This window comes from Gossypium raimondii, chromosome 5 (assembly GCF_025698545.1).
Source record: "Gossypium raimondii isolate GPD5lz chromosome 5, ASM2569854v1, whole genome shotgun sequence".
NCBI lineage: Eukaryota > Viridiplantae > Streptophyta > Magnoliopsida > Malvales > Malvaceae > Gossypium > Gossypium raimondii.
The window spans coordinates 8,392,441-8,443,267 of record NC_068569.1 but is presented as its reverse complement, the minus strand read 5'-3'; the positions used below and the strand labels follow the sequence as shown (position 1 = coordinate 8,443,267).

General features: G+C 32.0%; 3 protein-coding genes across 8 annotated transcripts; 1 reads left to right on the top strand and 2 right to left on the bottom strand.

The window, feature by feature from the left end:
• The first annotated feature begins 11,167 nt into the window (after nt 1-11,167).
• On the top strand, nt 11,168-26,598 carry LOC105770461 (potassium channel SKOR). Of its 6 annotated transcripts, none has more exons than XM_052631699.1 (14): nt 11,179-11,503; nt 14,197-14,569; nt 17,510-17,734; nt 18,256-18,319; nt 18,990-19,329; nt 20,072-20,367; nt 21,190-21,270; nt 21,576-21,674; nt 22,070-22,291; nt 22,473-22,661; nt 24,212-24,287; nt 24,392-24,686; nt 25,322-25,443; nt 26,049-26,598. In XM_052631699.1, the coding sequence occupies exons 2-14, from the start codon at nt 14,250-14,252 to the stop codon at nt 26,288-26,290; spliced, it is 2,571 nt and encodes an 856-aa protein (XP_052487659.1). In that variant the 5' UTR covers nt 11,179-11,503; nt 14,197-14,249; the 3' UTR covers nt 26,291-26,598. The 6 variants fall into 6 exon arrangements, 5 of the variants coding, with proteins under 5 accessions (XP_052487659.1, XP_052487663.1, XP_052487661.1 ...); XM_052631703.1 differs by lacking the exon at nt 14,197-14,569 and adding an exon at nt 11,668-11,957; XM_052631701.1 differs by having other exon boundaries at nt 11,181-11,503; nt 14,278-14,569.
• A 1,179-nt stretch (nt 26,599-27,777) lies between these two features.
• Nucleotides 27,778-37,415, bottom strand: LOC105768014 (uncharacterized). Its single transcript, XM_012587700.2, has 14 exons — nt 37,046-37,415; nt 36,540-36,944; nt 36,168-36,443; nt 35,818-35,952; nt 35,579-35,704; nt 34,914-34,958; nt 34,716-34,820; nt 34,357-34,499; nt 34,142-34,265; nt 32,462-32,536; nt 31,013-31,378; nt 30,797-30,889; nt 29,650-29,800; nt 27,778-28,411 (listed from the first exon to the last, which is right to left on the bottom strand). The coding sequence occupies exons 1-14, from the start codon at nt 37,253-37,255 to the stop codon at nt 28,170-28,172; spliced, it is 2,496 nt and encodes an 831-aa protein (XP_012443154.1). The 5' UTR covers nt 37,256-37,415; the 3' UTR covers nt 27,778-28,169.
• Nucleotides 37,416-38,320: 905 nt separating this feature from the next.
• Nucleotides 38,321-49,740, bottom strand: LOC105768013 (methionine S-methyltransferase). Its single transcript, XM_012587699.2, has 12 exons — nt 49,294-49,740; nt 46,751-46,944; nt 46,414-46,620; nt 46,219-46,314; nt 45,503-45,691; nt 45,244-45,432; nt 44,911-45,147; nt 43,438-43,572; nt 42,294-42,611; nt 41,949-42,128; nt 39,434-40,393; nt 38,321-39,065 (listed from the first exon to the last, which is right to left on the bottom strand). Exons 1-12 carry the CDS (start codon nt 49,505-49,507, stop codon nt 38,742-38,744), a joined length of 3,243 nt encoding a protein of 1,080 aa, XP_012443153.1. The 5' UTR covers nt 49,508-49,740; the 3' UTR covers nt 38,321-38,741.
• Nucleotides 49,741-50,827: the final 1,087 nt, after the last annotated feature.

The following is a 50,827-nucleotide window of genomic DNA, read 5'->3' as shown; positions in this document are numbered from 1 at the left end:
TCAAAGAGTTATAAACTCCAGTACTAAACATGATTTGATTTCCTTTACACATCAATATTCTATATTTGCTATCTATTACTGTAATAAAACATCAATACCAAATAATTACAAAGTAAAAATAACTAATACAAAATTATCTCAATTTTTGTTATAAAAATCTATCCATCTAGTGATTGCGGCATAAGTTTCGGAAGTATAGTAATCTATTGGCCTTATATAACTGGAAATGTTGGAATATATATATATATATAAGAAAGTATTGTAGGCAGTGGCTCGACGGATTGTAATATAGTTTTTTTTTTTTAAATTCTAAAATTGTGAATCACATTATAATATATAAAATTGTGGATTTGGATGGGCAAAACACGTCCAACCCTACTTCTTACCTCGTATTCAAGACTCAATAAATGAATAAAAATTATTTTAGTCTTTGTAATATGATAATTTTATATTGTGATTATTCAATCTGTCAATTTATAATAGTTTAATACTAATAATTATTTGGATTTATATTTATACTAAATGTAATATGGTAAAGGGTTGTAAAGCAAAGTGTGGAAAGTACCTAAGTGGCCGCTTGATGTTTTTGCTTTGAGGTCTTAATGCAATTTAGCCTGTGGCTTCTACAACCCCAACTCAGCCAACTACGGATAAAATATGATTATATGATATAAATTAAATTAATACAACATAATATAAAAATAATATAGATGCGATAGTAGTGTATTAAAATGTTATATAAAATAAATTCTTAATGTATAAAAAATTGCTATTGGCATTCTGCAGTGGCTTCAAACTTCAAATATTTTTTCATTAAATTATTAACGTTGCCTTTGGACAACCGACCACAATATTGGTTACAGAGCAGTCCCTGTATACCTAAATCCAATTATAAACAATACCATTCTATTCTACTCTGCCACACATACTATATATAAAAAACAAAGTATAAGCACAGTGTCTTATTTTCAAATAGATAATATGATGAATGAGTAATCAAAAAGAAAACTCACTTTCCAATTTCTCAAATCCCAATTCCTAGCCACTAATTAATCTTCCATAAACCTAATTAACCCTAAACCACTGATCTCAGTGGAGAACCCACTAATTAAACCACTGAAGCTATATGTAAGGGAAAAAAAAGAAGACCAAAGACAAACTCACCACTACTGAACCTGAGTCACTTGCATTAATTGCAAGTGATACTGACAATTAGGATTGAAATAGTGATTTATGACTACCTAGTGCTTTGCTTAGATAATCGTTCATCGTTAATACTTTAACTGTAAGTTGTAATCCAGTTTGAATTATATATCAAGGTTGGTGATGAGAAAGTTAGCATTACTTAATTCGTGCACGAGGAGAAGAATTGACATCATCTCGAGTGGACCACTGAAAGATTGAAAGGGTCGGTTATCATATATATGTATAAGAGCAAATCTGATTAAATACCTCTAAATTTTAAATTTTATCTAAATTGATTTAATTAGATAAAACTAATAATATAATGTGTTTAAATTTGTTGATGAAAGAAAAGTTTTTTTTTGAAAGTTTGATTGTGGTTCACACGGTAAGAGTAGAGAAAGGAAGTAAGCGGTGGTTTTGATTTCCTTAAAATGAAAAATTTTCATATAGCTCATTTAATTTTTGAATATCACAAGTTAATATAATGGTAAAACTATACTTTGGTCTTCATAAATTTTTATTTGTTTCTTATCCTAAAATAAATTTTCTAACTTTGCTCCTGTCACATTTTAATGTTATCGTTAAAAGATTTTCAAATGTCTAGAGAAGTATGCACAAAATTTTGTAGTAATAAATTATCAACCTTGTTTTGGTAGAGGAGAGAGACTTTTATATAGAGTTTAGGGGCCTCTTGTAAATCCATTGAATAAAAGATTACCGCTTAGATCTTAGGAGAAAAGTGTTAGTCAGGCTAAAGAGTGTTCGAGTTAACTTGATGTAATTAGTAGGGTAGCACCTTCTTTTGAGGAGTCGGTATTGAAAAATAATGAAAAAATTAGTGTTAATCTTTTCAATAAGTTGCTTAAGATTCGTTGGATTCTTCTTTATTAAACGTTTCTCTTTGTGAGATGATTGTGTTGAGTAAAAGTTGTCTAGTGATATTTATATATAACAAATCTAATTTCAAATCTACAATGATCTAAATTATTTAAAAGATTAAAATGGTAAGAATTTTTCAGGATTTGCATATTTTCAACCTTGTTTCAAAGTGATCCAAATGTTTATGTATTTGTAAAGACCATGTACAAGTGATAAAGATTAATCATGTAAGTGAGAGACGGAATAAAGGTAAGAAACTAATCCATAAGCAATATCAAGGTAATAAACTCCCAACATGTTAGTAGTGGTATAGAATAGGATAAGAGGAGGACCATGTAGTGCAATAAGCGTGACGTCCAAGGTAATAAAGATGAAGTAGCCATATTAGTTGAAACATATTTCAAAGTCCGAACACATAACAAGATGACTAATGAAAGGGGGCTGTAAATAAATAAAGCTAAACGATCAACTGAATTTTGCAACCTACATTACATTATGAGTGCTTGTTTCTTACTGTATAAAACTAAATGAGGAGGCAATATTTACATAAATAACCATTGTAAAACGCTTTTTTTTCTTTTTTCATTTATATTAAAAGTTACAAATATCTAATAATTTTCATAATAATCTATCTCAATATTATAAATGTGATTGATGTGAGTTTTCCAATAGCTTGAATTTTACTATCCATAACTTGCTCCAAGTGATCGATCATTAATTCATTTGCATTAACTTCAAAACAAAATTGAAAATAATGCAAGGTTAAATTTAGGTTAAAATATGTTATTAGCACATTGAAAGTTAATAATTCAATTCTTTTATTTTTTAATTTAAAATTATAGTTTAATAGGTATCATTATTAATAGTTTCTATTAAAATATGTTAATTTGTTTATTTTCATCAATCATATGATATGTTATATGAGGTCAACTTAATCAATATGTCAAATTGACAAATTTTGATAAAAAAAAAGACTTACAATTTCAATGATTAGATTGAAAATTTTAAATTAAAATAGTTGTAAGAATTCATTTCTAATATTTTAAATATATATATAGGAATTAAATCTCAAAATTATCAATATAGAAACTCACATCATATTTTAACCTTAAATTTAATTACGGTTAGTGACTTATATGATAATAAATCGCAACAAAAATTTTAATATTCCATTTATCAACTAACCCTATTTTTAATATTTTTAACTCATTGAGTTAGGAAATTATTAAAATGTAATACTTTTACAAGTTATAATTATTTTAATATATATTTTCACGTAATTTTTCTACTATATTGATTTAGAAAAATCAATTAAAGTTTTATCTTTTTACTTAAACTATTAAAAGGAAAATTCTTTGGTATAGTAAAATTTTAAACTCTGTAAACAGAGTTTAAAGTTGACAAATGTCTTATATAGATATAGTAAAATATAAAAGAAACACATTAAAATTTGAAGATTGTTTATGGAATAAAAAAATACACTACTAATGTACCAAATATTAACGGTATTAAAATATAATATTTTATTAACAGTTTCATTTTTACCATAATTTAAATATAATCAAATTATTCATTTATTAATTTACTTGTTTAAATGTTAATTAAATAAATTGTCCACAGTACAAAAAGAAAAAAAGATATCCGCATCCAGGTCCGCAGCTTTGTGAAATTTGGCTATAGCTGCAGATTCTGTTGACTTTTAGAAAACTTGACTGTACCTGCATTGAATATATTCTTAAATTTTGACAGAGTGATTTACCTAATGGTATGATCATGCATGCAGCTGTGCTAGTGTATTGATGTATATACAGAGATGATCCAGGGCGCGGGTGGTCGCTGTTTTGGAATTTTTAGATAATATTATTATGTATTTTAGATTTAATATCTACATTGTATAAGATTCATCCCTTGACTAAATTGTATTTCATATAAATCGCCTCTTAAGACATAAAGTTATACTTTATATTTCAGTTTTTAATTATATAACTTTAATAATAATCAAATATTAATGTATGGTGGGCTTTAAAAGACTAATTTTAGAGGCTTAATATGGACTTTAAAGTCAAATTCCATAATTAATTGATTTAACTCATACACATACATATTAGGTTAGTGACTTTCTTGTATTTTAATTTGTATGTTTTGCTAAGGAATTATCTTCCTCTGGTAAGGTGTCGATATTGTCGAGAGAAAAAGAAAAGAGTTTGATGTCGGGACTGAGAGCTCAGAGTAAAAAAAATTACAATTTATCTTCTTCTTGGCTCCTTACACAAAAGACTTTTAGGGCCTCTTGTAAATCCATTGAATAAAAGATTACCGCTTAGATCTTAGGAGAAAAGTGTTAGTCGGCTAAAGAGTGTTCGAGTTAACTTGATGTAATTAGTAGGGTAGCACCTTCTTTTGAGGAGTCGGTATTGAAAATAATGAAAAAATTAGTGTTAATCTTTTCAATAAGTTGCTTAAGATTCGTTGGATTCTTCTTTATTAAACGTTTCTCTTTGTGAGATGATTGTGTTGAGTAAAAGTTGTCTAGTGATATTTATATATAACAAATCTAATTTCAAATCTACAATGATCTAAATTATTTAAAAGATTAAAATGGTAAGAATTTTTCAGGATTTGCATATTTTCAACCTTGTTTCAAAGTGATCCAAATGTTTATGTATTTGTAAAGACCATGTACAAGTGATAAAGATTAATCATGTAAGTGAGAGACGGAATAAAGGTAAGAAACTAATCCATAAGCAATATCAAGGTAATAAACTCCCAACATGTTAGTAGTGGTATAGAATAGGATAAGAGGAGGACCATGTAGTGCAATAAGCGTGACGTCCAAGGTAATAAAGATGAAGTAGCCATATTAGTTGAAACATATTTCAAAGTCCGAACACATAACAAGATGACTAATGAAAGGGGGCTGTAAATAAATAAAGCTAAACGATCAACTGAATTTTGCAACCTACATTACATTATGAGTGCTTGTTTCTTACTGTATAAAACTAAATGAGGAGGCAATATTTACATAAATAACCATTGTAAAACGCTTTTTTTTCTTTTTTCATTTATATTAAAAGTTACAAATATCTAATAATTTTCATAATAATCTATCTCAATATTATAAATGTGATTGATGTGAGTTTTCCAATAGCTTGAATTTTACTATCCATAACTTGCTCCAAGTGATCGATCATTAATTCATTTGCATTAACTTCAAAACAAAATTGAAAATAATGCAAGGTTAAATTTAGGTTAAAATATGTTATTAGCACATTGAAAGTTAATAATTCAATTCTTTTATTTTTTAATTTAAAATTATAGTTTAATAGGTATCATTATTAATAGTTTCTATTAAAATATGTTAATTTGTTTATTTTTCATCAATCATATGATATGTTATATGAGGTCAACTTAATCAATATGTCAAATTGACAAATTTTGATAAAAAAAAAGACTTACAATTTCAATGATTAGATTGAAAATTTTAAATTAAAATAGTTGTAAGAATTCATTTCTAATATTTTAAATATATATATAGGAATTAAATCTCAAAATTATCAATATAGAAACTCACATCATATTTTAACCTTAAATTTAATTACGGTTAGTGACTTATATGATAATAAATCGCAACAAAAATTTTAATATTCCATTTATCAACTAACCCTATTTTAATATTTTTAACTCATTGAGTTAGGAAATTATTAAAATGTAATACTTTTACAAGTTATAATTATTTTAATATATATTTTCACGTAATTTTTCTACTATATTGATTTAGAAAAATCAATTAAAGTTTTTATCTTTTACTTAAACTATTAAAAGGAAAATTCTTTGGTATAGTAAAATTTTAAACTCTAAACAGAGTTTAAAGTTGACAAATGTCTTATATAGATATAGTAAAATATAAAAAGAAACACATTAAAATTTGAAGATTGTTTATGGAATAAAAAATACACTACTAATGTACCAAATATTAACGGTATTAAAATATAATATTTTATTAACAGTTTCATTTTTACCATAATTTAAATATAATCAAATTATTCATTTATTAATTTACTTGTTTAAATGTTAATTAAATAAATTGTCCACAGTACAAAAAGAAAAAAGATATCCGCATCCAGGTCCGCAGCTTTGTGAAATTTGGCTATAGCTGCAGATTCTGTTGACTTTAGAAAACTTGACTGTACCTGCATTGAATATATTCTTAAATTTTGACAGAGTGATTTACCTAATGGTATGATCATGCATGCAGCTGTGCTAGTGTATTGATGTATATACAGAGATGATCCAGGGCGCGGGTGGTCGCTGTTTTGGAATTTTAGATAATATTATTATGTATTTTAGATTTAATATCTACATTGTATAAGATTCATCCCTTGACTAAATTGTATTTCATATAAATCGCTCTTAAGACATAAAGTTATACTTTATATTTCAGTTTTAATTATATAACTTTAATAATAATCAAATATTAATGTATGGTGGGCTTTAAAAGACTAATTTTAGAGGCTTAATATGGACTTTAAAGTCAAATTCCATAATTAATTGATTTAACTCATACACATACATATTAGGTTAGTGACTTTCTTGTATTTTAATTTGTATGTTTTGCTAAGGAATTATCTTCCTCTGGTAAGGTGTCGATATTGTCGAGAGAAAAAGAAAAGAGTTTGATGTCGGGACTGAGAGCTCAGAGTAAAAAAAATTACAATTTATCTTCTTCTTGGCTCCTTACACAAAAGACTTCTCAATAAATATTTTTGCATAAATTATATTCTTTATTTATTTGACTTAATTTTTTTTCCTACTATGTTGTTTAATATATTATTGCAGCTTTTAAGTTTTTTGATTAAATTATGGTCAACAACAAGATTGAATTTGTTTTTCAATAAAAGAGTGCCAGAAGGTAATAATGATCAATCAATTCCTCAACCTTTTGTTACTAGTGGAGAAAAATCAAATATCGTATCTTCCCAATCTCTTGAACGAGATATTAAGCCTTCTCAATCCCAAACTCCTAAATGTGATATCGATCTTTCTAAACTTCTGAATGAGATATCAGGTTTTCTCAATCCCAAGATCTTGAACGAGATATCGAGTCTTCTGAAGCTCTTGAATGAGAAATCGGGCCTTCTCAAGTTCCTGAACGTCCTCGTAAGATGTCGAGAATCAAAACAAAGGAGTTTGATGCTTTCTTCTTTATAGCGTGATTTGAAACTTCGAAAATCTATTTGAGATTACTCTCCAAATTAACAAGAGGAAGTCCATCAAGCTTACATTAAGTTTGAGTCATACCAATTGATTTCTCCAAATGAGATTCTAACATCTCCTCAATATAATGATAAGAATGGACGTTGATTTATACAATCTTTTAATATTTTTACAATTAAACCGTTCATATTTTTTAAAACACATTAAATTGATTTGTTTGATAAAAAAATATTTAAAAATATTTTTTTGCGTTAAAAAAAATCGTCCCGAAGTATAATCTTGGATCGTTATATGTATATATACCTATCCCCATCTAACCACAGTTTTGCACAGTATATCAGCGGCTACAGGCAATCGACTTTTGAGCCATTAATGCATTTGCAGAAGTCAATTGGCTGCTGATATTTGAAACCAAAACTAGTACTTACAGACTAGTAATGATAATAATATAAAATGTACCAATGGGTATTTGAAGAAATGGAGTGATTTTTGTCTAGAAGCTCTTCCAGTGAGAGAATTTTATTTAAATATTATCTCGCACCCAACAGTATTAGCTTAGCATGGTTTGGCTGACACTCGAATTAATTTGCTCCTTAAATTTCATTTCACTTTTTTATATTACGTTAATTTTGTGTGTGCTGTCAATGTCATCCTTTTAAAGATTTCAATGACAAGGAGTCACAGGATAAGGATTCCCATTACTTCCTCCATTTGTATATTTCTTTGGGGGTACAATTCCATTTGTACTGATGATATTTAATATATTAAGCACCTCTATCCATTGCCATTACCATTGTCATTGCAATTTCTCAGTTATAGCTACCACATGATTATTTTCGTATTTATTTAACTTTAAAATTAAGCAGGCATGAAATGTCAGTAATTAGTGCAAATGAATATTAGTAATTAACATATCCGAAAATCAATTTAATTTGATTTAAAATATCATTTCGAAATTTAGACAAAAAATTTTTTAGAAGTCCAATTGTTTCAAATCCTGCCTACAATGGATTTAGAGAAAATTGTGTGAATTTACAATAATATTAGGCAAGCACGATAGGGTTGTAAAAGGATGAACTTGTTATATTACTACAGTAAAACCTAAAGACAATTGTTTGGTAAATCCGTTTCGCAATAAGCTCAACTTTAGTTTCATCCAACATCAATTCGATAATAGATTTATAGCTAAATTGAAAAGAAAATGTCAAATGTGATCCTACGGGAGATATATAGACAGGAATATCCATTAACAATCGTTAATTTATCTTTTTACAAATGCTTTATAGCAACTCTCTCAATATTTTCATATCCAAAAATCTCCAAACACCTTTTTAACTTTATTGTTATAATATAACTAAATTATTTTTACTACCTTATAAGTTATATAACTTAAAACAATTAATTTGAAAATTTTAATTTAAATATATAAATCATATTTATAAATTATAAATAATATAAATGAATGGAAAATTTATAATTTAGCTTTGCAAAGCTAAAAACTATAATTTTGAGTTTTTAGTTAGATTTAAAAGTTGGTTTAAGAATCAATGCAAAGTAAAGCCTTAGTTTGAGATAGGTTAATTATTTAGTTGAATAAATTGAAATAGTGGAGGTAATTATAATTGAAAAATAAATAAATATTGTATTTACTATAAAATATTATTTTCTAAACTTATATAATTGCTTAACGCATCCCATAAAGAAAATAATTTACATTTACCCTTTTTTCTATTTGTTTCGCAGACAAGGCTTTTTTCTGAAACCCAGATAGTGTTAAGAATTTGAATCTCCACTTCTCCAGCCGGTTGAATTTGAATGCTTTTCATTATTTTTATGTTTAATTATTAAATGTAATAAAAATTTAAAATTTATATTTGATTTAATAATATGGTTTTTAATTTATATTCATATTTAGGGTTCTTACCCTTCAATAATCGTTTAATATTTTTATAAAACAATTAATTGATAAAATAAAATTTTAAATGATGAAATTTGAATCCAAAATATTTGATTTTTAATAATTTAAATATCAAAGTTTTATGAATTAATTATATAAATTCTTCACTGGTGTAGATAACTTAATCTAAAATTAAGGAATTTAAAATTTTAATTTTAATTAAAAATAAAATATATACTAAAATTTTTATTTACTTGAAGATAAATTGGAAAAGTCATTTGAATCAATAGTTAGATTGATAAACTCAATCCAATTCAGAAAGGAAAAAAGAGAAAATTAAAAGAAAAATGAATGAATTTTTCAATATCTTCATCGAAACTACCCAAGCAACTCCTACCTCAATAAATTGAACTCACCTCGTCCTTACCACCCTTCTCAATCAACTAATCCCAACTTCACCACTACACTACGCCTCCATTTCTGCTTTTCCAAGCCCCAATTTACCTTTTCTTCTGGAAAATTTTTCCCTGCTTTGGTTTTCTTTCCTTTGTAAGATTTTCTATTTAGGAAAATTTCATTGAAAGAAAAAAAACTGTGGATTTCAGGTCAAAGTGCTGATTAATGTTTTATGGTTTATATAATAAGACAATCATAATCTTACAAATCATAGTCAATGGAATGATGCTTATCCTTCCTTTTTATAAGTTACGAGATATGTGTTCATATTTTATATTGGTTAACTATCAATTTCACTTGAATTGTAAACATGTGTTTGGCTTTCAGTATATATATTTAGCGGTACACACACCGCTACTACAACTTGTTATTTATTTATTTGGCATTGGTTTAACTATTAAGAATTAGGAGTCTCAAAAACTTTTTAAAGAAAAGAGTCTACAAATGTAATCTTATTGACCTTTTAAAGTAAAAAAAAATTAAAATTACAATTAAACTTATCTGAATTGATTAAACTAACAAACTATAAATATAAATATGAGATGGATTGGTAAAATATATTGCACTTTTAAGTAAAAATTCATTAGATTAAAATTTAAAAATTATACACATTATTAGAAGAGACCTTTATGAATATCAAAAATTTAATTCTTGATATTTATTAGGTGTGAGTTTGATTTGATTAGACTGTCCATGGGCGGGCGGCCCGAAAAATTGGCCCAACTCTTAGGCACGGCGCCCGCCCAAAATATGGGCCTGAAATTTTGCCAGCCCGCCGAAAAATAATAAGTCCGAGCCCGGCCCGGTTTTAATAAACACAAAAATATTTTAAAAATAAAAAATAAAAAATATATTTTTAAAGTATTTTAAAATTAAAAATAAAAATAAAAATAAAATAAAAATATATATTTATTATATTCGGGCGGTCGGGCAGGCTCGGCAAAAAAGTTGAGCCGAGCCCGGCCCATTTTTAAACGGCCTAGTTTTTTTGCCCAAGCCCATTTTTCGAGCCTATATTTTACCGAACCCTCCCATATTTAGGCGGTGTCGAGCCCGCCCATGGACGAGCCTAGATTTGATAGGTCTTTTGAATTCTTTGAACAGTCAATAATATTTCGGTTTGGTTCTTAATTTTACATATAATTAGGGATTTTGATTTTTTTACTTATTTTGACAAAATGAATTGTGTTTTATGATTTTTGAATATTCATGGTAATTTTAAAGTCTTTTAATAAATATTTTAAAAATAAAATTTAAAGTAAATAAAAACAAATAATAATTTTTATATGATATTTATTAAAAATATTTTTAATCTAATATTTGAATCTAACACGTGAGAAAATTTTGAAGCCCTTATCCTTCCGCAGCTACCAGATAAACGCATCGTAAGATGATAAATAAATAAATTGGGCGCCTAAACTCGCGCGAACACGTCAGCCATGTATTTGTATTACTACAATAGTAACCATTTTAAAATTATTTCAGTGTTATTTATGGCTATGGTAAAAGGAGGAAAACTTTTTTGAAAAAGAAAAAAGGGAAAAAGGGACAGCTTTTGCGTATAAATTCTGGTGACCAGTATCTTGCCCTCTTTGCACAAAACCCTTACTACCAACACAATCAAATCCAACAAACTCTTCATTTTTTCCCAAAACTGAAAAGCTGTTCCAATTCTCTCTATTTTTACACCAAAAACTAAGCAAAACAGAAATCTGTTGGTAAGTTTGAGGAGTCTCTGAAATAGTAATCTATATGAATCTGCTCTTAAGTTAGGGAGTTGCTGGTATAATAATCCATTTAAATATTCCAACTTCGAGATCAACAGGCCGTTTTCTCGTTTTTCATCTAACCGAGCAAAAGCCAACGTCTACGGTTAGTCCTCCTAACTTTTAGTTTGTACTTTCGGTAGAATGATTTTGTTGTTGGTGATTTTGTTGTTGGTGGTTGTTGTTTAGTATGATTTTTTATGGAATTCGAATTGTGATGCAACGGCGTGATAATTCAACTAATGAAGAAAGTAACAATGGTGTGGATAGATTACGGCAAAGGCATTGAACCTGTTGGATCGGTGGCTGGCGCGGCGGCTATGGGAGACATTGGGAGGAGTAAGAGTAAGAGATGAGAGGTGCGCTACGATGGCGAATGAGGAAGAGTACGAGGTTGAGGACTTCAGAGAAGGAAACAAATCGTCGAGAGGAAGCAGATTTAATCTGATAGCTAATGAGCTTGGATTGGTCGCCGCTCGTGCTCGGATAAATTTAAGTCGGCAGTCTGTACTCAATGGGATCAAAGACCTCTCCGATGGCCCTATTCATCCCGATAACAGGTAACCGTCCATCCTTCATCTACAATTATTATTACAAGAATGAATAATTTGAACACTAAATAAGAATAAAAATAATGGTTTTGAATTTTTCAAAACAAATCCAGTAATTTCTTAAGAAGTTATAATATAAAAATTGAAAGACATTAATCTCCGAGTTAATTATTTTAATGTAAGTAATTTCTTATGAAGTTATAATAAATCGATTTTCTTGATTGAGAAAAAAAGATATGGTGAGGCAAGTTAAAAAAAAAGTTGAGATGGAAGAAAAGTGACAAAATTAAATAAAGTTAGTAAACAATAGCTTTAAAATGAGAAAAAAAATAGATAAAAGTGATTTTATTGTTTTCTAATAAAATTATCGATTAATTCTATAAGGAAAATATTTGGTATATTATGAGTAGTTGTGGAATTTAAAAAATTATATAATCATAATCTTACAAATCATAGTCAATGGAATGATGCTTATCCTTCCTTTTTATAAGTTACGAGATATGTGTTCATATTTTATATTGGTTAACTATCAATTTCACTTGAATTGTAAACATGTGTTTGGCTTTCAGTATATATATTTAGCGGTACACACACCGCTACTACAACTTGTTATTTATTTATTTGGCATTGGTTTAACTATTAAGAATTAGGAGTCTCAAAAACTTTTTAAAGAAAAGAGTCTACAAATGTAATCTTATTGACCTTTTAAAGTAAAAAAAAATTAAAATTACAATTAAACTTATCTGAATTGATTAAACTAACAAACTATAAATATAAATATGAGATGGATTGGTAAAATATATTGCACTTTTAAGTAAAAAATTCATTAGATTAAAATTTAAAAAATTATACACATTATTAGAAGAGACCTTTATGAATATCAAAAAATTTAATTCTTGATATTTATTAGGTGTGAGTTTGATTTGATTAGACCTGTCCATGGGCCGGGCCGGGCCCGGAAAAAATTTGGCCCAACTCTTAGGCACGGGCCCGGCCCGGCCCAAAATATGGGCCTGAAATTTTGCCCAGGCCCGGCCCGGGAAAAAATAATAAGTCCGAGCCCGGCCCGGTTTTTAATAAACACAAAAAATATTTTAAAAATAAAAAAATAAAAAAATATATTTTTAAAGTATTTTAAAATTAAAAAATAAAAAATAAAAATAAAAATAAAAAATATATATTTATTATATTCGGGCCGGTCCGGGCCAGGCTCGGGCAAAAAAAGTTGAGCCCGAGCCCGGCCCATTTTTTAAACGGGCCTAGTTTTTTTTGCCCAAGCCCATTTTTCGAGCCTATATTTTTACCCGAACCCTCCCATATTTCGGGCGGGCTGTCGGGCCGCCCGGCCCATGGACAGGCCTAGATTTGATAGGTCTTTTTGAATTCTTTGAACAGTCAATAATATTTCGGTTTGGTTCTTAATTTTTACATATAATTAGGGATTTTGATTTTTTTTTACTTATTTTGACAAAATGAATTGTGTTTTATGATTTTTGAATATTCATGGTAATTTTAAAGTCTTTTAATAAATATTTTTAAAAATAAAATTTAAAGTAAATAAAAAACAAATAATAATTTTTATATGATATTTATTAAAAATATTTTTTAATCTAATATTTGAATCTAACACGTGAGAAAATTTTGAAGCCCTTATCCTTCCGCAGCTACCAGATAAACGCATCGTAAGATGATAAATAAATAAATTGGGCGCCTAAACTCGCGCGAACACGTCAGCCATGTATTTGTATTACTACAATAGTAACCATTTTAAAATTATTTCAGTGTTATTTATGGCTATGGTAAAAGGAGGAAAACTTTTTGAAAAAGAAAAAGGGAAAAGGGACAGCTTTTGCGTATAAATTCTGGTGACCAGTATCTTGCCCTCTTTGCACAAAACCCTTACTACCAACACAATCAAATCCAACAAACTCTTCATTTTTTCCCAAAACTGAAAAGCTGTTCCAATTCTCTCTATTTTTACACCAAAAACTAAGCAAAACAGAAATCTGTTGGTAAGTTTGAGGAGTCTCTGAAATAGTAATCTATATGAATCTGCTCTTAAGTTAGGGAGTTGCTGGTATAATAATCCATTTAAATATTCCAACTTCGAGATCAACAGGCCGTTTTCTCGTTTTCATCTAACCGAGCAAAAGCCAACGTCTACGGTTAGTCCTCCTAACTTTTAGTTTGTACTTTCGGTAGAATGATTTTGTTGTTGGTGATTTTGTTGTTGGTGGTTGTTGTTTAGTATGATTTTTTATGGAATTCGAATTGTGATGCAACGGCGTGATAATTCAACTAATGAAGAAAGTAACAATGGTGTGGATAGATTACGGCAAAGGCATTGAACCTGTTGGATCGGTGGCTGGCGCGGCGGCTATGGGAGACATTGGGAGGAGTAGAAGAGTAAGAGATGAGAGGTGCGCTACGATGGCGAATGAGGAAGAGTACGAGGTTGAGGACTTCAGAGAAGGAAACAAATCGTCGAGAGGAAGCAGATTTAATCTGATAGCTAATGAGCTTGGATTGGTCGCCGCTCGTGCTCGGATAAATTTAAGTCGGCAGTCTGTACTCAATGGGATCAAAGACCTCTCCGATGGCCCTATTCATCCCGATAACAGGTAACCGTCCATCCCTTCATCTACAATTATTATTACAAGAATGAATAATTTGAACACTAAATAAGAATAAAAATAATGGTTTTGAATTTTTCAAAACAAATCCAGTAATTTCTTAAGAAGTTATAATATAAAAATTGAAAGACATTAATCTCCGAGTTAATTATTTTAATGTAAGTAATTTCTTATGAAGTTATAATAAATCGATTTTCTTGATTGAGAAAAAAAGATATGGTGAGGCAAGTTAAAAAAAAAGTTGAGATGGAAGAAAAGTGACAAAATTAAATAAAGTTAGTAAACAATAGCTTTAAAATGAGAAAAAAAATAGATAAAAGTGATTTTATTGTTTTCTAATAAAATTATCGATTAATTCTATAAGGAAAATATTTGGTATATTATGAGTAGTTGTGGAATTTAAAAAATTATATAAATATATTTATTTTATTTTATAATTTAAATGTTATCACTTTTCTATTGAGTTAATGAAGTTAATGCAATTTCATTAACTGAAAAAAACATTATTCTTTAAAATTAAATTATATAAAATAATTATTTGATATAATGATGGTGTAAATTTTAACTTTGTAAATAGATTAAATTGTATTAAAAAAATTATTGGACAAATTTTGAAAATTTTCATTAACCAAATAATTACTCAACGATATATAGTTTAGATTGTGATATCATTTTTCTGATTTTAGTTTATTAAAAGACGCAGCATAAATAAAAGAAAACAAAACAACGGTACAGTTGTAAAATTTTGTGGCGTCAGGAGAGAGCAGCCGTCATTCCGGCCTTTGTCTTACGCGTGGCGTAACGTAGTTGGGTTTAATCGCTGTGTCACAGTTGTCCAAGCTGTCGTGGTCACTTGCTTTGACTTTTAAAATTAACATGAATCGACGGCTCAAATGTTTTGGTAGGTCCTTTTTTTATTAGTTTTCCTTACCAGGACATTTTGCTGGATTTGAGGGGGGGCTTTCTATTTAACTTAAATAACACTTTAACTTTTGTCACAGTCGACCGAAGTTAACTACCACGCCTCACGGTTTGACTGTGACGCTAACCCTAAAACAGTATAATGTAAAAGCAGTAGTTAAATTTGATTTATTAAGAGGGAAATATTTCGTCCACGGTTAAGTGAAGTAAAATATCCTCATGTGTTTTAAAAAATATTAAAAAATTAAAAATAAAAGAAAACAAACACGAATTATGTATTAAATTCTACTTATGAAATTAATCTTTTTTACTAATAGAATATTAACCCTTTCTAAAAATGAAAAGTTATATATACAGATTTAAAAATATATAAATAATATAATCAATTTTCCTTGCATAAATTCTTTAACTTAATTTAAAAAAAAAACTATCACAACTAATTATATTTATATTTTAAATTTTTTTATATGAATGTAGTCCGAAAGAAATTAACTTGATAAGTACAATTTTCACAAGTGGTGCTTTATATTATGAGTTATAATGTTGCTTGCTTCACAGTCGGATCACATGGCAATTGCAAAGTGCTACCTGCTATTGCCGACAAATTAAATACATTTTTGGGTCTTCACTCTATATATCAATTATGAATTCTGTATCACTTATGAATCTATTTTTTTTCCATTGATCTAACAATTGATCAGTCGAATAAGAATCGATAACATGTTCGGTCCAACAAATATATAAGAATTAGGGTGATGCTAAACCAATAAAAAAAATCGACAGAAAATTGGATTCAACAGTTAATTTTTTTTCAAAATTTATTTGTAATTTAATGAGAATGGTTGAACTAAAAATTAAACATCTAATCAAAATCTTAGGTTCGATTCTTTATATATTGGTGATTGGAGTATAAAATATCAATTATGCTTCTCAATATTTTAAAAATTGGACAGTTAGAGTTTAGATTAATCTTTCCTTAAATTAATAGATTAAGTTATTCTTAAAAGGATTATTATAATATTCATTGTTAGCTCACGTTAGATAATCATTAATGAAAAATTAAAATCCCATCACTTAAAATTTTAAGATTAAAAAGTAAAAAGTAATATTAATAAGTAATATTAATTTCATATAATAAATAGATATTAAAAAGTAATTTAAGATTAGATCGGAAGTTTAAAATTTTTCTCGCAAGTAATATTTTGAATAATTATATAATAAATAAATAAATATATGAAAACACCCTATTTTCTCGCAAGTATAAATTTTTTCCCCATGCATATTGATTTGTTATAAGCAACATTTAAAACAGGTATACCAGTAATACCATAAAGATGACATTACCAGATAGATAGATGAGTGTGAACCGGAAAGGAAAATGGAAGTTAATAAGTGAAAGTGATAAATAAAATGATTGCTAATCATTATAAAATAGCAATTTTATAGAAACAGATTAATCGACCAGATGGTATAAATAGCTATTTTATAGATAGCTAGTTTGAAGTTTTGCTTGATTAAGTGATATAAAATAGAGAGATAATAGACGAGATGAAAGAGAAAATAAAATAATTTTCTTATCGTACTTAATATAGAAGATGAAAAACATTTTTATTTCACTTTTCTATTTGTAAGAGTTAAAAAATAAAAGTTATATTATTTTATCGTTATAAAATTTAAAAATATTAAATAATTTTGAAAATATTAAATTTTATTATGTTCTCAATTTTAAATCCTTAATCAAGATGATTGGTATGAAGAAAAGCATTAGATTAATTGAATTCAATTATCGGTTTGATTCTAAAACCTTTAACATCCCAGAATTTACTTTTTATATTTTTCTGCCCACTCTAACTCATTCTCAATTTTCTCCTTACACCTTAAAGTCTCATTATTAAATTTGTTTCCTCACCAAAAGGGTATTCGTCGTTTTCTTTGTGTTTTGCCTTTACGATTGTTTTAACTGCTGAGTGACACAAGATGGATGTTATAATATGTATAATAATGCAGGTGGTATCGAGCATGGACCAAGTTCATACTAATATGGGCGTTGTACTCTTCCTTCTTTACTCCTTTCGAGTTTGGATTCTTCAGGGGATTGCCAGAAAATCTTTTTGTACTAGACATTGCAGGACAAATAGCTTTCCTTCTCGACATTATTTTGCATTTCTTCCTTGCCTATAGAGACCCCCAGACCTACAGAATGGTCTATAAGCGCACTTCTATTGCTATTCGGTTAGTTACTATTTTCTTATGCTCTTAAAAAATAAGAGCTTCTCTTTTCTTATGTTTTCCCATCATCATCTAATGTCTATAATTTAAATCCGTCTTTCATTTTAACTATCTGCTTGAGATTTCGGAAAAGTAATTTTTAAAGTATGATCTTACTTTTCTCACCACTCGCTTTTACATTTTAGCAACAAGTGATCAACAAAAATTACCAGTAAAAACAGGATAAGTCAGAATTCTTTTGCTCATTTCAAAAAGTAGATTCTACTTCTACTTGTAGGAAATAATATCATTTAAAGCTGCTTTATTATGCTGTAAGTTTATATTGTATGGCTACATCCAAGCTAGTGGATCCCATTTATTACTTCACAAAGATGTATTAAATTCTAGCACTAATGTGGTGGGCACTGCCTCTATTCATCGTGTTATTAGTTATTTATTTATTTTCACACTTGCAATCCTTCAATCACTCTGATGATTTGCTAGTGAGCCTTGTGCTGGTTGTATTCCCTATTGTGTCATTGCAGGTACTTGAAATCTAGTTTTCTCATTGATTTACTTGGTTGTATGCCTTGGGATATAATCTACAAGGTATTGCTTTCTTCCTCCACCCATGCCTCATTTCCTCTGGTTTTTTTCCTTTAGTTTGACGATTTCGTAACATCTCGTTCAATAATGAAGAACTTGTGCGGTCTTGCATTTCTTTGCATATGAAATTGGGCATGTATGTGCTATCAACATTTTTCTGCGTATATTTTTAAAAAATGTTTGTGTTAAAGGAGAAATAAAATGTTTATTCTGATTATATTTTCATCGTGAAGATAATGGTAAAATTAGGAAAGCTGTTGTATTAATTCTGAAATTACATTTGAGCTATAAAAAGGTTCTGATCCTGATACTTGGCCCTCAAGACACCCTACAAGCTCCCTCTCTTTTACAGCCTTCTGGTTTTTCTTTGTATATTTCTAAAATTTGTTTTATCCATGTGCAGCATATTAGACACATAACTTTCCACAAATAAATTCTAGTATTCTATATGTGTGGTGATAAAGTTTTCAACATATATGCCTTGCAAAAGTTTTGAAAGAGTTCATGGCATTGTTCCCTTAAAACTATTCCTCTTGGATAGCTTAAAACATACCGTGCATGAGATCTTTTCAGGAATTGAAATGGCGATATGATGGAAACTGTGAGGGTTTCATGATTACTTCAAGCTGAATATTTGTTTTTGTCGCCATTTTGAGAAATTTCTTTCAAGCAGGCTTCTGGAAGAAAAGAAGAAGTGAGGTATCTCTTGTGGATTAGGTTATACCGGGTTCACAAAGTCACGGATTTCTTCAGAAAGATGGAGAAGGATATACGGATTAATTATCTTTTTACAAGGATTATAAAACTTATTTTTGTTGAACTCTATTGCACACATACAGCCGCTTGTATCTTTTACTATTTGGCTACCACACTGCCTCGTGAAAAAGAGGGGTACACATGGATTGGAAGCTTAAAGTTGGGAGATTATAGTTATTCTAGCTTCAGAGAAATTGATTTGTGGAAGCGGTACACAACTTCAATGTATTTTGCTATTGTCACAATGGCTACAGTTGGTAAGTAACCCATTTAATTTACTTTATCCTGCATATTACTGAACTGATTTTATCAATGTTGAAAGTGTAAATGTTGTTGAACATCCATAAATCATTGAATGACTAACTGAACTGAACTATCCAACTAATAAACCAGAACACCTGGGACCTCAAAGTTCTCAGTTAATCAAATAGCGTGGAAAGAGTATGCATTCTGAAATTAAATATGTGATGATCAAGATCAAGGTAAGAAAGAAAATTGTTTCTCTTTGGAATCATATTATTAGAATTATCTGAAAGTGGAGGAAAGATAGATTTGCTGCTAGGTTTATTAGGAGCAATTTTATTTCTTTTATTCTCTGGGGCACTTCAATTCTGTGGGAAAACCGTTCAAAGAAAAAGAAAATACTTCAGAATGAAATTAAAGAAGTTTAGGACTTTTCTTTAGCTTTGATTGGTATAGGTAGCTTACGTTGCAGACACAAGGGATTTACTTTTATATTGATTTAATTGACATTGCTGGAGGATTGATATCCTATGGTTGTCGCTTCATCATGTTTATGGTGATATGCATTGTTGTTGATATTCTTATACAGAAATATATATGTGACTTCTAATTGCGAATGAACTTCCCATAAACTGTGTTTATTTATGTTCACCTAAAATTGCTAATGTTCATAATCTATATACTATAACGGTTGCAGCATATTTTTTTTCAGTTGGTCTAAAATTCATTCTTCATTAATCTGCTATTCTGTGACAGGTTATGGAGACATACATGCAGTCAATATGAGGGAAATGATATTCATAATGATATATGTCTCCTTTGACATGGTTCTTGGTGCCTATCTCATTGGTAACATGACAGCGTTAATCGTAAAAGGATCCAAGACAGAGAAGTTCAGAGATAAAATGGCAGATGTTATTAAGTATATGAACAGAAATAAACTTGAAAGGGATCTCCGTAATCAGATCAAAGGCCACTTGCGTTTACAGTACGAAAGTACATACACTGAGGCTGCCGTTCTTCAGGATATTCCCATCTCTATCAGAGCTAAGGTAACATATAAATAATATGCAATTGCAATCTGCTGTTTTTTTTATTGTTCCTGCTAGCACAGAAACTATTTTCAGCGGAAACAAAATAAGGGGGAAAATCAGTGTAAATGATATAAATTCTGAAATTCCAATATTGGATAACCAGCTACTAAAGAGAGGTAAAATGTCCTCTCTTATGCAGCGAAATTCCAATATTGGATAACCAGTGTCGAGAAAGTGTTTGAAAGAGCTCTACAGCAAAATCTGTCCTCACTACCTTTGATATGTGTGTTGAGCTCCTTTAACGAGATCAATATAAGATCCTTCACATCAATATAAAGGAATCATAAATATATTGAAGCCTTTCTCTAATATCTCTTCTCAATAATTTGTAAGGATGTAAGCTGACACAAAACCATCTCTTTATTAAGATGTGGTATTTATCGTATATCAGATCTCAATGGAAGCACCTACCTCAATTTTGTTCTTGTTAAACCTTTTTTTTATACTAATAAATTAGATTAATAACTTGTTTCAATGCAAAATTAATTATCTTGCTCTTCTATATTGATATTGGTTTTTCAACTATTAGATCAATCCATAGATCTGTTGATCACAAATTAAACTGTTGCAAAGCCTTTGTTCCTCAGTTGTGGGTGAAATATTGCTACGAGAACAGACTGTCATTTATAGTGACTAGAATAATTTCTTTTCAACTCATGAAAGATAACAATCATATCTATCTTTCTGGATCTTTTCTTCATGGTATTTTCGCTAGTATTCAATATATTTACTCTTTATTATTTTCCTTAAATGGTTTCTATTCCGTTTCTGGTCTTGCAGATTTCCCAATCTTTATATCTGCCATACATTGAAAATGCATCTCTTTTCAAGGAATGCTCTTCAGAGTTTATTAATCAGATTGTAAGTTTCTGTTCTCAAATAATGGATGGCAAGTTGATTAAAAAGAAAATTTTCTGAAATAATGCTCTTCCGGACTGCTGTTCCAAATGATTATTTGGAGCAGCATGATATCATTTTTTTCAAAGTAATGGTCTCTTGCAGTTGATAATCTTTTTATATCACAAAAAAAAAGCCATCAAATGTTTGTTCTGTCTGTTGCTGTATCTACATTCCGCCTTCACAATTACATAAAAAAGAAGGAAAAGAGGAACGGAAAGAAATACTCTTAGTTATAAAGTTAAGACTTGATTATTTTGATCTTGCAGGTTATTAGACTCCATGAAGAATTTTTTCTCCCAGGAGAAGTAATAATGGAACAGGGAAATGTTGTGGATCAACTTTATTTTGTCTGTCATGGTGTGCTGGTATGATTTGTTATGCTTTTATTGCGTGGTCATTAAAATACATTTCATTGGTTACATGCTTTTGTTTTATTTCCTTACGTGTACCTTTTCCTAGGCATCTCCTAATAAATTTTTTCTAAAAAAATTTCCTGGAAGCGTGAACCATATTATGTATTTCTTAACCTGAAGATTCTGCTCTTTTCACTTGGTATTTAGCTGCTTTAATTGGCTTTCAAATATTTTCCATGCCACAGAATGTTATAAATATGCTTCTTCATGCCCGTCATTGTAATTTTCTTTGCTCAATACCTTGTTGTACTTTTTCTACATGCAGCCCGTAGACTTTTATTGAAATCTGATCTCAATGTTCTTATAAATTGATTAAATGATGCTTAACCCACAGTACCTTTGTACAGGAGGGGATTGCTATAGGGGAAGATGGATCAGAAGAGACTGTTTCGCTTCTGGAACCCAATAGCTCATTTGGAGAAATTTCTATTCTCTGCAACATCCCTCAGCCTTATACAGTTCGGGTCTGTGAATTATGTAGGCTTCTGCGATTGGATAAGCAATCATTTTCAAATATCCTCGAGATATATTTCTATGATGGAAGGAAAGTTTTGAACAACCTTTTGGAGGTAGTCCTGTTTCCTCATATCTCTATTGTTTTTTACCGTGTTTCAGCTCCCATTATTGGCTTTATCGGAGAAATCTATATGCGGACTGGGTTTTATCGTTTGATCAGCAAGTCATTTGAATATAAATCTGACAAGAGTTGACTAACACAATTTCGGACTGGCATTTTACTTCAATTTTCAGGGAAAAGAATCCAATCTCCGAGTTAAGCAACTGGAATCGGACATCTCATTTCACATCGGAAGACAAGAAGCTGAGCTAGCTTTGAGGGTGAATTGTGCTGCATATAATGGAGATTTTTATCAGCTCAAAAGTTTGATACGAGCAGGAGCTGATCCTAACAAAACCGATTATGATGGAAGATCTCCCTTGGTAAGTATGACTTGAACTGAAGCTTTTAGGTTGATCTTCAAATGTCTGTTCTAATACATGTGGTCTAAGTCATGATTGTGATGATTGTTCATTCTATGGTCTAAGTCATGATTGTGATAGCCAAATTAAAAAATCTAGTACGTGTGGTCACCATACCTATAGGTTTTTGCACTTTATTTGATGCTTTACTTTATTCTTTTTTATCATTCTTTAACTTTTAAAGAAAATCCTGTACTTGTACAAGTAATGAATATAAAAACAAATGGAAGACATGGTAAAACTGTAAAAGCATCAGAGAAGTACGTTTCTTTGCAATATAAAACTCCAAATTTACGGCTTAAATTTCAGTATTTTGTGTTTTACTTATTTTGAAGATTGCTAAAAGGAGTTCCCTTGTTTAGAAATATTCACGTCCATTGATTTTTTTCTCCACATCCTTGAGATGGTTTCTGGTTCAGATTTGCCTTATAAAACTCCAGAACCGTTAGTTACATTTGGTTCAACCTTTCAACTCCTTAAATTGTGGTTGGTCTAAGTTATCCATCAAAGACAAGTTGCTCTATTATGTACAAAGAGTTGCAGCATTGCTCTTAAATTCAATGGTTGCTGGTCCCAAGTGCAGGGTGTTTTACCTAGTCATTATCAGACATATGTGCAATGCCTAAATATGGCTATCATAAGGTGAGAATGAGATATAAGAACCTCATGTATAGGATTTGCAATAAGCTGGTGAGCACAAATTTTAGCTGATATATTGTGCAATTAGTCTCAACGTTAAGTTGAATTGCATGGGTTCCTTATTATATACTCTTAAAATTTGCTCGTGCACAAGTCATGTCCTACGGGTGTTCTCTTTTAGCTCATAAGAATTACTGTATCCATCATTCACTATGACAAAAGCATGCCTTAAAACACAAGCTGTAGATTAATTTTTATGACACAAGGATTTAAATAGCTCTCTAGGTATAATTTATGGAGGAATTCTGAGGGATCATTTTAGGATATGTGAGCCTGTGACATATGAGATAGACTGCCAAGTAAGCAAGGAAAAGTGAATATAGAGGATTATAAACCATCGGAAAATTAATACTACTTCCTAAATATGGTGGTAAACTATATAGTTCACCTACTTTATGCTTTGAAGAGTTGTATATAAGCAAATGGAGTCTTATAAATTCTCTTTTTGCTTACATGTATGTCTTGTTTCCACTTTCCTTCAAGACAAAACAGCAGTAAAAGCTAACTTTCATTCAAGTTGCTTGATTCTCTATAACAGGCATAGATATTTAGCCATGGAATACAAAATTATGATGAAGAACCTCATCAGGATTAGGGAGCCTATGAATATACTACTGGAGCCTTCTAGCTTAGTCAGCTATTTTGTCTTGCATATAAGTGCAGCATCTTTCAAATTGTTTAGACAAAAAGCGTGCTGCAAATAAGTATAGACAGCTATTTTTTCCTTGGTAATTTTATAGCTCTTTAGCCACACTACAAATGAATGGCAGAAATAAAGGTCTTATCTAAAACCAATTGTTTGTTTTGAATAGCATCTTGCTGCATCGAAAGGATATGAAGATATTACAAGTTTCCTTATTCGACACCCAGTAGATATCAATCTTAAAGGTAATTATCTTTTATAAATATTTTAAAATGCTACTTCGGTTAATTAAACTCTTGTCTTTATTATTTGGTCTTCTGTTGTGATAATAAATTAAATTTTTCTATAGATAAGTTCGGAAATACACCCTTGCTAGAAGCAATAAAAAATGGACACGACAATCTTGCTGCTTTACTAATTAAAGAAGGAGCTTCCTTAAACATAGATGATGCTGGTAGTTATCTGTGTACGGCAGTGGCAAAGGGGGACTCAGACTTTTTGAGAAGGCTTTTGTCTAATGGAGTTGATCCTAACTCTAGAGATTACGACCATCGAACCCCCCTTCATGTAGCTGCCTCTGAGGGCTTATATATAATGGCAAAGCTTTTGATAGAGGCTGGGGCTAGTGTTTTTTCCAAAGACAGGTACCTTTGGGACATTGATTTCACTTGGTTTTTATGAATTTGATCAATGTTTAGCTTATTCATCTGAGGTTATTTGTTTCTAGCTATGCTGTCTGCTTTCTATCTGGATTTGGATTAATAGTTAAATATGTCACCACTTTAGCTTCCTTGCAGCGTATACATTCTTTTCGGACGTTATAGTACATGGCTTTTATTGCATTTTTTATTCGATTGTCTATATTTGCTTATAAATTATCATCCCTTATTTTTCCGAGTTTTTTCTTTCCTTTGTCAATTTGTTGTTGTTTATAATATTTACGTATGAATACTTCAGAAGTGAGATGAAATTCCAAGTGCAAGCATAATTTTCTATAAAGTAATCACTAGATGGTTTGACTATGCAGTATGCAGCTATTTTGTCAGCCACAAATCTTAGATGTATTTCTGATTGCTTTATTTTAGTGTTGTCCGTTTTCTGGTATTTCTGCTGTATTTGCTTTTATAGGTTAACTGAAATGTTATTTTTCACTGTTATTTTCTATTTACTCTGATTCTTATTTTCCTTCTAGGTCTTTAGAGGGTACTGACATACGTCATAGACATTTGCATTAGTTCAGTATGTCGAGTTTTTCCAACAATTATGCCTTTCTGTGCAGATGGGGAAACACTCCACTTGATGAAGCCCGGATGTGTGGCAACAAGAATTTGATCAAGTTACTGGAAGATGCAAAATCTACTCAGTTATCAGAACTCGCTCATTGCTCAAAAGAATTTACAGGTATTGCTGAACCTGTGTAACCACATTCTAATTTGCATTTCACATGACCCCGTCATTTACTGATCATAGCTTGCTTACAACAGTGAATTCTTGTGTTTTGACAGAAAGTTGGTAAAACCGAGACTATATTTTCTTTTCAGACCACTTATTGGCTGGTATAAAGTAAACAAGTGATTGAGAATTGTCCCACATGGTTTAACATTTTGACTAGAAATCAAACTGAATTTAAGGACACTGAAGTTCCCACAGGGTTCTACTAAGTGCCAGGTTCAGATCCATTAAGAGTAATAAATTAATTTATCAAATGGAAATACTATCAAACTTAGAGGAAAAATAAATCAGGGATGAGATGATTCTACTTCCACCTCTATTACCATCTTTTCATAACATATGCTTCTACCTTTGCTTTCATCGTCCGCGTCTATGTTTACCTATTAGTTTCTTCAGTGGTAAAAGCTTGATTTTTTTCTGTTCAACGTTCAGAATTTGGCTCTAATATGCAATTGATTTTTTATTTTTTATTTTTTAAAACTTATCCTCTACAAAGTTTGCAGTTTAATCTCTGGTTGTGCACTAATGACAGAATTTTCTGTTGCTAAATCCAGATAAAATACACCCAAAAAAATGTACGGTTTTTCCTTTCCACCCCTGGGATGCTAAAGATCAGAGGAGACATGGAATTGTATTATGGATCCCTCACACAATGGAAGCGCTTGTTACAACTGCCGCCGAGCAGCTAGACTTAGCAGGTGCTTCTTGTATGTTAACTGAAAATGGAGGTAAAATTCTTGATGTGGACATGATAAATGATGGAGAAAAGCTGTATTTGATCGGTGGAACGCATTAGCTGGTCAAATATGGTCATTTGATTTAGTTTTTTTTCTTTCCTATTTCCTTACAAATTTGGGGGAAGGGGGGGGGGGGGATTATATCAATAGGGTAACTTTAGTCACTATGGTGCCAAACAAGGAGCCTTAACCACTGTTCTCTTGTAAAGTTGGCGATTGCGATTTAGCTACAAACAATGTCACCGTTTTGTTTTTGTACCACGTCCAGTCTCCCCTTGTAAATGATTTAGCTGTTAGTAAAGGTGTTACGTCTCTAGTTGGTCACCCTTTTAGGAGGTGACATCCAATAAATCTGAGTTCTTTCTTATATCTTCTCCTATCCCGAATTTCTGTTCTTTTATACCAAAAATAAAAAGGTTGCATCTCTGCATTGATTCTTAACATTAGCATGCGACTGGTTTGGTGGTTCTAAATAGCGAAGGAATTCGACTACTATTATTTTATACCCAAAAAAAAGGACAGGAATATGGCAACAGCTTGGAATCCCAATCAATGGTGGTCTGAGTTTACTTTGAAATAAAATTTAGTTGTAATTTTGGTTGTATTTATAAATTAAAAAAAAAAAAAAGCATCTGGAATGCAAGGCAGAAGGCAAGTTTGGCTATCAGAACCGCGTGGATAAAGGGTGTTGTAGTTTTTACTGAAGCGATTTTGACAGGTTTGAAGAGAAGGGAAAATCACTTTTATTCAAGTTGGAATACAATAGGGTATATAGAGTAACCACTATTGACTTAGAAAGGAGAAACTAGGAAACTAAATCGGGATCTGCTACGTAAAAAAATCTAAATAATTACAACGCCGACTTTTCTTATCTAATTACAACCTTATTATAGCAAATTTTCAATCGTCCACCTGATGCGAAGTTCTTTTGCATTTGAGGCTTGTTAATAGATTTTTGGAAAATGGCACTAGATAATCCTTCTAGTACATCACCTAGTTGACCGTTTCATGAGAACATATACGAAGCAAAATTGCCTAGTCTTAAGTGTTTCTCTTTTATGAAAGGTTAAAATGTGCCTCCAATGCTTGTATTTTCAAAAATTTAAAATTTAATTCCTCTTTTCAAAATTCAAAATTCAATATTCAATAATTTTTTTGTTAAATTCAAATTAATTAAATAGCTACCAAGTTAGTAGTTTCTCTTCTTTTTTTTTTAATTTCAAAATGTCACAACAAATTTAACCAAAAAAAATTAATATGGTAATAGTTGAACCTGAATTTTAGAATTTAAAAAGTAGAGAAACTAAATTCCAGGGACTATAGGCACAAATGTCAACAATTTCAACATGCTTTCTCTTGTCATGTTGAAAAGAATTGTGAGAATAACTTCTGCAACCTTACTATCTTAATGAAATAGCATATGACCGCGAATTTACATAGCTTGATAGGAGTAAATCACCGCGAATTTACACAGAACAAACATAACTGCCCCCTACGGAATTTTTCATATAAACATTCAATGCTACTAAATCAAAGACAAGAGCAGTAGTTTAATTTGTTTGTGTCATTGAAGTCGATGAAAAACCTATTTTAAAAGCCCACCCTAAACCCAGCTGCAAAATGTTTCCAAGACAGTAGACGATCTTCAACAAAATGTGTAAACATAAAGGAAAAGACCTATGTATAGCCGTTACTAAGGGTGGGCTGAGCCTTAAAGACATCGATAACCTTGAGAACCAAATTTAATTCTAGCAATTTATATGCCAGTCTAGCTATGATCCAAAAAAGGAAAAAAAAAGGTCTAGCAGCCTTGACCTAATAGGTTACTAAAAGCCCACAACTAATTTATCACAAAAATTGGTGTGTTGCTAGTAAAATTTGTACTAGGATAACATTCATTCTGAGCATTGATCTTAACCAGAAACTTGAGAGTGAACCTCAGGTTTTCATAAACATTTTTCTGAACTCATCATTTGATTTTGGCTTCTCATCTTCCTCTTCCCGGGTTCCAGGTTTGTTAGTCCATCCAAGTGGTTTAACATTTCTTGGCACTGCAAATGTGTTCTTCCCTTTGAGCTGGATGTTCTCAATGCGCTTACGACCTCTAGATCCCTTTGAATCTTCACCAGATTCTTTAGATACAGATCTCCCGTGGCCTCCACTTTGATTACTAGCTTCTTCTGCAATTTCAGCTTAGAAAACATTAGAATCTGAGACTAACCAAGCAAGCTAAGGGGGATACAGCAAACCACACACAAAAGAAGCAAACTTTTATTACTGTAAAACTAGGATTAAACAAAAGCGAAGGGTGACATACGTTATCCAGACTGGAGGGTTAGTGTCAGATACAGGTATGATTAAGCTCTGCTGAGTTTTTACATATATTTGGAGAACCATAGCCCATACTTTTATGTCTGAATACGTCTCAGACACAGTAATTTAAGATCTAGATGAAGGAACAGAAATAAATGTAAATGTGATACAAATAAAAAGAAAACACCTCGCTAAAAATGCACCATATGCCTTAATTCAAGGCATTGGACTTGATACTACAGCATAATACAAGAAAGAACCAGCATATACAAAAGAGGTCGGACATACTTTTCCACAACAGTCTGATTAAAGTACATGGTTTGAACATATATACCCTTAAAATGTAGGAAGACTCAAATTAAGCTCTAAACTTTTAAAGATGGAAGAACTAGCCCTAACTGCACAAGTGAAAATCTTCATTTTTGAATACTTTGAAAGGGTTGTCAATTAGATATGGCAAGAAAATTTTAACAATGGGGCCACAAAAGAATTAAAAAGAAGAAGAAGAAACATACCTTTAGATCTCCACCCCAAGCCACTTAAGGGATTTTCTATTTTTTTAAGGGATGGAGATCTAAAGGTAAGTTTCAAAAAGAAAATAGAAACATAACTTCAGATATCTATTCTATGATTTTTACCAAGATAAGCCCTTGCAGAAAGATATCACGTTACCAAGATAAGCCCTCTCAAGTTTCTCATAAATTAAAATACCAAGATAAGCCCTTCCAGAAAGATATCAAATTACCTTAACAACTGTTAGGCTTATGGTCAACTGGCATTTTATGCACTTCTAGGAGGCTTTTCTAATATGACAAAATTAGAGGACAGGAATTATCAAACCTCAGGCAAAAAATATTTTCACTCAGCCAATTTTGTTTAGCAGGAATTTTATTTCCAATGTTTTGCAGGCATACTAGCCTTCAGGAATGAATATTATCAATTTTGAATTCAAATATTCATGCAAACAACACATTGCACATTGAAAAGGTTTGCGATGCATTTAATAAATTAAGCATCTGTACCAATAGCTTGAGATGTATGTGCAAATGGAAATAAAAGTCTAAGGAGAGAAAGGAGAGAGTAAAATTATATCCCTTCAGCTTACCACCAGGTGCAGTATGAGCAAGGGATTCTCTCTTGCCCTGCTTTGGATTTGACCGTGCAACACTCAACTTCTTTCCAAGAAACATTTGCTTATTCTTCGCTACAGCTGCAGCAAGGTGTTCATCATCCTTAAAATCCACATATGCCAGTCCCTTCAAAATTCAATAAAAGGTATAGAGCATCACTACATGAGCATACGACTGAAAATTAGCTCTAAAACTATGTAAAACACATCGAAAAAGATTAAAACATTGAAAAATTTTAATTTTCTAGACTATGAAAGTACCACCATAGACATATAACTGATAATATTCATAGAGAATCATAGTCTATTAATCATCCCACAATAAACCATTAGACTTTAATTAATATTGCTGAATGCTTGAGACAGCTCGGTGGAGCATATCAGCTGTGAATGCAAGAACTAAACACAAACAGTAGGAAATGACATTCTTTATCATAGAATGATGCATGCAAAATACTACGAAAGCCTGAGATTGTTTAAACACAATATTCCTCCTAGGGAAAGTTATCGCTATACTAAATAAAACCCCTGACCAAGTTGCTTTAACTAGGCCAGTAACACCAACTCAGTTGAAAAAAAGGCAAAAAAAAAAAACCACCAGTTAATAAAACACAAGTTGTTTAGGATATAATAGTCTTTCACTTTCTTAGAAAATATGGTTCAAATCTACTCTTCTCTTAAACTTACAACTTTACTATTTTTCTCTATTTCAACACTGTACGACAGTTGCATTCCTACTTTTCTCTATTACACATTTTCTTTCTTTAACAAGTAATTTATGTTTTCAAATAACTTTGGTTCTCATGTTCTTTTAAACATTTATCTAACAATATTTTTGTTAATTGTTTCATGTCACCACAAAATGGGTGTGCCATAGACTAGTCTACCAACGGAGACAGTAAAACTCACTCATAAAGGACCTTAAACTGTACAGGACATAATTTATACTACTCAAGAAAGATTGTGATATAGAAATTCAGCCTAAGCACCAGACTGACTTCTAGTAAGCAACGTATGCAGCTAGTTTCCCATGTCTTTTGTAACATGTGCAGTACAAAAACAAAAAAACAAAGCATGTGCATGTGTGTGCAAGTACACATTCTCAAGGGGGGGGGGGAGAGACCCTTGATTTTCCAGTGAACTTGTCATGCAGAATTCGAATTGCGGTGACCCCACCAACATCACTGAAGAATTGATGGAGATCTTCGTCTTTTGCCTGCTCCCAAAAACATAAACTTGTCATCCATACATCCAACAGTAAACAATATCAGAAAAGAGCAAGTCTATCCATTTATTTGAATAAAAAGTAGAAGAGCAGCAAATTAAGGGTCCTACTTACCGTAATGTTAAGATTTGATACAAATGCAGTGCACTGATCTTTATATAATCTTGATGTAGTATTCTTAGTGTCTTTCATCTGCTTCTCATTTACCTTTTTCTCAACCTTGCCTTCTTTCTCTTCCCCATCATTTGCTTCAGCTAAGTTCAGCCCTTGTGTGTTCTCTCTCTTGTGCAATTTCTTATTTTGAGAAGTATATTTTTGCCACTTAGCTGGAGGCTGCTCATCAATTGCACTTGAACCTGGTTTCCTCCTCTCACGAGATGTGTTCTTAAGGGTCTGCTCTCTTTGATCTATTGCTCCAGTGAAAGATTTAGATTCCTGTTGTAACCTAAATAATTGCAGCTCCTCAAGACGAGGAGTAACCTGAGAGATGGTATGGAAAACAAGAGTAATTCTGACTTTGATAAAGGCAGACAGGGCTATTCATCAACCAGATGACACTTTGTTTTTAACATAACCAGACATTACAATATTGTGAATTTTCTAAGCATACAGCAAGTACAAGAGGATGTTAAAAAATGTACTAAAATGATGTTTCAGACTCATGAAAGGTAGTTTCCCAAGGGCAGCAGAAAGGGTACTTTAATACTTAGATTTGGATCAACAAATCATTAAGCTTCACAAGCATAAGTCACTTACAAACTGACTATCTGTGACCAACAACTATCAAGGAAACATAAATAGTTAATGGCATCACATTAATAAGGGAAAGAAAGTACTGAAAACACAGAATCCAGTCTAGTAACTTTTCACTAAATAAGAAAATACCTAAAAGGCACAGTACACCTTTGTTTAATAGGGATAAAATATGTTCTCAAACTTCACCCTGAAACTCAGTAAGTAAATAAAATACTGTTGTTCAAGACTAAATAGTAGAGAATTTTTAATGGAACCAAGATTTGCAGCATGTTACTACTAAAGGTAGCATAATAAAATTAGATCAGACCTATCATCCTTTTCACACCTAATGGCAAATCTCCACCTAGCCAATGAGTAGCGAATGCAATAAAAAAATGTTATACACGTGGATTAATCAGGATAATGGACTTAGAAAGTAGACAGAATAATCACCTAACGAAGTGGTGCAGGTAGGGCAGTTGATGGAGAAAGCAGGTGATTTAAGATTTCAATTTTTACTCCACAGTACTTATTCTTTTTTCGAAGATGAAGTAATACAACACTTGCTTCTTTGTTGACTAAACTGCCTACCCTTCCTAAGAAACTTTGATGTTAATAAAAAAGATAGCTAGCCAAAATATAAAATTCTTAAATTCCTTACAACTTCCAGAATGTATTTTCCTACTTAGTATATAATTATTTATTGAATTGAATTTAAACCCATCTACAAGGAAGTGGAGTTCCATACTTGTAAAAGGAAATGTGTTAATTATCTGAAGCAAAACAACATGAGCAGCAGAACTGGAAAAAAAAAGTAAAATTCAGTACCTTTTGCACAGCATGGTTGAGGTCTTCCAGTGTTCCAAATTCCCTCTCAAAGCGCAACCAAGAATGGCAGATGTCCTGAATGATTCTGTTTTTTAGGCAGGAATATATCATCTAATTTAAAGGATATTTATAATGCAGTAGAAGAAAATTCTGGAGTACGGCATAAAAGAGCCAACACAAATTACAATCCCAAAAGATATTATTATTCATCTTAAAAATATAAGTAAACCATTCTAAGTTATCATAGTCACTGTAGTAACTAACTATAAAATTATGAAAAAAGGACCAAGACAGGTTGTTGGCTATATCAGTTGAGAGAAAAAAAATCAATTAATCTTAAAAAAGACGGCAGCGACAAGAAGAGTAAAACTTAAAAAAATGACCATATCACAGAAGAATATTAGATCTATGGCCATAAAATAAATTATAGCTCTATCTCATAACATTTGTACCCGTACACACACATGCACATATAGAAGCTCACATGCACAGTAAGGCATATACAGATGCGCATGCATAAACAAGTCTAGTATAGTATCAGTTCCACATCATACCATCAACTAGAGATAGAACACTCAATGTTAAAATTGAGAAAATTTTGACTTCCATATGATAGAAAAGGAAAAAAGGGAATGATATCTGCTGTCATCCGTTACATCTGATTCGTAGTGTTTTCTGGTTTCCATGAGCATTGACACATTCTGCTATACATTCAAATAGATAAAACTACTGTGGGCTCCTAGGGTGCAACTTCATATTGGGCATAGAAGTAAACAGTGATATATATAGTCCATTATAGTTTATGATTAAAAGTGATACAACAAATGAAGAAGAAAATTACTTTTCATATATGGATTTTCAATACTGGCAATTTAGGACTTCAGTTCATAGTTTCTGGCCATTTTATGCAAACTGGAAATAATTTTATACATCCTGTAACCTGGGCATAATATCTAGCTTGTATTCTTCCAGAAATCACTCTAGAAAGTTGCCAACTAAAAATCATACTACTAGAGGTCTAGGAAGAGCCTTTATATTTTATTAAGAATTTATCAATGAAATTATAAGAAATGCGGATACTCATTATTAAGAATGAAGGCCAGAAGCACATTTCGTCCTTCACCTTTCCCCTCTCTTTCTACAATGTTCTCAGTAACTGTTCAAAGCATAAGCACATGAATTAAAAAAAAAAAGTTCTTTCTTCTAATTCACCTGCTGCACAAAACTTCCATTGACCTTTCCCTTTAATTCTGGCCCTTTGAAGATTTAATCTCCATGAACCCTAAAACCTCTTAATTTTCTAGCCCCAGGGAAAAAACTTAAATAGGCATCATTCCCCAGAGATGTTCTAAGTTACCACGTTACTGTGAGCACCTTAAAACCTTTTCCCAAAAGTAAACAAGTTAAACTAATCAATAAGTAGGAAAAACTATATATGATCTAAACTTCAATGCTGTTCCAAATTCATGTTTCTTATATTCTCACATTCTGCCTTGTAGTCAACAGTAAGAAAAGTAAAAAGAAGGGAAAAAAGCCAAAAAGGAAACATAAATATTTGCCATACAGATAGAAAATACATCAATTTATTATTTTAACAACCCACTGAACTGAAGACTGAGCAAACATTTGAACATAATCAAGTCATACAAATTATATTTACATTAAACATGGAAAATGTACCTCTGAACCCGTTCCACTAAATCTTTTGCTGTAGCATCTCTTATATATGGCCCTGGCTTCATTTATATGATCTAATTCAATTTCCATTGCTATATAACTTTTCCATGCTTCCAACATTGAACCACTGCACAGATGGATACATTCGTGAAACCTCTGAAACATCAGGTATTTAAAATAACAATACAATAATGCATGCAAGCTTTGAAAAGTCAAACCAAGTTTTAAGCAAGCTCTCCCAAACACCACGAGCTGCAATTAAATCGTTGCCCAATTTCAGCTCTAAACGGGCCCAATAGGCATGCAAATGCAGTAAACCATCAGTGTTCTTCATGTGTGGTGATAAGTAATCTGCTGCTTGCTGGAAGAGAGACTACAGTGTCAAACTCAAACATAAAAAAGGGACATATTGCTAGCCCATACATAAAGAAGACCATGAATTCCAAAATGCTTTTACATACAATTAAAATGACTCAAAACAAGGACTATACTTCAATGTGCTTGATAACCTTCAATCACACTTGCTTAACTATGAAAGTTATTTTAAATATGGAGATGAAAAAGTATGCATTCAAACCTGAAAAGATTCCCTAATCATTGAATAGTTCAACACACCATCTCCACTAGCTGATGAAATTCTACGTCTCAAGCCATCTACTCGGGTGAGGAACAAATCGAGGTACTAGAACAAACAAAAGAGGTTAAAAATATTCAACACATGAACAGTATCAAATGAAGTCTAAAATAGATACAATTTAAAAAAAAAAATCCATACCTCCTCAAGGGTTGAAAATGTGCATTTAAGGGACTTCTCAAAGGCCTGAAATAAATTTAAAGAAAAAATCAATTAAATGACCTTAAATAGAATCATAAAACAATAAAAGTATTTTACACATTACTCATTACAAACATGTCAAGGAAATTTCCTTTTCAAAAATCTTGAAACTATAATAGGCGATTATAGAACTTCTAATAGTTCCAAAGCAAACTACCAAAATTGAACTGCTCTAAATCTACCCTGAAAATGTGATAGCATTCAGTTTATTTTGATGTGGAAATAAGATCATATTACAACATGATGGAAACAATGAGACCAAAGCATGTTCAAAAGGTGGCATAGGGGATTTTGAAATTGAACCGATGTTTCTATAGGCCTGGATAAATTTTCTCCACATTTTTATGTTGTTCTTTTGAGCTCATAGTAAACCTTAGTGCAATGCTTGATTAGCAGAAACAAAATATATATACGCATTTTTTCCCTGGTCAACTGATGTTTAAGAACTTCCTAGAGCTCCAAGCCAAAATTCAGGTATTATATGCAGAAGCTATATGTTATCCTACAATGATGACTGAAGATCAGACTTTGAACAACTATTTGATACATTATAATGTAGTCCAGACAGAGACAAGAGTTACTAATCTCTGAAAAACACAACATACAGCAGATATCTCTTTCTCAAAAGCAAGGCCACGCTCCAGACACAGCAAATAGCGAACCCAAAGTTCTCCAACCCAGGGACAGTTTCTTGTAGCCCTGGAATAAACATCCTTCACAACATTTCCCACCTAAAAGGAAAAGCAAGAATAATTTCTAGTATGGCAAACCCAATTAGAAGTTATAACAAGTAAAAGAAAGAACTTTAATGGTTAATTGAATAAGAGAAAGTAAAACCAAGAACCTTCAAGGTTTTATCAAGATAGTGAGTATAGTGAAGCCAGAGATCATTTGATACAGGAAAGTCAGTTATGGCACGTTCATACAGAATTTGAACTCGGGCTGGATCACCAAAAGATTTTTCAAAATCCAAGTAGCTCTGCAACAAATGAATTATTAATCAATTTAACCAGGCGGAATGATGCTAAAGCCAACACTTCAATAGCGTAAAGAGGCAAGAACAATATTTCAGTCTCATAAGAAACAAGAGACAGTGCCTTAAAGAATACATGAAGAAACCAAATTTGACTTCAAAGTCAGAATTAAATAAAAGAATTTCCACACGAAAGAGATTTTAGAGTATGATATGTATACCATGTAATGCTGAAACCTTTCAGACTCAGATATATCCTGTCTAGTAATCTGTTCTTCATGATGTGCACGAGCATTGTACATCTCCTCTGCCTTCTGGTAACCCGAAGCAACATGGGAAGAAATCCCTAAAACATCGCCAGGTTCAGCATCAAGGGAATTTCCTTGCTCCACCTCCCATGCCTTGTAGGCTAGAAGAGTAGACTTCAAGCTAGCAAGGGGAATAGACAAGTATCGATGGAATATACTCCGTATGCGCTGGACCTGTTTCTCTTTAGCCTGAACAAGGAACGGATGATTAGCAGTCCAACTCAAAAACAAATTCTTTATGAGAAACTGTATTTGAGTGTAAAGAAAAAGGTATCATGCTGAGACCTGGATGTCAGATTGGTCAATAGTTAGTAAAATAGCTTGCTCGTATTGGATATATGCATCCCATATTTGAGATCCTTGAGAAACATGAAGAGCAGCGGCAGTAACAGCTCGCTCAAACAGATTTCTTGCCTTTGAAATTCCATCAGCTAAACAATCACGCACTTTTGGATCATGTTCTTGCACATAATTTAGGTACTCACACCAAAGGGGGATAGACAGATACTCAGAGATGCCTCTCTCGTAAAGCTTCTCGACTGACTCGAAATTGGACTCATTAGAAAGAGAAGCTTCGTCTTTGGCCCATTCCATCCACATTTCAGGACTCAATGGAAACAACGTATTCATGTTTTCCCTTGCTTCTCTTAGTTTCTCTATTTCAGCACTTCTCCTCAAAAGCTTTATGTACTGTGAAATCAAATCAAATAACAGGAAATAGTAGCATTAGTAGTAGTAGGAAAATACGTTTACGTTTACTTTCACTAAGGAGAAGGAGGAATACTGTTTACCTGAACATGTGCATCGTAGTTGGAAGGATTGGTGGAGAGCTCGTATTCTAGGGCTAAGAGCTGTTCATTCTGATCTGCTTCCTCTTCTGAATCGCTTGACTCCGAATCGCTGCTGGATTTCTGACTGGCTTTAGGGTTTTCAACAGCATCGCTCTCCTCCATTTCAGTGTCTTCTTCCATGGAAACTTGTGGTTTCTCAAACTCCTCCATTTTCCTCTCTTTTTTCCTGTGTTTTTTTTTCCTCTTCTCCTTTAATCTAGACCCTTTTTATAAGAATGAAATAATAACACACGATTAATCAACATGGTCTTCAAGCGAACGCTGGAATGTGTTCTCTTTCCCCCTTATGAAAACGCTGTGAAATGTTATTTTTTATTCTCCTGCCAAAAGAAAATATTTATTTATCTTTAAAATATATATTCATTAAGAAAATTATTTTAAAAGTTACCATGTTCAAATATTATCGTGATAATATTATCTTTGCAAAAAAAATCATTTCGTGAAATACTTGTTATTCAATTAACTCAATCAAGGAATCAAATAATATTATAGATATCTTTATTTTTAAAATTGAAATTTTCATTAATAGCACAATAAATTTATAAATTTGTTAGATATGTTAAATGAAAAAATCAAAATTTTATTCATATTTTCTTTATTTCTTTTAAATTTTTATAATTTTAAATATTTTATAATTTTACTTTTTAGATTTAACTTTTTTTTACATTTTTTACTTTTTAAAATATAATTTTTATATACTTTTTACATTTATATTAAAATTGCATACTGAAAGGATTTCCCTCATATGAGCTTTGAGCTTCTACACCCCAAAAAAAAAAAATCTCTGGTCTCCTCGCTGCAAAACAGGCGTTCACTGAATATTCTATAACGCACTTTGCTTTTAGTTGGTAATCTGTCCAAAGTAGCCATCCAAGAGATAACCACACTGTGCCAGCTTACCTTAGGTTGCCTATCTCACAATGGTTCCAGATATATGGTGTATTATAACTAGAACTAGGCCCTGTCTAGTTGGTACCTTGTTGCAGCAAAAAATGAAGTACCAAATTCTTCAACTTCGTCACCTGGAATTCTGCAAGCTTGGCAGTTGCAAAAGGCTCCTGCCCTTTTCTTGTACTTTATTTCGTTAATCAGACTTCAGATGTTTTTTAACTATCAAATTTTTGCATATTAAAGTAAAAAGGGACATCATCAATGCCATCGTGCATGATCTGTGCAAAAGACAAGGAAAAAGAATGTAAAGAAGTAGTGATCGAATGAACTGAAACAAAAAGAAAATGATTTGATTATTGTATGCTTGGAAATTGTTCACATGGAAAGGAAGAAATAAGAAACCATAGCTTTTATAAAGCAGTAGCCAAAGCTAATAAGAATCAACTTGTGGAAACAACAACTTTCTTTGAACACCTGTCTTTTAACAGTTTGCTGTAACTACAGCTTTATGAAGAATGTTTCCATGGTAAGGAATGATTTTTTTCATTATGGCTATAAAGCAATAGCCAGAGCAAATAAGAATCAACTTCTAGGAGGCACAACTTTCTTTAAACACCCGTCTTTTTAACAGCTTGCTGTAACTACAGCTTTATGAAGAATGTTCCTATGGTAAGGAATGGGTTTTTTTCCATTATGGCTTTGTTGTGAAAGTGATGAACTAGAAGGTAGGTAATGATATCAAAATTCAGTTACCAATTATGCTTTTAAATTTGTCTAAGCAAGCCAATGCTAGCTCAAATTCACTCTCTTCCAAGGCAACAGTGAAGCGGCAGTAGCCAGGAATTCCAGTCCATGAGCCACTGTTGATGCACAAGCCTGTGGTCTTGGCAATGGCTTCCCTGATGGTTGCATCATTGAGCATAACTTCATAGGCAGCATCCTTTTCACCACTATTAGTGTCTTTAAGTGAATGGCTCAGCTTCACAGTCTTGTCGAGGAAAGGGGGCTTTGCCATCATTGAAACACCAGCACAGGGTTGAAGCACATGCCATCCACATTTTTCAAGGGCCTGTTAGAAGAATAAAAACAAGGAAAAATTAACTGCGAAGTTTGAGGAAAAAGTTGCCGCTTTGAAATATTCAAAACAATCCCTTCAAGGACAATAAATAAGACTATGCCAGGCATGGAATAACTTGATTTGGAAGAAGCTGAGTGTAATTGCTGTCAAAACACAGTTTAGTAATTGATAGAGATCAAGTTCCTGTTTTTTCTAAAATTGCATTGGGATAAGATATCAATCAATGCTGCTTTAGATATAGTTTTACACTTCAATAAAGCAAAATAATATATCTTTCACGCCTTGATAAGAGATGCCAAGTTAAATGTAGTAGACAGTATGAGTGAACGCATCAGGATGGAAGGGGAAGAAGATGTTACCTCTTTCAAACGCTTAGTTCTGACTTCCAAATTTCTAATTTGTTCCTTGACAATATCCAACATGCCTCCTTTCTGCTCTCTCAGAGCCAGCAACTTCTTGATTGCATATTTCTCTGTGCTATGAGGTTTGCTTAAGCCTGGATAGCTATGAAATGTGTCAATTAAAAATGGTTGGTTTAGAGCCACAAACCCAAATTCGACTGCTCCACTAAGCAGTTTCAGAGACAGTCCTCCAAGTAAAGAAACACAGAAAGCAGGGTTGCCAGAGGAAGATAGTTTCGGCAGAAATCCCTCCAAATTCCATCCACCCCAACCATCAAAGTCAAATTCCAGTCCTGAGAATGAAGTATCTATTACCACTCTTGCCCCGAATTTTGCACATGCAGTTAAAATGTTCTCCATCTCTTTGTTGCTATAAATCAAACCGGTTGGGTTGATTGTTGGACCAGAGATATATACCCATGGGTTTTTCACAGTCTCCAGTGTTTTGTTGAGTGTTTTCTCTGTCAGCTTAAATCCTTCTTCAGAATTTGTAGGGATGCTTACAATGTTCGCTTTCAAAAATTTGGCAGCAGAAACATGATTACCATTTGAACCAGCTGGAAAGCACAGAGTTCCACCTTCATGAACGCAGCAAAGGACCAGTTTACTAAAAAGAGCTTGCAAGCAGTCTGAATATATAAAAGCTGTGTTGCTATCAATTGGGAACCCATAGTTGCTCCTAACAAATTGCTGTATACTGTGAGTGACATCAATTTCAAACTCCCCCATATTTTGTCGTGCAAAACTTTCAAAGATAGCAGCCTTAACTGGAGAAGGCGTTGGCAAGAACCATTGATCGACATCCATATGTATAAGAGAGTTCTCGTCACCAGAAATGGACAATTCAGCATTATTAAGGACTGAGATTGCTGAAGTAGAGAAACCGATCACCTCAACTGATTTGGACTTTTCAGATCTCTGTAAGAAAGTAGAAAAAAGCTCCTCATATGGGAAGAAATCTTAGATTCACAAATAACTAGGCATGGTAAAATTTTATTACGAGTGTGTTTGTTTAACAGAGTTTTGGGTATTTTTTAGTTGATTTGGATATAAATGGAGGATTGGTAGTCAAACCCTCTAATTGTAGTGTTTGGTGAATGAAATTTGCAAGAACTTGTTGAGTTAAAAATTTCAAAACAAAAAACTCTCAAAAATTACTGCCAAGATATCAGTAGCCTCTATTGTCTTAATTAATTTATGTACTTGTGTAAGATGATTTCTTATGCAACTTAAGAAATTTGCAAATAAGGAACTTAAGAAATTTATTTATTTAAATTTTCAAAAATATTCACTAATTAATTTATAAATAAATACTTAACAATAAAATATGTCATGCCCTTATTTGTCCTATACATATCAACTTTCAACTATCAACTAAGTTTTACTACACTTTTAAATAAACAGTTAATAGAATCAGTTGGTCAAACCCACCCCTGCAATCAGCAATCAACTATAAGCCAATTGCCAAACAGGGCCTATATATACATATAACCAACAACATGATAGGAACTTGAATGATATCTAGAAGAAGAGGAAATATTTAACATTGGACAAGTGCACCTCTAAGAAAACATAGATCAACTGGTGTTATACTGTGATGGTTAGATTTTGAATTTTTCATTCTGTTATATTTTGGATTTGCTTCACTAGATTTTTGTAATTAGTTTTAGAATAGATGATAAAATCGGTCAAACAAGTCCTCAAATACTTGAAAAACACCGCATATTATGGCTACATTCTCTTCTTCAGACATACTCCCATTAGCTGGTCATAAAAAAACAGCCAACTATAGCCAGATCCTCAACTAAAGCTGGTCATTGTCACCGCTGCTAAAACACTTTGGGTGTTGCTCCTTTTGCAAGAACTCCAGGCTCATCTCTCTTGTACTCCTTAAATTTTCTATGACGATCTTAAAACCACATATTAATGTTGACATTTTGTTTTGCATAGCAGGATGAAGCACATGAAAATCAATTTTCACAGTGTTTAGGACCATGTTGAGCGCAAAACTTTTGAGGTCAACCACATTCATGTAGCCGATCAACTGGCTGACACACTCACGAAGGCCTTACTCAAACCTGCCTTAGTTCATCAACTTCCCAAGTTAGATGTTTTTCCACAATCCCAAACTTAAAGGGGGCGTATTAGTGATACTTTAGAATCTTCCACACCTAGTCAGTTTGTCTTTCTATTCGTTAGCATTTCAGTTGTGGTTTGTTATTTGAATAATAGTTATTATCATGTTCAGTTTCATTCTCGTATAAATTCAGCCAATCATCAATGAATAAAACACAACTCTCTTCTTCATCTCCTCCAAAACCTTATAGCCTTTACTTATTATCAAGAGAAAAACGACTCCTAGTTGTTTTTTATGTCAATATGAAATGGATCTATAATTTCACTGGTAAAGTAAGTGTTGCCAATGGAAGAATGGTGATTTCTATTCTATATACTTGAGAGTTAATGTGCTAACCTGTAAATGTGAATGCCTGTCTGTCAGTTGAAAGGCTAGAAGCTCGTGAAACAGATGTCCATAGTAGTATTGGCTAATCAATGAAGTATTCCCTTCAAGTACTTCGACAGTTTTTGACAAGGCTTTTAAGATAGCCTCATCTTCTGATATCACAAAGGCAACTTCTAAATCTGAATAGACCTGTGAAAAGGTTCGTGCAGCAACATATGAGAATTTGTCAAATCATAAACAAACTAAAAGGAAATTAAAGAGACTGAAAGTCAAATTAATAGAAGACCATTGAATTAGCCCTTGTAAATAGAAAACACCATTTGATAGGTTGACCAAGTTGCCTTAAAAATATACCTGATTTTTTACCAAGCCACAAAGGATCGCTGCATGTGAGGGCAGAGGAGTTCCTGATAGATATTTGAGTACCCCATTGGTAACTGGAAGGCTCGATAAATCAAAGTGGTCAGATATGTCTAAGAAAAGACGAGACCCAATTTCTCTGGTGGCATCTAATAATTGCACAAAAGCTGAACTAGTAACCGACTCAAAATGAGCTATCCCGGTAACCACAACCTGTGGCTTCAGCTTTTTTATCAGCTCTACCATCAAATCTGACTGGCGCGGTGCATCAATGACGGTAAGAACATCCTCAGACAAGCCAGTTTCTGCAGTCTGCAACATGGACATATAAAACTCAGCAATGACATTGATGAAGAATCAGGATTTAATTTAGGATTCAAGTTTATGAATAATCATGTTACTTCAGTTTTGACTAAGTTTTGGATGATGACTATTTAAGACTCAATATTGGGATCTTCTGTCTATTGGTTCTTTCTGGTTTCTCCCGTAATTCTTCTATTTCTCTCCTTATTTCCTCTTTTTTCTCCTTTGTTCCTTTTGCCTATCAGTAACATTCCCTCTAATTATCTAACAAAAAGAAATCCCTCTTATTTCAAATTGAATGTCCACTTTTGAGCGACTTACTTAGATTAAAGTGCATCGGTAATTGAGGTTAATGAAGCTAAGGTGAGTCAATGGCTGACAAGCACAAGCTCAAGGTTGGCCCAACTAAAAAGCTTAAAGTTCAAGTTTTGTTAGGTCTACATTTTGTATTTTGTTAGGTCTACATTTTGTACTCAAGCTTGGCACAACAAAATAATCAAGCTACTTGGCTCAACTCAATTAAACTCAATTATCTACCTAGACAAGGAGCTTGAAGGTGGACTTCTCCTGTTTGAACTTAAATTCAAAACTCAAATAAATCCAGTAAAGAAACTAATACTATATCTTATCTGTACGTATATAATATTAAATTTTTTGGAATTTCATTTGGTGTAGAGTATTAAAATGCTCAAACAAAGATCAACTCAAGATCTAAGTGGCATGAGATTGAGCACAGATCAACAGAAAACAAGTAGAGTCTGAATAGTGCAGCTAAGTTCAGGTAACTCAAAACTAGCTTGACTGATGTACATGCAAAATCACAAATAAAACATACCTCAACAGCCAAAGATGTTAACCATTTCCTGGGTAAGTTTCGGGTCAGATGCTCATCAACAATGGCAAGACGGGGGGAGAACAGCCGAAGAGCATTCTCAATTGCCACAGTCCTCGAAGGAAAGATGACAACATTCTTGCATATTATTGAAAATAGTGTCAGAAGTGCAGAAAATAGATAAGGTACTCAGATATGCTAAACAGCATTTGCATGTGGAATACTTTAAAATGCAAAAACATTGTACCGAGGTGCAAACTACTTTGAATTATGAAGATAGGACAAGACTGCAGCTATATGATGTATCATCACTTGCAATGGTCAAGGAATTTAAATCTTAGCATCAAAATAGAAGATGTTACCAAAAAATTCTTACACTCAGTATTACTACAAAAGTTTCAAGCCACCTAACTGGACAGCATTAAGAATAGAAGATGAAACCCAAAAGGCATTAATCAGAATTGGTATTAAGTAGTAATGAAATGGAAAAGCCATAAGGTCACCTTCAATGCCATTTTATTGATCAAGGTCATAAAGCTAAGCTCAAAAACCAGAAACTACAAAGGAGACCCTTGAAGAAAGAGGTATATTACATTAGTTTCCAATATGCCCAATCAACCATTATAAGCATAACCTGCAAAGGTTTGCTTATATCATACAGCAGAATATGACTTAAGGATATTGAAAATCTCTTAAAAGGATGGACTTTATTTAATTATATTACATTAGTTTCCAATATGCCCAATCAACCATTATAAGCATAACCTGCAGGTTATGCTTATATCATACAGCAGAATATGACTTAAGGATATTGAAAATCTCTTAAAAGGATGGGCTTTATTTAATTATAGTTGTATAATGCACGAGCACATATTCGAAAGATAAATATTTTGATATTCCTTTATTTTCAAAGTAGAAAGGCTAGCTCTGAAGCACCAAATGGCATGTAAATTAATTTCCCGTAACAGCCGTTGCACTTTTCATTTATAACAAATATTCAACACAGAGTTTTCTTTCTTCTCCTCCATACCTTAAAGAGTTAAACCTAATGACACTCAACAGAAGTCAAAAGGCAAATTCAGTGTATTGTATAATAATACAAGAAGAATGCATGTCGAACTATCTCCAAAAATCAAGGTGCCTTCTATAAGAAAATGAAAATACATGGAGCAATCAGCCTACTAGATCATTATGCTTATATCATATCAAAAACTGAAACCATGTAGATATTGCATGAGTTTTCGACATTTTTATAATGATACCTTAGCCTATCCTTATTTCCTCTACCAACCATCCTTTATTCAATTCACATCAAAATCACTTGGTACAACAGAAATTCACAAGCTCTTGATTTACAGAAGAGAAAAACAAAACTCCAGCAGATAATGAATATTTAGCAGCAGGCAAACTGATTTATCACGTCATTTGAGAGGGGAAAAGAGGGGGGTGGGGGGAAAGTCAAGAATGTTTTCTTACATCAGAAGTAAGCGGAATATGGTGGTACGTTTTCATAAACCCAGCAATTAGATTGCGAAATCTTTTACATCCAGCTGGTAGCTCATATGGGAAGTACGAATTCTCTTTCAAAATACTGGCAAGATAAGCCAGGAATGGAATCTTCTCATCTGCAACTAAATCATCTTCAAAAGATAAATCTAAAGAGCTACTGATCTCTTGGAAGCCACTTTTAAGAAATTCAAATATTACTTTGACCTGTCAGTTTAAAAGAATGATCAGCCATTTTATTCTTCCCCAAGCAGGGAAAAGATATCCACTAACTACAAGCCAAAATCATTATGAAATGCCCACCTGGTTTGGTTGACGAAGTTGACAACTGTAAACTGATAATCCATGAGAGATACGGCCACCAGCCTTTCCATAGGCCCATGCTGTTCGAGCACAAATAGGCTCATCTCCTGAAAGCCCCATAAAGAACTCAAAACGGTGTGGACTATTCTTCTCAATTTCTACTAAAGCTGAAATATCTGTGTCCCCAGCCTGCAAGAAGATCTTTCAGTTGAGTACACCCGGTTGAAGAAATGGTTACAACTTTAAAGGATTTACTTGCCTGAAGAACTTTGGTTTGCCAAAGCCTGGTAACACGGAAACCACGTCTTTCAAACAGGCGTTTACAGACGCCTTGTCCCGGACGGCCTCCCATATTGAAGATCATAATTCCTGTGGGTTTAATGACAGCTATTCCTTCCTCAACTGCTCTGGCAATCAGACCTAAGCCAAATTGATCCTCAACAAATCCCTACATGGGAATGAAATTAAAGTTGATGCATTCAGAGAGAGGATTTTTAAATTTCTTTGTCTTTTTTTATAAGAATGAATGTGCACATGATATTCACAAATTTGACAGCAATCTTGTTGCGTTAGCATATTATATAAAGGAAGAATCCAAGACTTGAAAGAAGTTAAAATACATATGACTGATAACTAGATTGCATGAAGTTAATAAAGAGAGAGAATTCAAAGTTCCAAAATGTTTCTCTACAGAAAAGTTTCTAAACTTTTATGCAACCTAATAAATTATAATGTGCCTAGGCGTCCAGAGTTGAGCCAAGCTGATCTTGAAAAAGGTCCAATATGGAATAAAAAACATATTTCTTTCAAAAAGGACCAGCCAATGTTTGTGTCTTGGTTATAATTAACTGTCCCAAGGAACCTTATCCATGAATACAACTAAGCCAGAGTAAATAGTCAGAAATGTGAGCTTGTAGCACCTTATTACTTTTCTAACATACTGTGTAACATGGAACCAATAAAGAAACATTCAACCTGAAGTGCACAATAATTACTCAAGGCGTGTAGAAATTCCTCGCTTGCATTTTCAGTGATTAGTTTTGACATTGCCTCTGGGTTTGGATTAAGAATCTGCAAGGAGAAAAAACGATAGAAGTATTGCGGAATCAGGATTTTATGCAACTTCATTATTTACTACACAGCTATACCAGTTATCAACTGTCACACTACCTGAGGTATGCATCCAACAATCCGTTCAAGTTGAATATCACGTTCCCTACAATAAGATAGCAGGTCAGATTCATGAAACTCCACCCTATCAAGTAAGGTTTTCTTTTCTACGTCATAAATTGGTTGGCCTTTCTCATCAAAAGCGTTCATGTACAAGTTTATCCAAGAAACCTTCACTGCTCGTGGATTTATATCAAGGCCATAGACCTGCAGAAGATGAATTCAGGCACATATTGGTAGGTACTTGAAAGGATTGAACAACTAATTCTCCATGCATATAGAACATGAGGAACATTCTATGTTTGTGCCACTAGGGAGAAAAACTACAAATTAAAACCTTTTCAGGCAACCATTTCTCAGCAATGGCTATAGATATCCATCCGTTTCCACAGCCAAGCTCGGCAACTATCTTGTCCTTGAAAATGGAATCTGGATGCCTATTGAGTCCTTCATAAAAGGTAAATGACCAGTCTTCTGGTACAAAAATGCTCGGAATCACCATCATTGTCAGTTTTTTCCTTCCCGGATAGCCTACGCATAGTGCAAAATATGTTAAAGCAACAGAACTCATGACGTATGACAAGCATATTACAGGCTATAAATGCTTCTATTGTATAAAAAGGAAAATAGATAGAGGAGAAATAACTGCTAATACAATGGGATTCAATGCATGGACACTTGTTCGCACCCATCTTTCATTTGAAATAAATTGGCGTGAGATAAACAGTAGAGATCCAATCAAACTATAAAAATCAATATTTAAGATGTTGATAAAAGAAAAATGTTAAGATGTTGAAGGAATATGGTTCAGGACAAGCAATCCAAACTCATTAACACATCCTATGGCCATATATTTATATGTAATTAGAAAAGGATGAGAACACAAGTTCGAATTTGGAGAAGTATACTTGTTGAAAGAACTTTACCTTCAATACTTTCGACCCTACAGGATAATTGGGATACTCTAGTTAAAGGAAAAGAAAAAAAAGAAGCGAGATGAAGATACTTTAAGGTTCGTGAAGCAAGCATCTACAAATCGATCTTGAAGATTGTGATAGACATTGGAATAATTCAAAATCTATTGCTTTGGCTTCAATGCTATATGCCAATATAAGGGACAAAAGAATTATGCCACAATTATGTGTTTGGTATTGGACATTGACAGCTTGAAAACACTATACTGGTTAAGGAACCCTTTGGTGGGCTAGCATTACAATCTCATCTGTATTTTGCAAAGTATATTTCATGTGATTTAGCAGAAAATCTTTCTGAAACGAGGCTTTCATCTCAAAGAATGCTTCTATGTTATTATAGTGGGACTTATTAATTTTGACTCAAATCTAAAACCTCTACCTAATTTACTTGAATTTAACTTCATAAAACATTAACAATCTAAACTAATAAACAATTTGTGCTCAAAATGATTGAGCCTAAACCCGAACTAAACCAAACCTGAACTGATTCGAACAGGGAAAAAAACCCAGTTACCCTATAATTTGGCCTAAATTACATGATAATATATTATTATAACATTACATACAAATTATTATGACAAAATACATGAATCATTATGAACAGGTGTATGTTATATACTTTATTCTAAATTTCATGAAAATGAATTATACTTTTTAATTAAAAATAATGCTTTTAAAGTTATTGTTTATTAAATAAATATGCATAACGATAAAAGTATATTGTAAAATAATTATAAGTATACCCATAGTAATTAAAATATATAATTTATTTTAAATATTATTATAAGATTATCATTATTAAAGCATTTTATTATTTATTTAAAAGATTACTATTGTAAAAATATAACAAACTTATTAACTAAAAATACAACAAGTTTATTAATTTGTCAAATCCAACAGTTTGATTAAAATAAAGATATGAGATTTAACTTACAACCGATTAATTAAATTTTATCACTATTACAATAACTCCATTTAAAAACACTATTATAATTACATCATGCTTCTTTTTTATTTTCAAGTTTTCGGACACTTGCCACCGACATAAAACATACCATTTAATCATTTTCAAAATAGTAATTAAAAGTCTTAACATTCAAATAAGTTATTTATGTTTCAGTTATGTGTTTATTAAGTTGATTTTAAAAAATAAATTATACTTCAAAGTCATTTCGAATTTAATTTAAATTATTTCAAATTCATAAAAATATATTATTTAATATATATAATTAATATAATATTATTTTATAATATAATATTTTAATCGAGTTTATGCTAAAAAATCTTATCCAATGACCCATATAAAAAACTGACCTCTAATTTTACCTAAGTCAAGAGCCCAAAACTAATCAAATTCAGCTTGTGGACCAAGAGAGTCTAGGGATAAGGCTGAGGGCCACACTAAAAGTAAAGGACCAAACAGGAAGAAGCAATTGTGATCCGAATTAAACGACAAAAACCAAAATTAGTTATCAGTTTTCTTAATCTGAAAATTCAAGCGATCTTGATTGGTTCTCTGGATAGACGATAAAGTAAAAACCATTCAAAAGAAAGACTGAAAAAGCATAAATATTTTAGAACCAAAAAGTACGGGTTCTTTTGGCTTTTGATAGCAGTGCTTATCGCATCCTCTTAATTTATATTTAATTTTTTAAGTAATTATACTGTTAAGTTGCATATCTATCGTTAATGCACCAAAATAAAATATTACCTTGAGTATGAGAAAAATAAAACATGTTTGTAAAACCAAGAAAAAGAATAATCCCCAAAAAATATATTTTTTCTTTTCGTATTCTTCCACTTTCTTTGAACTAAACACTTTGAAATCGAAAACAAAGCAGGAATAATTCCTAAGGAATAAAAAATGAAATTTAAGGGCAAAGGCACAGTGGCATTGAACACCTACCTTCATATTGGTCCAACTGAATGTCCTGGATCCGGAAATGGTACTTGCTGAAGCAATCATCTGATGATCCGACCTTGGAATAAAGATCCGAAAGGAAGACCCGGGAGTCGACGCGCGTCTTCGGATCCTCAAGCCTCTCCAGAAGCGATCGGAAGGCAGCGTATGCAGCATCACCCGATTGCTGGCACTGCTTCAAAAACTCCTCCACCGCCATGTTCACGCACACTTTCTGGTTCTTCTCTTCTCTTTTCTTTTCTTTTTTTACCAGTTTAAGAGAGCAAATATATACTTTTTTGCTGTTTAGTTTTCCCGATTTTACTTCGCTACAGGTTGGACTTTACTATTTTGGTCGAGGTCTCCAACTTTTGATCCTTCACCCGTCTACACTTCAACGTTTTTTTTATGTTTTTATTAAATTATTTTTTTGACTATTGGCTATTAATTTATTTTTATTTTATTTCCATGCGGCAATAATTTGTTTTCTTTTTTGGTCAAAGCAATAATTATGTTTTCTAAGAGTTCCAATTTGGGCCTTCAGCTTTGGATGCAAAAATGTATGCAAGATGGAACTTTTTTGTTGTACTATTTTCTTGTTTGGGCAATGCATTTCAGTTTGCAATTTTCACCACACTATTGCTCTTAATTTTTCTAATGAAGTTTAAAGGTATTGGTGCGGGGAAAAAATTCGTAAAATCTCAATCTTAATATTTAAAACATTAATATTTGTTTGGGTTATTAGACTTGACAAGGGTTTTAGGAGTATATAGTAAAATATTAAAAATAAATATTTAAAAAAGACGCGTAACAATTGTTTAAGGTTATTTGTGAAATAAAAAATACACTATCAAGATATTGAATAATAACTCATAAGTAAATTGATCTATCTAAAAAATAGAATAATTTTAATTAGTATCAATTTTTAAGTGAGTATTCAAGTACAATTAATCACAACATTAATGTTTTCATCAATTTTATATGATTTTGATTGATAAAGAATAAATCTAGACCTCAATTTTCACAAATGGTTGTTTAAGTTCATCCTAGATATGGTTTTTAAATAATTATAAAATTATTTATTTTAGGTTTTTATATTCTTTTAAAATATTATCACAAGCATGCTGTGTCACTATTTAATTACTCCGTCAACTACACCAACATTGAACGATAAAAATGGATAAAATTTATAACAGAAGAATGAGACAAAATACAATCCAACTCTTAATACAAAAATATTCATGATATTTTTACCGTATTTCAACTTATTTATAATCTAATCCAATTACTCGTGGAAAAGAAAAATATCTAATCCAATTTAATTCTGCTACTAGTGTCACGGGGCTGGACCTTTCGTCTCGCAATCTGTGCAGCCTTAGGCGATCCGTTCGTCCAAACTCGCCCAAGTCAGCCTTAACTCAAGTGAGGATTCTTTTAGAACTCCTCCAAGGCACCAAATGAAGAGCGGAAGCGATTTATGCCAAAAGAAGAACAACAAAGAACAACAGAAAGAACGCTCGCAAAGTGTTTGAGTAAATGC

What these genes read in the sequence shown, in the direction of transcription:
- LOC105770461 (XM_052631699.1), top strand. Translation starts at nt 14,250, where the DNA reads ATGAAGAAAGTAACAATGGTGTGGATAGATTACGGCAAAGGCATTGAA. An exon ending in TGTCACAATGGCTACAGTTG is followed by an intron (nt 19,330 to 20,071) that starts GTAAGTAACCCA and finishes ATTCTGTGACAG; the next exon opens with GTTATGGAGACATACATGCA. An exon ending in TTTTGAACAACCTTTTGGAG is followed by an intron (nt 22,292 to 22,472) that starts GTAGTCCTGTTT and finishes TTCAATTTTCAG; the next exon opens with GGAAAAGAATCCAATCTCCG.
- LOC105768014 (XM_012587700.2), bottom strand. Translation starts at nt 37,255, where the DNA reads ATGGAGGAGTTTGAGAAACCACAAGTTTCCATGGAAGAAGACACTGAA. An exon ending in TCAACCATGCTGTGCAAAAG is followed by an intron (nt 31,379 to 32,461) that starts GTACTGAATTTT and finishes ACCATCTCTCAG; the next exon opens with GTTACTCCTCGTCTTGAGGA. An exon ending in TGCTCATACTGCACCTGGTG is followed by an intron (nt 28,412 to 29,649) that starts GTAAGCTGAAGG and finishes CTGAAATTGCAG; the next exon opens with AAGAAGCTAGTAATCAAAGT.
- LOC105768013 (XM_012587699.2), bottom strand. Translation starts at nt 49,507, where the DNA reads ATGGCGGTGGAGGAGTTTTTGAAGCAGTGCCAGCAATCGGGTGATGCT. An exon ending in TCAGTTGGACCAATATGAAG is followed by an intron (nt 46,945 to 49,293) that starts GTAGGTGTTCAA and finishes CACTATGCGTAG; the next exon opens with GCTATCCGGGAAGGAAAAAA. An exon ending in AACTTCGTCAACCAAACCAG is followed by an intron (nt 45,148 to 45,243) that starts GTGGGCATTTCA and finishes TTAAACTGACAG; the next exon opens with GTCAAAGTAATATTTGAATT.